Genomic DNA, 58,194 nt, shown 5'->3' on the forward strand with positions numbered 1-58,194 from the left:
TCATTTTATTCATGTCCATCTTTTTATATTCCCATAAGAGTAGCAGTCTTATCTGTCATTGGTCTCCAGTGACATTTTTATGAATATTTTATTAAGTGAATGTGAAAATGAATGTGTTAACTCTGATTTGGGGATATTCTGAAGGAAAAAAACAGAAAGAGAAGGTTTAAATAAATAAGTTATCCATCATTTTTTTTTGAATTATCAAAACAATCAAGAATATCTGCATTGCCAATCTAGAATTTGGAAGGGTTTAAAAATGAGTCCCTTAAGAGAGTAAAGCCCAGCCATTATCAGTTCTATATAAAGTCAGCATGTCCACAGTAGGAAAGCAGACCTCCTCCCTCTGACACAGGATGAAGTGGGAAGTGGTGAAGGCTGTGCGTGTACCATAATAGAAGAATGCCCCCCACTTAAGGCAAATTAATGCCTACCCAATGTGCGCTCGGTTGCCTTTGGCAACAATATTGTATGTAGTAGACTAAAAATAAAAATACTAATATGATCCCAGGTACTGTAGGAAGTTCAGACATTTCACAGTCCAGTAGCACATCATGTTGCACCCAGAGCATCCGTGGGGAAGATGAAGGAAAACAGAAGGATCCAGTGATTATTTGCTATTCCAAATTATGGCTCCATCTGGGGCCTCAGCAAAGTGATAGAAACACACCACGAAGAAGGCACCAAAAATAAGGTAGAAAGAGTCAAAGGCCATCAGAATGGAAACCTGCAGTTGTTACATAGAATTCTTACATAGAATTCTTGGAGTAAAACATTTCAGTTCTTGGGCTGGGGTTTAGCTCAGTGACAGAGTGTTTGCCTAGTATGTGCAAATCCCCATCATTAAAAAAAAAAAGTATGAAGTTATATATAATTAACTTTAAAAAAATATCCCTGAAAAGGTAGCAAAAAGGAAAATTCAATCTGGCACAATTAATTTGATTCCTGAGTTTAAAGCCAGATAAAGCCCTGGTTCAAAAAAAGTTTTTATTTATGCTATTTTGCATTAATACAGTAGAAAGCTGCTGGTTTTTCAAAAAATATCAAAATGTAAAGTCTTGGAGTATAAAAGCACTCACAGATCACCAGTCATAGTATTTCAATGCTATTCATAGTGGTTTCTAAACAATTCTTTGAAATAGTTGTTTAGAAATAAATAGCCAATGGTCATGACAAAACCATGGAAAGGAAATCCTGAGACAGGCCCCAAACCTGTGACTATTTGTCTTCATATCCTTGGTGGTTGATGTATAGAACTGGTGACGTTTAGGGCGTGGGTTGCTTTGAAAGCAGCATCCCGGCTGCACTCATTCTGACTGGTTGCAGAGTCTAGGATGTTAAGGCACAAAGGCAGCTTTTTCCAGTGATAGGACCATTGTGTTGGGTAGCACACAGCTGGATTTGATGGCTTCCCGGGCTGGGCTGGTGTGTTGCCTGATTTGGTCTGCAGCCTTCTTAGAACTGTCCAACACAGACCTATACTCCCAAGGGGCTCCCTATGAACCTCGGAACCAGGGAAGGTGTGGACTGTGGCTGTGTCCCCAGGTATCTGTGGCTGTGTAACAAACAACCTAAAAATTTAGTGACTTAACACAGCAGCTTGGTTCTCTGGGTTGACTGGGCACTTCTCACATGGGGGTTTCATGCAGTTTCAGGCACAGGTCTGTAGGGTCTGGAATCACCTGAAGGCTGCTTCTCACCCAGGCCTGGCGACTGGGCTTGTGTGGCATGAGCTGGGGACACTTTCCTCCCCCATGCGGCTGCTTGGGCTTCCAGCAGAGTGTTCTTAGGACAGTCAGATTCCATATGGGGCTGGCTTTCCCCTCAGCAAGAGTTCCAAGGGACAGGAAGTGGAAGCTGCCATATTCTTTTAAGACTGACATCTTGAAATTGACACAGCATCATGTCCACTATTTGATAAAGCCCCCAGAGCTTCCTAGACTCAAGGAAAGGAGACAGAAAGCTTGGATCTCGAGGGGTAAGTGTCAGACAGTTTGTGGGCACCTTTAATCCTGGCTGGGTCCTCCACTTAGGACCCCAAGGGTTTATTGCTAGTTGGATATTATTCCCATCCAACCTCATGATGAGGTGCTCTGTGTTCGCAGAGCTCTCTACACACTCACAACAGTCCCCGTACACCGTTTCAGTCTGTCCTCACAGTAGCTCTAAGATAGTAGGTTGGGTGACAAGGTGACTGAAATACAAATGTTAAAGGTCTACTGGTGTCACACAACTTCCTAGAGACAGAATGGAGACTTAGATCTGAATCACTGGTCTTTGGGGCCAGGCGGAGGTTGGTGGGTTGGTTGGTAGAGCATGCAGAGCAGTGGGAGAGGAAGGCACATTTCCCTCTGGCTGAAAATTTGGCCACAGATCTTTGCAGTGACGCTCTAGGTGTTAGCAGCAGTGATATTAATGTGACTGCTGCAGCCTTGGGCTGTCAGTAAGGACTCCTGAAGCCACTATACGGCCCTTCACTCTTGGGGAATTCTTTTCGGATCCGCCAGCGGCAGCAGCTAGGCAGGATGGCGAAGTCGGCCACATCCTGGGAGCCAAAGCGCCAGGTGGTGTAGCACCTGTAGGCACAGTGCCGCAATCGATCATTGGTGGCCTCCGCCTCCAGGGCCAGCAGGGGCTCCTGGTAGAGCAGGAGGAGTTGCAGAGCGTGTCTGGACAGCACCAGTTTCCTGAACAGCTGAGAGGTGGTGATGCAGGCCCCCGGCTTCCTGCGGCAGCACAGCTCCTCTAGGCACCTGCGACTCTCAGGGAGCTGAGACGGGAGGCAGCTTCCGCACTGGCACCAGCTCGGCCTGTCCCTGGATTTAGGAGTCGCCTCCTCACGAAGTGGCTGCATCTCCTCTGGTTGTCCAGGAATGGGGGGTGGGTCGTGCAGAGACAGGGGCAGCTTGGTCAGGTCTGCGAAGTCCATTGGGGGTCTCTGAAAAGTGAAATTGCCATACCCGTCAGCAGCGACAATGCCTGGGGTTGCAGATTCTTTAATTTTACTAACTTATAAAATTATATTTATAATTTATGTTTACCTAATTACTGTTCTTTCATATGAAAACCGGATCCTGTCAGTTTACAAGTCCCTGATGCCTAGGACAGTGCTTAGCACACAGTGAACAGTAAATATCTGTTGGCTCATCCCCACTCTTTCCTGGGCTTCCAGATACTCTACTGGCAGATCTGTTTGTTATCCTCCAAGATAAGTTGCCGTAATTGCAGTGATAGAGCAACATGGAGGCTTTAGAAGTTGTAGAGCTGAAGGTTGTGGTTCTGCATGCCGACACACAGCAGCTCTGCTTACTGACATTTAACCATAGAACCTTGCAGTTGCTAACAGGTACCTGTAAAAGATAACTGCAGTAGCAGAAGCAGGAAACAGAGCAACGGGGAAAGAACAATCCCTCTTTAGGGTTAGTGCAGTAGAAGTCCCTAAGCTTTGTGGGCTGAGTCCCTGGGCTGTTGACAAGCTTGTACTCATATAAGGAATGTAGGATACACCTCCAATAGAATAGAACTGCACCAACCCCCTTGCCTTGATGTGCCCCAAACTTACCGATGTATAAAAGTAAAAGCCCTGCTGTGCTTGGGCTCAGACTTGGGAATTATCCCTCTGGGCTGTGGTGCCACTCATAAAGTATTGCTTCCAGATCTTGGTGTCCTGACCCTCACTTCCTATACATTGCTGTTATTTGTGACAAAGAAGGCCTGAATCAAGGACACTAAAACTGAGCAGTTCTTGTACATGAATGTTAGCAGGAGCACTAGTCATGATAACTGACAGGTAGAAACAACCCTAGTATCCATCACCCCACGAGTGGACAAACACGTGTTCTGTCACATTCAGGTGTAGGATACGTGCTATGAAAACGTGCTAAGTGAAAGAAACCAGATACAAAGGACCACAGAATGTATGATTCCATTCTCTCTAGATTTCTAGAATAGTCAAGTCAGTTGAGATAGAAAGTAGGTTAGTAGTTTCCAGAGGCAAAGAGGAATGGGAAATGGGTTTGGGAAGTAGCTGCTCAATGGAGGTGAGGTTTCCTTTTGGGTGATGAAAAGCTCTGCAGTAAGCTGGAGCGATGACTGCACAAAACTGGGACTGTGCTGCTTATCACTGAATCATGCACTTTGAAGTGATCAAAATGTTTGACTTTATGTTATATGTGTTTTACCACATACCCAAAAGCAGTGAATAATTAGTTGTTCAGTTCCTACTCAGTCCCCAAAGGACATTACCAGAATGGAAAGAAATTGGCCATCAAATTGAGCTGTCAATACAAAGAATAGTATATCACATTCATATTGAGTTTATTTCAGGAATGCAAAGTTGGCTTAATATTTGAAAATCAGTGAGTGTAATTTACCACATCACAGATGGGGGAAAAACCCTCAGGGATCATTTCAAAAGAAGCAGAAAAAAACATTATTCTAAAAGTAAATATCCATTCATGAAAAAATTTTTTTTGTGGTGCTAAGGATGGAACCCAGGGCCTCCAAGTACTGTACCACTGAGCTACTACATCCCCAGCCCTGTGTCGAAAATTCTTAGCAAACTAGGCCCAGAAGGGAATTTTCTTACTCTGAAAGAGCATTCTTAAAAACCTTACCACAAATACTATAATGACTGTGACATGGGAAGTGCCTTCTTCCTGAGACAGGGAATGAGACAAAAGGTTCCTGCTGTCACCATTTCTGTGTGGTACTGTATGCACCAGGGGTCCTGGCCAGTGCTGTAAACACCAGATGCTGGGTGTTTACAAGGAGCAAGGAGGGATCCTTCCCGTCAGCCTCCAGAGGGAGCAGAGCATGCCAACACCCTAATTTTAGACATCTTGCTTCCCGACTGCAGCAGAATCAATTTCTATTGTTTTAAGTACCCTAGTTTGTGGTAACTGGTTATGGCGACCCTAGGAAATGAATAGAGCTAGTGGAGATGCTTAGCCACCAGAACTGCTGGGGAGCGTGTGAACCTCCACTTTGGAGCACTGTTTGTTAGCGACTGCAGAAGCTGAACATACGTTTGCCTCGTGACTCAGCCTTCCACTCTTGGGCAGTCACCCTGCAGAGTGCCATATGTTCACCATGGCAGCATGATTGGCATTAACCCCAGCTAGAAATTACCTAAATGTCCACTGATATAAGAATGGATACATAAGTGGGATGTTTACTAAACAGAAATTAGAAGGAAGAGGGGCCGCAGGGGAGGGTGGGGTACTGGGATTGTGGCTCAGCGGTAGAGCGCTTGCCTTGCACGTGCAGGTCCCTGGGTTCAATCCTCAGCACCACATAAAAATAAATAAATAAAATATTAAAAAAAATAAAAATTATACAACGGTGAGATCCAGGGGGGCCCTGTGCGGGGTCATGGATAACTCACAAAAATAATGTTGAGTGAAAGGAGCCAGACATTGAACAGAGTAGATGCTGAGTACTTAACTATATTTCAATTTTTATAAAATTCTGCAACAGGAAAAACTAATTTTTGGATACAGGATAATGACTATTTTTAGGGAGGGTAGTGATTAGGTAAGGGCATAAAAGGGACTTCTCCTAGAAATACGTTTTTTTTTAAATGGGTAAAGGACCAATTTTTATTTATTTTTCCATATTTTTATTGGTACATAATGGTGGAATTCATGGTTACATATTCGTATATGCAAACAGTATTACAATATTATTTGGCCAATATCATTCCCCAGCTGGAGACTGAGCCCAGGACCTTGTGCATACTAGCTAAGAGCTCTACAGCTTAATTATACCTCTAACTCGAGAATATTAAATTTTTTAATCTGGATGCTGGTTACATGAATAGGTTTAATTGTTAAAATTCATACAGATTTCTAGATGTGTTTATATTTAAAAGTAAATTTTCTTAAAAAAAAAAAGAAAAAGAAAAAGGACTAAATCTTTTAACTTACTGGGACTTCTTGGCCCTTGACATGTTGTAGACTTTTCCCAAGTAGCTGCTTGTCTATCATCCGAATGTGGGGTTCATCCACAAAGGACACATACTTTAATGTCTAGGAAAAGAAGGTTAAGAAGTTTACCCATTTATGTAAAGAATTATCAAGAATTGCCTATCAAAAAAAATGAAGAAGAATTGCCTATCTAAACATATTTAAAGGCAGTTGTTCCCATTTACCAAATGACAAACTGTTGAACATGCTAACCCCAAACTCTTGTTGAGCAAGAAGGAATGAGTTCTGAGTCTAGAGGCAAATCAGAATTGGAACCCCTTGCACCTTAACATGTAAACTCAGCCCATACACCTCCTACTGCCCAGTGTTTAGCTTCCCTGAACACCAGGTAACATTCCTATGTGGTGTTCTGTCAGGTGTGGCTACTCTAGATTCAGTATCTCCAGGAAGTTCTGATACTGCAACTTAAATTGTTTATATGTTTGTGAAATTTCATATCATCTCAGATAATGAAATGGCAATTATTTTTAGTTGCAAGAGTGAACTTGCGTGCAGCCAATTTGGAAAGCAGTATGGAGATTTCTTGGAAAGCTGGGAATGGAACCACCATTTGACCCAGCTATTCCCCTTCTCGGTCTATTCCCTAAAGACCTAATAAGAGCATGCTACAGGGACACTGCTACATCGATGTTCATAGCAGCACAATTCACGATAGCAAGATTGTGGAATCAGCCTAGATGCCCTTCAATAGATGAATGGATAAAAAAAATGTGGCATTTATACACAATGGAGTATTACTCTGCATTAAAAAATGACAAAATCATAGAATTTGGAGGGAAATGGATGGCATTAGAGCAGATTATGCTAAGTGAAGCTAGTCAATCTTTAAAAAATAAATACCAAATGACCCCTTTGATATAAGGGGAGTAAACAAGGACAGGGTAGGGACGAAAGTTTGAGAAGAAGATTTACATTAAACAGGAATGAGAGGTGGGAGGGAAAGGGAGTGAGAAGGGAAACCGCATGGAAATGGAAGGCGATCCTCAGGGTTATACAAAATGACATATAAGAGGAAAGGAGGGGTAAGACAAGATAATACAAATCGAAGAAATGATTTACAGTAGAAGGGGTAGAGAGAGAAAAGGGGAGGGGAGGGGAGGGGAGGGGGGATAGTAGAGAATAGGACAGACAGCAGAATACATCAGACACTAGAAAGGCAATTTGTCAATCAATGGAAGGGTAACTGATGTGATACAGCAATCTGTATATGGGGTAAAATTGGGAGTTCATAACCCACTTGAATCAAACTGTGAAATATGATGTATTAAGAACTATGTAATGTTTTGAACGACCAACAATAAAAAAATAAAATAAAATAAAATAGACAGGCTTAGCAAGTAAAATACAATTGCCTTTACAAAATCTTCTGCTTATGCATGCTTTTGTACCAAAATTTGTCTTCTTAAATGCATTTAAATTAGGCATAGCTTAATCAATTTTATAACTAATAAAAGAGAATCTTACAAAAAAAAAAAGAGTGAACTTGCATTTCAGTCGTGGGCACATGTATAATGGACAATAAGTTGTGCACTCAGCTGCTGGAAAAAGACAGCAGTGTTCTTGGATGGGGGAAAAACAAAGGAACCCTCTTTCCTTTTGTTTTTAGGTACAAGATTTCTCTTTAGGGGGAAATCATGAAGTTGAATTTAGCAAACCTGCATCATAAAGTCCAGATTAACCAAATCAAATAATATAGCTGAGGCTGAAATCCCCTGTGTCTATACTCCAGTCCTAGGCTCTCTTCCAGAAGCATCCACCATGACCACTTTCGTGTGTGCCATAGTACCTTTTTGTATATATACATATGTCCACACCCATATGTGATTATATGTTTGTATATAAAATAAACGTGTAATAAATATGAGGGAATACATGGAGAACATGTGGATTAGTTTATGTGTGTATCTGCTGTTTTTAACACACATATCATACCACACATATTGTTCTTCCATTTGCTTTTTTCCCCCTCTCAACTAAGTATCCTGTCTGCTCTTGCCAGTAGCTGTAACTTCGCAGATCAGGTATACGTTCTGAGGCCAGCCTGCCTAAGCTGGAATTTCCTGTCCACCACTCACTAGCTGAAGGACTTTGAGCAAATTCTCTGACCTTTCTGTGCCTTAGTTTCCTCACAAATACAAAGGGATAACAGTGATGCCTACATTATAGGGTAGCTGTGAAGGTCGAATGGGCTAATGTATACCCAGCACTTATTAGTGCTATATAAATGTCTGCTGTTGTAACTGTCACCTCATTCTTTTAAGCATGTCCCTGGCATTACTTTGGGTTTATCATAGTCTCTTTCACTGTTCACCCTGTGGACATCTGGGTGGATGCTGTTTCTTTGTGGCTAATATTAATATTGATTATTAATAGCTGGGTCAAGGCTCATTCAAAACCAGCCATTGAGAGTATGGCAGAATCTGATCACAGTGATTAGGTCAACAACTGGTATGTGGCCACAAACTGGTATGTGCTGCTGTGGACACCTTGGGCACTCATGTGAGGGCTTCTTTGGGGGTGGGGAGGAGGAAGTAGAAGTCCCCAGCTATAATGTATGTCTCATTTAAAAGTTACCAGTCACAGCCACGTTGTTCTCCAAAGTCACTATGCTATTTTGTAGGGACTGCACCAATTTAATAAATGACAAAATTGACAAATCCTGGACCATAAAAATTTATCTTCACCTCCTAGCTTCTCTGTTTTTGTTCCTATTCTTCCCTGGGACCCAAAGATCCATCAGAGAAATAGTCACTGGGGTAGTCCAAGGACTTACCACCATGGGATTAAACCTGTGATTTAGGCTGAATTGTTATGCATTCTTAGCCACCTAGAAGAACCTCTGGGGACCTTGGCATCCCCTAAACATGGCATGCCTCACCGGCTTTGGCTCCACGATGGACTCACACTTCTTCCTGTAGTAGTACTCGTTGACCGCGCAGGGTTCGCAGCACTTGCAACAGGGGTACACACGGGACCGGCAGAAGGTGCTCGAGTAAGTGTTGATGAGAAAGTCAATGAACACAGTGGCCTGGCGGGAACCCAGACAAGCACCAGGGTAGTGAAACTTCTTTTGGCCAAACCATTTTCTTAAAGTGTGGGAAAGAGAATCTCTTACCAAACCAAAGTAGGAGAGGGTGGATCCAATGTACACGACCAGCTGGATAATGTCAAATTTTCCTCCCTGGAAACAGAGTGAGGATGTTACTCAGCTGAGATCCAGAGCTCTCTTGCTGTCACCTGCAGTCGTGGGTTCTAGATGCACCCATGTGCTCACGCAGCAGAGTGCAGACGGGGAGTGTGATTCTGTTTTCCTGTTTCTGCTGTCCAGGCTCTTCCCGGACCATGGATGTTTTAAGCTAATACATTCAACCACTGAAGGCTTGTTGTTGACCATACAAGTTGAGAATTTCAGACAAGCCTTCCCTAGAAGTAGTGTGAGGTGACTTCAGGAGCAGAAGGAAAGAAATGTCTGCAGAAACTCTGACTCTTCCTGGCAGTGTCCTTGTGGTCTCCATTTTCAATAGCCTTTCATCCTCTCAGCTCTATCTTATTCTTGTGGTTCAAGAACCCATGTTACATAAGCCATATGCTGTGGAGCAGGGTGCTGGGGTGACCTGCTGACTCTTCATATCCAGCACTCTCTCCCTCCTTCTTCTGGAGCCAGCACCTCAGTTTTCTGTTGGACAACCATTTTTCTCCATATGGGCCCTCTCCTCTGGATCCTAGGCTGGTCAAGGCTCATTCAAGACCAGCCATTGAGAGCATGGCAGAATCTGATCACAGTGATTAGGGTAGCAACTGGTATGTGGCCCATACTGAGCCAGTCAGAACCATTGGCTGCTGCCTGAATCCTTTCCTGAAACTCCTGGGAAAGTGTGTTCTTTTTTCCCTGAGGTTGCTAAACTAGTAAGACAACAGGACTACCTGACACCACCACATAGAGATGGCCAGCCTGAGAACAATGCCCAGACAGGAGAACAGATTTTAATAAGAGACAAAGGGAGACAGATTCCTGAAGATCTTGTTCAAATACCGGGATCCAGCCATATCTGAAGCCTGCAATACCCCTGGACTTTCAGTTTATGAATAAAAACAAACCAAAACAAAGTTTCCCCTAAGGCCATTTGAGTTGGATTCTATTACTATAAACTATTTTGAAGGGGTCCTTCCTTCCTTACTTCCTTCATCCCTCTATCCCTCCCTCCCTTTCTCTTTTCCTCCTTTCCTTTTTCTATATCCCTTTCTCTCTTATCTTTGTTTCTTGTTGACTCTTAACAATTTTTTTCCCAGTCCCATTCTGTACCCTCCAGATGGCTCATTTGTGGATAGAACCCTAAGGACATTTCTTCCCCTTCTCTTATCCCACAAGCAAAATGCACAGCACTAGCTAATGGCTGTGACTCAAAAAGGTTCACTCCCTGGAGCCACAACAGCAATAATTGGGACACAGTCATAGGATGAAGGTGCCCAGGGCTGGAAAAGACAGACTTACAGTGCCAAAAACCAGGATGTCAAAACGGATCCCAAAGACTTTTATCAAAGTTCGTTTCTCAACATTGTTTTCCTTATAGTACTTGGCGTATCTGCAGGAAAAAAAGAATCCATGTTTACAAAGATCTCTTTGAAAGTGCTGGAATTCTATGGAAAGAAAAACCAAACCAGTAGCCAATCCAGTCTTCCTTGTATGCCTTCTAGGTCTGATGCAGCTGGCAGAGGGAGAGCACAATTCAGAGAGAATTATACTCTCTGAATACCCAGACCACAGAGCACCCCCAGGTTATCTGCTCTGCTTCCATCACCTCAGAGTGACAGGAAATTGGCTTTTAATTTAAGATTAAAATGAACACATTTTTAACCAATTCAGGATTAGCAATAAACTGAGAAATTAAAAAATAACTTCAAGCGATGTGATTATTGCTTAAGAAAGAAAAATAGTTTCAGCTTCTAGAGAAAACATGGAGGAGGAGTGGTGAATTTTAGACACTCATTACTGGATTGAGAACAGGTTTACTTCAGCACTCTGTCCTCCTGTATTTTCTTGGATTCTGTGTTTGTTTTTCTCATGCCCTCAGTCACCCAGGAAGGGTCAGCACAGCTGTTCCCAGCCCTTCCCACCTTTCCCAGGGTGCATTTCTGTGCCTTGCTTCCCTTTGACCCGCTCTGGATCAAAGCTTCCCCCAAGACCCTGTGTGGCATGGCCTGCTCCTGCCTCTTGAGAAATGCAGCACTGAGTTCTCTCAGCAGCATTGACCTTTCTACGTCATCACTCAGTCACCTTCATAAATTAGGGCCTGGCACAAATCACAGTCACTCCAAATGTAAAGCTCTCATTAGGGCTGTAGTCAGGAAAAGCACTAGGTTTTATTTTTTTGTAAGTAATCAGGAACACTTAAATAAATGCCTCAGGAAACTTTTAAATGTGTCCCTCCCTCTCACCACATTGTGCTGGTTATTTTTACATAAGGGTATGTATTTTCTTTCTGAATTACTAATTCACAATCTACTTACAAGTGTAGGGAGAGAAAAAAACAGAAGACAGATGCTCTGCCAAAATAGAGTGCAAACACCTGAAACTTTATTTAGAGGTCTCAAAATCTGATGTCGAGACCAGTTAGGCATTCTCAGGCACTTACCTCCATGCCTGTTTCTGGCTGGAGGGGTTTCAGTTTCCTTGCATCTATTGTGCCATTCCAAGACAGTTCTTCCTTCTCTATTGCGTGATTCATTTTTTAAATACTCAAGCTAAGTCTGAATCACCACTCCAGACCCTAGGGCTGGCATTAGGGCCCTATGCAGGCTGGTTTACCTAAGAAGTTAGCATCGTAGAGTAGGTACTGGAATATCTGCTTTCAGTGTCTTGGTGCAGTGGTTCTAAGACTGGGAGTGAGAGTCATGTGGGGAGATGTGGCCAAAAGGAAAACTCCTGGGCTTGAACCCCAAAGTGTGGTTTCAGAAGGTGCAAGATGTTTCCACACTGTGAACATCACTGGAACTGGACGGAGTGCTGTTGTGCACATCATGATGGATGAATACTGGCTCAGTAGTGCCGGCCTGTAATCCCAGCTAGTCAGGAGACTGAGGCAGGAGGAATGTAAGTTCAAAGCCAGGATAGGCAATTTAGTGATACCCTGTCTCAAAAATAACAAGGGCTGGAACTGCAGCTCAGTGGTAAAGCACTTGCTTTGGATGTATGAGATTTTGGGTTCAACCCCCAGTACTGGCCTTCCACCCCCCCCAAAGTTCAAGTCCCTAAACCTCAGGATCTATGTATATATATTATTTGGAAATAGGGTCTTTGCAGATGCAATTAAGTTAAGGATCTCAAAATGAGATTATCCTGGATTTAAGGTAGGCCCTAAACCAATGTTTGGAGTCCTTATGAAATAAGTACATACAGATACAAAGGAGAAAACCATGTGGAGATGGAGGCAGAGCTTGAGGTGATGCAGTACAAGGTAAGGGAAGCCTAAGCCACCAGAAGCTATAAGATGCAAAAAAGATTCTCCCCATGAGCTTTCAGAGGGATTATGGCCCTATTGACACCCGATTTCTGACTTCTGGTGTCTGTGAGAGAATATATGTCTATTATATTTGTGGCAATTTGTCTTAGCAGCCACACAATACTAATACATACACAAACTGTTTTAGATCTGACAAGTGTGTCATGCATTCAGTGTGGGCCTGTCCTAGTTTACACTTTTTGAAAATCAACTAAATCACATGTTCACTGAATACGGATATTTGACAGTGAATCTTTTTGTTGAATATAAAATTCTGCATTTTGTTTTACTTCTTTAACTTTCTGTTTTAGAAAGTTACATTTTTCTCATTTAACATGTAATTTCCTTCTCTTTTGTATGGATATTTGAAAATAACTTTTCCTTTTACCCATCAGATCTCAACAATTTATTTTTGGCCAAAGATTTCTTTTGGTGCTCATTCCAGGCAACAAATGTGCTAATGCTTTGTTCTAAAAGAAAACCAATGTCAAAACCCCCTTGGGGCTTCAGAAAGCTCACATCCCACCAGGAGCTGATGTTCTTAGGCTTAGCTCAGAGACTCGGAGGACATTTGCTGACGTCTGGTTGGTACGTGGCTTTGCATGCTTCTGCTGACTGTGAAGAATACAGCCTGGAAGGGCAGCCAGGGGACCGCTGATCCTGTCCTCTCTTCTTGCTAATTGCAATAAGCCCATTTAGCAGAGCAGCAGGGGATGATCCAAAAATTACCTAAACTAGGAGCTGTTTTCAGGGCCGTGGCTGAAACTCCATTGACCCAGAGGAGGCAGAAAGCATTAGTCAACCTCTTAGAACTTGAACTCAAATGCCCACAGGGACCATGAAGATAAGAGGCCAGAAGCACAAGGAGGCAGTGACATCCCCCAAAATACATGCACTTCCTAGAGGGACCGACACTCAGCTCCAGCCATGGCTTGTCAGGTGAAAATGGACTCAGGGTTCACATTTTGTTTTCTCAAATAGTTTAATTTTTTAGGAAAGGCAGGAAGTCTTGATTTTTCTATATTCTACAAATTTTAAAGTTTATGTATTCTCAAGCTTTAAGATATTGCCAGGGGGCTCGGGATATGGCTCAAGTGTTAGTGCACTCGCCTGCCATGCATGAGGCATTGGGTTCGATCCTCAGCACCACATAAAAATAAAATAGAGATATTGTGTCCACCTAAAAAAATTTTTAAAAATAAACATTAAAAAAAAAAGATACTGCCAGGCTAAAACAAGTACACCAAAGGTGTACGGTGAAAACACCGTCAAAGGCTGCCTGCTGGTTCATGATGCTGCTTTGAATAAAATATGAAGAGATCTCATTACTTGACCCCTCCAAAGTCAGTGAATATGCCAGGAGGGGGGTTCAGAGGCAGCGAGGGGACATGTGTGCACACACGCCTGTACATGCAGGTACAGATAAACTAGGCATCTTATTCATTTTCTCAAGAAGTTCGCACCCTACCTACAGAGCCAGAGCCAGAATGTTGTCAGGTGAAGCATCTAAGAAGAAAGTACATTTGGGATGCTAGATGATATTAGCAGTTCTCAAACCTTGATATGCACACGAATTTCCTAAGGATCTTCTTCAAGTGCAAATTTTCACTCATTGAGTTGGGTGAGGGGGGGTCCCTGTGATGATCTTCAGTACAACAAGCTCCCAACTGAGGCCCATGACACTGGTTCCAGGACCCCACACTTTGAGGACCCAGGTCTAGATCAATGGTTCTCAAACTCAAATGAGCAGCAGATTCCTATGGAGACATGAAGATGCAGATCACTGGGCACCACCCCTAGACTGTTTCTATAGATCAGGGTGGGCCTAAGAACGTGCATTTCTGAGTTCCATGGGATGCTGAGCCTGAGCCACACTTTTTGAGAGCTGATTCTTGAATGCTAACATGTTTTCCAAGTTGCTTCCCAGAACCTGAGTTCTTATCTGTACAGTTTGTCTTTGTCACTAGGAAAGTACAGTCCTCAAGAAAGGGAAAGATGCCATAGGGCCCTACCCACCCTGCTTGGAGGGGTCTTCCCTGGTCACTGTGCCCCATCACACTGTCTTGTTTGATTTTCTTGATGGCATTTGCCAGAAATGGTCTAGTTGGATTTGTCCACCTGTTCTATCGAGACCTAATTTACATACAGGAAAATGCATAAGCCCTAAGGGTTCTGTTTAATGAGTGTTGACAAATGAGTTCAATCCCAGTACTGCCAAAAAAAAAAAAAAATCTTGACAAACAAGTGTCCTCTATAATCTGTATCCCTATCAAAATTCCATTATCCCAGAACATTCCCTTGTCCCATAAAACTCTCTTATATTCCTTTCACGCCAAGTCCTACAGCTTGCAGCCCCCCAGCACAGCAACTGCTATTCTATCTTCTATCGTCATTGATGGAGTTTACCTTTTCTTCAACTTCATCTAAATGACACAAAGTATGTGCTTATTTAGTCTAGTTTCTTTCACTCAATGTCGGTGGGAATGATTCATCCATATTGTAGCATGTTCCAGTAGTTTGTTCCTTTTTTTTTTTTTTTTTCCTTGAAACAGGGTCTCACCTCACAGGCAGTGATAGGGCATGGAGACCATGTTAGGGCCAAGTTACTAACAGAGTTGTAGGGACCAGGCTGAAAAGATGATCCAGACAGGAGGTAAGATGGAAACTAAGTTAGGATGGCACTGGCTCACTACCAGGAAAGAGTCAGGAGCAGGGGCATCAGGAGCTGTGTAGAGGATCCAAACAGGCCCGAGTCACACCATGGGGGCAGGAGGGCATGGGAGTGCAAAGGAACCAGACCGTGGGTGAGTTCATAGGGTTGAAGTCCAGAAGCCAGAGGCACACACACCAGGCCCTCCAAGAAACTTCAAAACACCACACATGAGGATTAGATGTGGCCCATGACATCAAGGCTTCAAAGTGTTCCCACCTAGCCTGGATGAGGCCCTGGATTCAGCCTCCATCACTATGCAAAAGGGACTTCCGATCAAGATGGAGGCCTGAGCTTACAATGGTTACACTTATGAATTTTTGACTTTATGATGGTGTGAAAACCATATGTGTTCTGTAGAAACCATATTGGATTTGGGATTTGGATCTTGTTCTGGGCCAGTGAGATACTCTCTCAGTGCTGGGCCGTGGCATTGAGTCCCCATCACTGTCATGAGGGAAAACAACCTATAGTCTACTGTGTACTGCATTTCTAAGCTAGGCTACTTGGTTGGTTAAGTACATATTCAATGCATTTTCAATCTATGATACTTTCAACTTACAATGGGTTTATCAGGACACAACCCCACTGTACACCAAGGAGCCAGCTGTATAAGAAGCCTCACCACCCTCCTCATATACATGAAAGTGCAAGATAAAATATCTGGAGTGCAGCTCAATGGTAGAAAACTTGCGTAGCACATACAAGGTCCTGGGTTCAATCTGCAGCACAGGAGAAATTAAAATACCAATCATTATGGTGCTTAAAACAAAAAAGGACACTTTTTCAGTTGCTCAACATGGTAGTGAGTGGGGATTGAAGTCATGTGACCCTTATGAGCAGCTGAACCTGATCCAACTCCCAGGAGCTAGATTTGAACACAGTTAGAGGGAAGGGCACTGGAGCTGCTGAAGGCTCTCACATTAAGGGAGCAGGAATCTGATCTTTTAGTAGAGTGAAAGATCTCAAGCCCAGATATTAAATTAAAAACTGGCTCACAGTTGATAATTGCCATGTAGTCCCAACAGCAACAACTACAAAATGACAGTTATGGCTCCAGAGGAATGTCCTGAGGCCATCCCTGCTGAAGACAAGCTCCCAGGAAAGATCCCAAAATCCACAGGGAGAAATCCACCCAAGTTCCTTCAGAGGACAGGCCCATGCGAGAGGAATTAGACAACAGAATGGGCAAAAAGAGTCATCTACAGGTAGGAATGGAACTCACTGAAGCAGGTGACTTTGAAAAAAATAAAATAAAAATCCTAGAACTAAAAATACAGCCATAGAAATTTTCAAAAATCTAAAAGTATATGATAAAATGTTCATAACCTTCGACCCAAGTATTCTGCTTCTAGAAATTTACCTAAAGAGATAATCTGGAATTCAAATAAAGATTTTTGTGCAAAGTTGTCCACATAAAGTTATTTAAAATAAAAAGAGTAAAAATAGCCAAATGTTCAGTGGTAGAGGAATGGATGAGAAAGTCAGGAGATAAGTGGGAAGGAGCGTTAGTTTGGAGATAAGGTGACCTGGCCTAGATGTATGGTTCTTAGTTGAGGGCCCTGGGCAGATCATTTAACCTTTCCTGGCTTCCCCCCACGGGGAAGGGGTGGGGAGGTGCTGGTGAGTGCCTGGTTTGTACAAGACCCTTCCTAAGCTGCAGAAATGTTGTCAGTACACCACACATGGAATGTTGTGATCGTCAGTGTGATGGCCACAAAGAATCTGAAGTGTCCTAGGTGTAAAAATAATTATAAGAATAACAAAATCTCACAGAATACCAAAGTATATGTGTGCCATGATCTCTTATGAGCCTCATGGAAGAACTGGTACAGACCAAGGAAAATTCACCCTTTCTCTGTCTCCCAACTTTGTGTTTGATTTACAAAGAGTGTACTTCATGCCCAGCTCTACTGGACTGACTGCTGGGATGCAGCTCAGCCCCACCCAGAAGCTCCCTGGGGCCAGCTACTGAGAGTCTGACCTGAAGTCCTGTTACCTGAAGTTGTAGCCAGGGTACAGGGACTCATTGGTGGTCTTGTCATCAAGGCGACGGAAACTGTATTTGGGCCGGCAGCGATGGGACCAGCTGTCCAGGTTGCAGTCCCAGTAGATCTCAATGCCCATGATCCCTCCCTGGGGAAGTCAACAAGAGGCAGTCTCTAAGTTGGCTGGAGGTAGGTTAAGCAATCACTAGACATCTCCCTGCTCAGGGATCAGCGCTGCAGGAAAGGTTTTTTCTTTAAAGGGAAAATGCAGATTAAAGGTTTCCAAGCCATAAAGGTGAGCTAGATTACTAGGACAGTCCCAAAGGCATCTCCCTGTTCTTCCTCCTATCCAGGACACGCCACCCTTAGACTTAGTCCTAAAATACAACTTTAAACAAACCTTTCCTGCACTCAAACACCTTTAATGACCCCCACCCCCTATTAAAAATAAAGTTGAATCTGGTAACAGTGGCAGAAGCCTGTAATCCCAGACACTTGGGAGCCTGAGATAGGAAAATTCTATGTTTGAGGCCAGCCTCAGCAATTTGGTGAGACCCTCAGAAACTTAGCAAGACACTGTCTTAAAAATTTTTAAAAAAATTTAAAAAGGGGTTGTAGCTCCTTGGTAAAGTGCCCTGGGTTAAATCCCCAGTAAACCTCCCCCACCAAACAAAGCAAAACGAACTTGTCAGACTGGAATTCAGGGCACTCTACCAAAAATCTCTTCTGCATTCTCTCTCCATGATCCCTAGAGGAAGCTTCTGGCAGTGTGAGCAAATTAAGGTCTTGAGCTAGGGAGATGATCCTGGACCCCTGGGGGGGGGGCCATAAACGCCTCATCTTATACATGCTCCCTCTCATGAAGATTAGTGTTTTGTGAAAGGAGAGGGAATAAGGAGCCAGCATGACCTCTGAAGCAAGGTGCCTCACTGCTGGCTCTGAAGATGGGGGGAGGGAGTGAGAACCAAGAAACACAAGGCAGGAAGTCCCTAGAAGAGGGAAAGGCGAGGACGTGCTTCTCCCCAGAGCCTCCAGGGGGAGCATGGCCCTGCAGACACCTCCACTTCATATCAGCAAAAATGATTTTGGACTTCAGACCTCCAGACAGAGAAGAAAGTGTGTGTTGTTTTAAGCCATCCAGTTTGTGGTAATTTGTTACAGCAGCTACAGAGAGCTAACACTAAGCAGCTCCCTCCCAGCGTTGAGTGTTAGATGACCGAAGTGATGTAGATGCAGCCTTTGGCAAATACACAATAAACTGAGCCATATTTTTTAGGCCCAGGGGTCTGAACTCTTGATATCTTTTTTTTTTCCCCGTTAACTTTTTTTTTTTTAAGTTGTAGATGGACACAATAACTCCATTTTATCCATGTATTCTCTATGTGGTGCTGAGGATCAAACCCAGCCCGCACAAGGTGAGCAGCCGGCACTGAGCCACAACCCCAGGCTCATCTCTTGACATCTTTCATCCTCTGACACTCATCTCCACTGAACAAAGACAAGTCCACCCACCTGGATTGCCACCTCCGAAAAATTATCTCCGGTTTCCTGGAAGATGTCTCCTAGCCGGAAAATGGGACATTGTGGATTTTGAGTCTTGTGAAAGGTACAACTGATGTTCAACCCTGGCAAGATGTTTCTCCTGTGCAAAATTGAAAGCAAACAGACATTTCTAGGAAACTGATCCATCTCATTGGAATGAGCCAGTGTGGCTGCCAGGCTCCACAGAGGGCTTCATGACCCCTACTCCTGGGAACCCTGTGAAGTGCCCCACACACTGTATCAAGTTTGGGCTTTCTGACCAATAGCATATGGCAGAAGCCACTTCCGAAGACTGTGGCTTCCATCTTAGTTACTTGCTTTTTCACTTATTCTCTCTCTCTCTCTCTTTTTTTAATTTTTTTGGTACCAGGGATTGAACTCAGGGGCACTTGACCACCGAGCCACATCCCAGCCCTATTTGATTTTATTTAGAGACAGGGTCTCACTTAGTGCTTTGCCATGACTGAGGCTGGCTTTGAACTTGAGATTCTCCTGACTCAGCCTCCAGAGCTGCTAGGATTACAGGTGTGCACCACCATGCCTAGCCACTACTCTCCTGAATTGCTTGCTAGCCACCATGTCCTAAGGAAACACATGTGATCCTAGGGTCAGATCCTCTTGGTAAGGAACAGAGGCCTGCTGTCAATAACCATATCAGTGAGCCTAGAAGGGAATCTTCAGCCCCAGTGGAGCCTAGAGATGACTGCAGCCTTGTGACAGACTGAATTTAACCAAGGAGACCAGGACCTGAACCAGATCCACCCAGCAAATACATTTTCAGATTCCTGATCCACAGAATGAGAGACAATAAGTATTTGTCATTTTAGAAGGTTTCTTTTTTTTTTAGTATTTTTAGTTGTAGATGGACACAATACCTTTATTTTATTTATGAATAAAGGATCGTGCTGAGGATCGAACCCAGTGCTTCACACATGCTAGGCAAGCACTCCATCACTGAGGTACAACTCCAGCCCTAGAATGTTTCTTTTTTACACAGCTGTAGGTAGGTAACTGCTATACCACACATTCTGGGCACTTACGTGGTATAGTTGTGGCCAGGGAAGTCAATATTGTTCTTGATGAGCACAGTGAAGTTTTCAGCGCTGCTCAGAAGTGCAGGCCTGGGAGAGAGAAATAAGAATGAGTGACCACAGAGACAGGGGGCGCCAGTGTGTCAGTGAGACCAGGGACTTCTGGTTTTCTGCTTTAGCCTTGGGGATGAGATAAGAAAAATGGATGCAGCAATCTAATAGAGAAAACCTTCCAAAATTCTCTATGAAGACTTTCAGTTTCTCCAAGAATTTCTTCCTTCTTGAGACCCCATAGCATTTACGGTGTTCCTTCTGTCACTCTGATATAATTGTATATTTAGTAACGTGCAGTGGTGTTTTGGTAAATGTTTGACATCCATCACTCTAAGGAGAAAAAAAGGGCTAATATGTGTTTGCTGATTATCATGCTATAAATACTCCTACCATGGCTGGTTTCCAACTACCAAAGGGATATCACAAACTTGAATTTGGGATGGGCTGAGCATAATTGGCTGTGAACCTACCAGCCAGCTCCAGCACACCCCTATCTGTGGCTCTCCTAGTAGGCCTAGAGTTCCTTCAGGGCTGGCACAACAGTTTTCTAATCCCGGCATCCTCAGCCTTTAGACCAGGGCCACACAGACAGACAGACAGCTGACTGCATTAGTCATTTCTTAGAGGCCGAATAGTGTACAATTCTGTGAGTTAGAGGAGCCCAAATTCCAGATGACAGGAAGCCACCCACCATCCTTCCATCCCTCCATTCAGCAAACGCTTGTGGTATTGGGCTTGGAACTGGGCAGTGGGATACAGTGATGAGCAACTGTCAACGTTTCTGCCCTTTTGCACTTGATAGTTTATGAAAGATGGAGAACACTGGCTGTGAATAGAAAGGCTCAGCTGGCACCCTGCTGCCGGCCGTGTCTGAGTAGCACAGGAAGGGGCAAAGGCAGGGCACCAAGAATGGCCTGCCTTTTACCCCAGGACCCAGTGTTGATTGTGTGTGTGGGAGCTCTGTGTGCAAACCCCATCTTTTTGCCTGTCCAGCATCTACTCCCCTTTGGATGGTACAAGCTCAGTTTTCTCTCTTTGGAGAAGCCAGCTCTCCTCTGCCATCCAGAAGGGTCTGTGGGGATGATTACTTCCTGTCTATTCCTACACTTCTGCATGGGCATGTGACCCAGGGCTGGCTAAACAGTGTGGTCTGTTCCCCTTGGCCATCGGGTTGGTTCAGAGATGGTCACATGATTTAAGCCAAAGAGAACCATTTCTGGGAACAACTGGAAAAGAGAAACTCTTTTTTTGCTGGACTGTTAGTAATAAGGATAGTGTCAACTTGGAATTCCCTGGACCACAATGCAAGGAAAGCCAGGATTAAAGAAAGAATAACTAAGAGAGGGGGTGGGAGAGGAAGGAAACGGGAAAAAGAATCTCATTGACATCATTCGAAGCCTGGACCAAGCTTTGCCTGAAGCCAGGACCTCTGGATGTTTTTGAATTACTGGAATCAAAAACAAAAGCCAGGGGCTGGGGTTTGGGCACAGTGGTAGAGCGCTCCCCTAGCAGTGCAAGGCGCTGGGTTCTATCCTCAGCACCACATAAAAATAAATAAATAAAATAGAGATATTATGTCCAACTACAAATAAAAAATATTTTTAAAAAAAGCCAAAAAGTAATGCCCTTTTTGTTTCTTTCTGAAGTCAGTTAATTTGGATTTCTGTCATTTACATTGAAAAAAAATTCTCAAGCATGGTGGTGCACAACTGGAATTCCAGCAATTTGGGAGGCTGAGGCAGGAAGATTGCAAGTTTGAGACTAGCCTCAGCAACTTAGTGAGTCCCTGTCTCAAAATTTAAAATGGGACTAGGGGCATAGTTCAGTGGCAGAGCACCCCTGGGTCAATTCCCAGTACTGCAAAACAAAACCAAAAAAAAGAAAAAAATCTTATTTACAACAAATGCCTGCTGTGTGCTAGACTCTTACCTGTAGAACATTCTAAACCTCACACTTTCTGAGCAGCACTCTTGACAATCAGAGGACTACAGGATCCAAAACTTTAATGATCAAAGCTCTTTGTTGCTTTCATGTGACATTTACAACATTCTATCTTGAATTACAGATCTCTGTGCATGTGTCTTATCTCTTCTTTAGACTGAAAGAGCCCTGGGACCTGCTCCATACCTGAACTTCTTGTGTTTCACATAAAACTTAGCAGTCATCATCACAAGTGAAATATTTAGTGCCTACTACATGGTAATGGTAAATGGCAAGATGAGCCATCTTGGCTAATTCATGTAGCACACCGGAAACTGGAGAGCAGTCAGATCAGCCTTGGGCCAGGCAGCTGGAGACGCACGCGGTATTTAGCTGATGAATGAGTTGGTGGCAGAGTCAGAACTAAAAGCCAGCGCTAAGCAAGGGGCCCCTTGTCTTGAACTTAGAGTCACTTGGGTGTGGGAAGATGTCCCACCCACAGCTGGGCAGTTTCTTCTGTGACCAAGAAACTTCCCTGACCTAGAAATGAACCCAGTTTAACAACTGTGGGCCAGACAGGGCAGCCCTGCCTCGGCATTGGGGACCTTGGCCTGAGCCTTCTACACATCCCCTTAGGCAGTTTTTCCCTTGCCCCACACATGCTAGGAGAGTGGCCCTGAGCCACTTTGGTCTGGGTAGCTGCTAGGCATGTGTGCTATTTAAATTTAAATTTAATTAAAATCCAGTTGCTTACCCACCATAGCCACACTTCAAGTGGTGGCTACCACATTGGGCAGCATGGCTACTGCCTTCCCATCATTGCAGAAGTTCTACTGGATGGTGCTGGTCTGAAACTAGCACACTTCCAGGGTAGATCGTACGTGTGCATGTGAGCATGTGGAAGCCAGGCATGGGGCTCACTTCACTATGCACAAGTATTGTTTCATTTAATCCTTACAAACACCTCATGAGGTAGGAGCAGTTATTATTCTCATTTCACAGATGAGGAGATTGCACTCAGGAAGGTTAAGCCACTTGCCCAAGATCACACAGCTACTAGAAGCAAGATTTGAATCCAGGTCTTTCTAACTATTCTCTGCTGAAATGCATCAGCCTTTGTGGTTTCTAAGATTTAATATCCCAACCTGTGTGTTAAAGAGAACTATCAATACAGGGAACCACCAAATCTGTATGTCAGGTGAGTGTTTAATTTGAGAAGATTCCTTGCCTCCCCTCCCTTCTCTTTCTCTCCCTCCTCCCATTCCATTTCCTATCCTTAGTCACTCAATATGAACACTGGTGTATCAGAACAAACCCTGCCATGGCACTAGAGGAGGGGTCTGGAGGTGGTCCGGAAGGGTGCTCTGGGTAGTGGTAATGCACCACCAGGTACGGAACTATTCTCCACGTCAACAACAGCGCCAACTTCCCAGGGACAGTGGTTTGTGCCTAGAGTGCGCCTGGCCTGGGGACCCTGAGGCAGAAAGGCCCAGGGCGTTGCGGGCTGCTCTGGGAAATAAAAGCCCAGGCACCCTGGCAAGGCGTCACCTGGCCACTGCTGAGGGTCACCTCGTCTGCTCCCCATCCGTGCAACTCACCGGGGGGGCTTCTCCTCCACCGCCTCGGTGGGACACCAGGCAGCGACTTCACAGGTCTTCTGGTTCTCTTTGTACACTATACACCTGCCAGTCTGGATCCCTGTGGGGTCGAGAAGTGAAGAGCCTCCGATGTGAATGGAGGACATTCTCCAGGGCAGGCGTCATGGACACCACCCAAGCAGCAGCCTCCGCTCCTCACAAAATAAAACTAACCCATCCTCACCCCAAGACAAAGCAGATGAGCATGACACTGAACAGTAAGCCCTGTAGAAGGGACCAGGCACATCCTTAGGGACAGGAAGCAGCTTGGTGGCTGCCAGGCACTGAGGGGAAGCAGTGGAGACTGGCCACAAATGGGGATGAGATTTCTTTGTGGGGTGGAGTGTTCTGGAATCAGCTCAGCAAGATCTGGGTTCCATTGGCCCTTTCAGCTTCTTTACGATGAAAGATGCCCGAGAGGGGAGCTGAGCAGTATCTTCTCTCGCCGGGCACAGTGGACTAGCACTTGGCTCCCCAAGTGGGCATCTGAGCCTACCCACAGGGCACACGGCCTGCCCAGGGATGTGTAGAGCCATGGAATGAACATGGTGCACCTTCCTGAGCAGGGGGAGGAGAGGGAGGATCGAGTGAGCCGCAAGCCACAGCAAGTGGCCAGATACCAACTCAGATCCGGTGCACTATGGAATAGAAGCCACGTCCACATGCCTCTGGGGAGGGTGTGCATTATTACCATTGACAGTTTTCTTTTTAAATTATTTTTTGCAGTATTTTTTTTTGTTGCATTGTCTAATACCTTTCTAAGTTAAAGCATGAGATTCTTCAGGCAAGTACAGGTTTATTCCCCCAGGTTCCCTGGGAGTTTAAGTCCTCCACCTTTGAGAAAATTCAGGGAGAAAGTTCAGAATACTTAGACAATGTGATGGGCCAGGTGATTTTTTCACCGATCATAGCCTGGACAGGCCACGCTCGGAGGAGCTTCTCTGGCTGGGAAATTGAGCCCAGTCCCCAGGCTGTAGCTGGTCAGCCTTGGAGAAGGCCAAGGTCTAGGACAGACACGGGTCCATCTGTGGCTTCGTGGTGGTGGAAGAAGGCTGTAGAGCCAGAGGCTGAGGACCTGAATGGGGGATTGTGAATGTCACCAAGGTGCCAGATCCCCTCCCGCCCTGTTCTCCAGGAGAAAACCCAGAAGGTACCTTTGCTTTGTGGGTCCATCCAGCCCTTTTTACAACCCCGGTCAGAGGAACAGAGTGTCCTGCGAGTGGGATTCTGCAGGGAGAAGGAAGGGGCACTGTGTCATTGAGATATGGAGAAGTTCGTGTCTGGCCACACAGAAACCCACACACAGTGCTCATGGCAGCACTGCCCACAAAGGCCAGAGAGCGTGAACAGGCCAAGTGACCGTCAGAGGTGAATGGTCAAATGACATGTGGTACATTCCTGTGTGGACTGTCACTCAGCCGTAAGGAGTGAAACACCAACCCACGCTATGTCATGCATAAACCTTGAAAATGATGCTGATTGGAAGAAGCCAGACACAAATGTCACAAACTATACAATTCCATGTACAGGAAATGTCAGAATAGGCACATCCATAGGGACAGGAAGCAGCTTGGTGGCTGCCAGGCACTGGGGGAAGGAGTGCAGACTGGCTGCAAATGAGGATGAGATTTTTCTCTGGGGTGATGGAGTGTTCTGGAATCCGTGGTGATGGTTGTACAGTGTTGCAAAGAGAATAAAAACCACTGAATTGTTCCCTTTAAAGTGGTACGCTTTATGGTACGTAGATTACGATTCAATAAAAAATAAAAACAGATAAGAATGTAAATAGCAGATGTCAGAGCAGCCAGGGGGCCACCTTTGGCAATGGCCCTGCAGGTAGAGAGCAGGTGGCCTGGCCCAGGTGGCTCTGTGGCTCAGAATTGAGCAACACAGACAGGTGCCAAGATGCAGCAGGTGATGTGGAAACAGGGGTCATCAGCCAGCACTATCTCCTGGCCACAGAAAATGAGGTCAGTTGTGTCTCAGGGCTGAAGGACACAATCAGGAGGAGAAGCAAGATGGCTTGGTCTGGGCATATCTGACTCTACTCTCTGGGGAACAGATGCGCCAGCCAATCTGAGAGTGGCCAGAATGTGACACAAATGTGGAACAGCCTCTGCTCGAGGACCTCTGGGCAGTTTGTGGCTTCTTCAGAAATCGAAGGCAAAGACTCAGGTGCATCTGGCTTCAGTGACAGCTGCTCCCTTTCTTGCTCCCTAAGCCTCAGTTACCTCATCTGTAAGGGGAGACAGATTTGTCTACATAGTCACCGTGGAGACTATTGAGTTATGCAAAGAAAGGCCTCAGCACAAAGTGCCGCTCAGTGAGCTTTTCTTGTGCTTTTCAAACTCTGCCACGTTCTCTTTTCTTCCCAGGCTGCCTTCTGTCACCCTCCAGGCCCGCAGCTTCTCCTCCTTTTGACCCCCCACCACCATGAGGCTATGAACCCCTTCATAGAAGAGCCCTTGGACCACAAAGCCTGGTCATATCTTTGCCTGACATGTAGTAGGTCTGATGAACATGAAATAAATGAGTGAATGATCAACCTCTGTGGCTCACGGATAGTTACATTTCCATTATGAACTGCAAGGAATTCTCAGGAAAGAAGATAAATTGATTCACTTTTATTTTCCAGAATAAACTGTAAAATTAAGAAAAAAAGTTAGTTTTATTTTGTGAATATTATGTGGATTAAAGACGGCCACAAATTCTCGGTCACCATCTAGGTTGAGAGGTGGAGTATTCCCCTGTCCCCTCCGAAGCTGGGTGACCTGAGTGCAGGACCAGCAGAAGCAGCACAAGTAACACGGTGCCAGCTCCAGCCTCAGCCTTCTGAGGGCCTGGAACCTTCTGCGTTTGGGCTTTGGGAACCCAGTGCTGCTGTTAAGTCACTACGCTGCTGGAGAGAGCATGTGGACAGACCCTCCAGAGAGGAAGAGGTCCCCAGCCATCCCCTGGTGCCAGGAGAGCCTCCAAAGAAGGCCAGCACCAGCTGCTGGTGAGTGTAGCCCCTCGACAGACCCCAAGTGAGACCAGCAGAGGAACTGCTGGCTGAGCCCAGGCCACCGTGGAACTGTGAGAGTCACACAGGGCTTTGAAAAGCCTACCAAGTTCAGAGTGGTTTGAAGAGATAACTGGAACATTCACTCATATAGGACTCTGTGCACCCAGGGCTTGGCCACGATCCCTGGGATGACCAGAGATAGAGTAGGTGTCAATGTGCAAAGAGAGGAGGCGACTGTGCCATTACACTGACCCGAACCAGCTGGTTAAAATCCCAGAGAGCTTTCTGGGGCTCTCTGGGCCAGCAGTGCCTCCCTGGAGCTGCTCAGAGTGACCTCCCATATGCGGCAGAGGAACCCCTAAACCCTAACAACTCCATTTTGAATGCCACAATGCACCGTCATGTCACAGGCGTCTGTTCACTTGTTTCAGCAACCTTGAGAGCAAGGTTCTGAACACACCAAGGCACAGAGAAGTGAAGTCGCCCATGCAGTCACCAGGCCAATAAGTCAAGCTGTGAACTGTTCCCAGTCTGCATCGATCCCGAGCTGTTCCCCCTGAGCTGTCCTTAACTTCTTGCAAGTCTCAGTGACATGAAAAGTGTCTTTGAAAACATGGGGTTAGAGTGTGTGATATAGAGGTGACCAGACTGCAGGGCAAAGGAGAACCAGGGCTCCCAACTGGCCTGGAGACTGGGTGCTGCTGGGAAGGGTGGAGGAAAGCGGGCTGGCTTTGGCTGATTCCTCAGAGCGGGGTGCTCGCGGGGAGATGGGAACGAATGTCCAGAGGTCTCTGCAGGGGGCGCATCACTGACATAGACACCAAGGGTACGTCAGTTTGGTCCCAAGTTTGGGTACCACAGTGACAAAGACTGTACAAGGAATGAGCATGTTCACTGGAACTTCCGGACACTCAGAAAACTAGGCCTTGTGACCAGAGGGATGGGTCAGGACCCGCATGGCCAGGCTGGTTCTTCCGCCCGTGGACAGAGGGCCTGTGGAGATATGGCCACCATGGCTACTTCCCTCAGTGTTGGGAATGGTCCCTGGTAAGGCACAGGTGTGTCCCCAGAGAGGGGAGGAACAGGTAAGGCCTAGGGGTGATTCATGGGTACAAACTAAAAGAGAGCTAGCCTTTCATCCCGTTGGACAGAGCAGACTCTGACTGTGAAGTTGGAGAGAGGACATTTTCCAGAGGGAGGTAGGGGAAGGTCAAGAGCACAGAGGTGGGAAGATTGTGTGGGGTGGTGGGGGTGGGGAGGCCTGATACAGAAACAGAAACTTTTAAGAAGAGGGGGAAATGGGCCATCTCGAGAGCTGCTTGGCACTGTTTCCTGGGACCCGCTCTGCAGACAGTTCATGGTGGACCCTGGCAGGAGAAGCTGTGGGCTCCAGTGACATGAAATCAGATTTGCAAATGCCAAGAATCATGTTGCTGAGATGCCCAGGAAGCTACCAAGGGAGAGAGCAGGTCTCCAGGCCACTGCAGCTGGAGGCAAGGGGAGACGGCAAAGATCTGGCAGCTGGGGGAGAGACCTACGGTGCTTTTCCAACCTTCTTCCACCTACCGCCCTACCTCACCACCCCACCTCACGGAGGCAGGTGCTCAGTAGACATTGGTGGGCTGAACACATCCTGGCTCATCCCCCTTTGTCTCCCCTCCCAGTCTCCTCCAGGAACTCTTATCACCCACCCCCACAGGTCCCCTCCTTACCTCAGGGCACAGCCGCTGCTCTTGGCCTTCTGTCTTAAGAAAGTTCGTCATCACAAAGAAGGAGTTCCCCTGCAGAGCAGAAGGAGGAGAGAAGGGAACAGAACAGCTCGATCACAATGACCCAGACTGCTGCTGAGCTCCCGGCGCACCCCTCTAAGCTTCTAGAAACCAGGGTCCGTGGGCACATGGACTATGCGGGGGGCTTGATAGCAAAGCTGGAGGAGCTGTCCTGCTGGGCCGAGGGGGAGCAAGGGAACATTCAAACAGATTGAGCAGTCATTTCTAATCCAGCCTCAAAAGTGGCCCTTCATTTACTTGCCACCATAAAATCCCATTAAACCGAGACTCCGGAGACCTGGGGAGGCGGGGGCGGGGTGGGGGCGCAGCTGGGCAGGCTGTTCAGTTCTCCAAGACTTTAATGAAAGGGCAACAGGGCATCCTGCCAGCTGGCCGATGGCTGGATTTTAACGACCCACTGTTAAGAAACAAGCAGATAGCGGCTTGGCCTTGACGGCTCCCGCAGCTGCAAACATGCCCTTTTGTTCCTCCTGTCCCCCATCTGTCCCTGGGCATCCCCACACCCCTCTGTAATTTCTCCTTTTTGGAAACTCTGCTTTCAGTCTCCCTGCCTGGCGGCCAAGACGCTCCTGTACCTGTGCCCTGTGACCCATGCCTGCTCTTCTTTCTCACCTACATCCTTCTTTGTTGTCTAAAGGGTATGAATGTTCCATACCCTTGGTGACAAAAGGCCACAGAGACAATGCAGAAAGGCTGGCACTCTCCAGGCGGCAATTTTTTTTGCCCTGGAGAATGCAGGCAGACCTTGCTGCCTGGTGGCCAGGGTTCTGAAGAGCCGTGCAGATGTCAGTATACACCGAGCGAGAGGGAATCAGACCATGTTTGAAATGCGCCAGGACACGCTGCTATTTTGAGAAACCCTATAGGACTTGATAGAGCAAAGAACTATCTTCTTTGAGCTGCTGGATCTGACCCAGTTTTTCAATTTTTTAGGTTTTCTCAGTAGGGATTTTCATAGAGCTTTTAAAACAGGGCCAATGTTCATTTTTCTGGAGTGGGGGTCCCAGGGGAAGGGCGCGAGGCCCTGGTGATGGTTTCCAGGGATGCCGATGCTCACCTGCAAAGGGAAGGTGTAATCCGCAGTGTCAAAAACGCTCTGCACTGAGCGCTTCACCCCGTTCTCCATGACTTCTGCCGTCACCTCTGCTATCCCTTTCACCTTGGTGTGCACAGAACTGATGACAGGCTCTTTCCGCTGGTACAGCTTGTCACTCACCAAAGCGAAACTAAGTGGCAGACACAGAAAGGTATCAGTGGCTTTCTCCAGGGGGGTCTGAGGCCATGATTTGGGATGCAAGCCCTAAAGGCCACGTCCTTTCAAATGCTAGCCCTGCGGGGTGTCCTGCTTCTTGGTGACTCACTTTCCCTCTCTGCAAAATGGGAACAATAGTTAAACCTATCTCCTGGGATCACTGTGAGACTCAAATGAGATAACGTGTGCAAACCCCCTGGTGTAGCATGTGCTGCGTGGTGGGCCCTCGCTGCAAAAAACAGTGGCCCCCACCCCTTCTTCACTGTTACCTAGGATAGACCTACTAAAAAATTAGTAGGACAGCTTCTCATGTAATAACGTGCAACTCCAGGTTGCTTTACCACCTTTGTCCTGGGCTCAGTAACACGTCAGCACCTTCCTATCTAAGACTGTGTCTGGCAGGTCAGCAGCCTGACCTGCTTTCAGGAACCCACCTGCTTTATCAATAATGCTGATAATAGCAGATCCTCTTTACCAAGCACTTAGATATGCCAAGTTCTCTAAATGCATCAACTGTTTCGATTCTCACAGCAATAAGAGATAGTGACTGCAATCACCATTCTTTTGTAGATGAGTAAATCGGCTCAGAGAGGTGAAGGAACTTGCCCAGAGTTACACAGCTCATGGCAGAACTGAGGTCCACCATTAGTCTACATTTTGCCCAGAGCCAACCATCCTACTTCGAGGATGGAGGTGGGGGGGGTGAAGGGAAAAAGTGGAATTAATAATTAAAAATCATAGGTTCTGTCTGGTGCCGAGGCACACACCTATAACCTGTAACTCTAGGCTGAAGCAGGAGGATTGCTAGTTTAAGGCCAGCCTGGGCAACTTATCGAGACCCTGTCTCAAAATAATAATTTTTTAAAAAAGGGCTGAGGATGTCCTTCAGTGGTGGAACCCTTGTCCAGCATGCCTAAGTCCTGGGTTTGATGCCCAGTGTTGCCAAGAAAAAGGTAGATTCTATCCCCATTTTTCTGTTTTCCATGTCTCTTGTTGCCCTGAATAATTAAGAGCTTATTTTAAATGCTTTGTTTACACATTCAGCATCTATTTATTTTGTCCCTCCTCTCTGCCCAGCCCCTGAGTGCAATTCTCAGGCCATAAGTCTAAGTCCAGGGTCGCCCTCTTTGAGCTGACCTTGGGAAGCGAAAGCACAGTGGACCACGACACGCTCCCAGCTGTTCTCAACCCGGCTGAGCAGTGAAGTCACCCAGGAGCTTCAGAATCGCAGCTTCCCAGCCCTGTCCCTGGAGGCTGATTTAGACAATCTGGGCAGTTAGTTAGACACTTGTGTCTTTCTTAAATGTTCCTCAGGAGACTGTAACGCACAGCCAGGGGCCAGACCTGCCAGGAGACTTCTGAAAAGACAGCCCATGCTTGGCAACAGCAAGTACATTTGGAAAAAGGCATTTTCTAGGACCCAGCTATGGCATCTTAGGTATCTGCCCCTGAGTAGCTGTCACACGTGGGTCCACGGAACTATGTACGAGAATATTCATGCAGCGTTGTGAGAAGAAAACTGGAAATAGTTGAATGTTCTCAAACATTGAGTGGATTGATAAATAGTTGGATTCACAATGGGAGACTCTGCAGCAGTGACTTGTGAGCTGCCCAGAGCTGCCTGGTCAACGAGGAAGTAACACAATAATGCCGAGCAAACACAGCAAGCTACAGTATGGTCAAAAGCCTGAAGAAATCCAAAGCAATGCTGTGTACTCACAAATACTCAAACAGGAATGTCCATAGCAGTGTTATTCACAATAGCCACAAGGTAGAAATAACCCAAATGATGAATGGATAGACAAAATACGGTCTACAGATACAATAGAATACTCTGCAGCCATAAAAAAGAACGTAGTACTGATACATGCTAAAGTGTGGATAAACCTCAAGAACATTGTCTCCTAAGTGAAAGAAGCCAGGCACAAAGGTCATCTCCTATGATTCCGTTTATAAGTGAAATATTCAGAAAAGGTAAATCCACAGAGACAGAGTAGACTGGTGCTTGCCAGAGGGGAGGGGAGGGAGAAATGAGGCGTAACGCTTAATAAATATGATATTTCCTTTTAAGGCAATGAGTGTATTTGGGTACTAGATAGAGGATGTTGTTGTAAACATGGTGAATATACTAAATGCCATGGACTTGTTCACTTTAACATGGTTAATTTTATGTTACATGAATTTTACCTCAATAAAGAAGAGCTAAAAACTATATATTTTTACAGACATTGACATATGTCTGTAGAACTATCAAAACAAACAAGGGAATGCAAACAGCACATTCAGCATGATTTTATAAGGAGAGAGGAAAGAATGGGATGATGGATGGGTTTTCAGGGAGCACAACTGGGTCGGTAATGTTTTATTTCTTAGATCACATGGTGGCACATGGGAGCTACGTTATTCACAACACGTGCCAGAATTTCTGACATTCATTTAGAGAGAAAAATTGTCAAGGGCTGGGGATGTAGCTCAATGGGAGAGTGCCTGCCTGACATGATCAAAGCCCTGGGTTCAATCCCTAGTACCACTAAAACTTAATAATGAGAAGAATGAAAGAAAAAGAAAGGAAGGAAGATATTGGGGAAAAATATGTTGGGCCTAGAGATCCAGACTTGGGACTAATCAGCACACGTGACACAGATAACACTTGTTCAGTAACACATCTCCCCCAGCCCCAAAACACATACATGATAATGTAATGATGTGTTTTGAGTTGGACATTGCAATATTGTCCCAGAACAATACTGGGTCAGTTTGACCCACCATTGGGAGAGCTCAATTCTGATCTCTCTCTGTGTTCATTCCAGAATGTGCAGCTTTAATAGAACCCAACTGTCTCATAATCAGAAACCCGTCTTTGTATCATGAGGAATGTATAAATTTTAGGAATTAAAACGTGTCAGAGCTTTATCAAAGGAAAAAAGAGGGAACGAAAGAGAGTTTACAATATTCTGCCCTTTGGAAGGAATATGCTCATGACCGCCCCAGCCATATTCTCTTGCCCTTGCTTGGTTACTCAGATAAGCCATGTCACCTCTCTGGGCCTTGGGTTTGATCCCTGAGTGAGGGGATAACTCTGGGCTCACTAATCCCCATGTCCTTTCAGTTCTAAGAAGCTGTGGTTCCTTGTTCTCTGCAGCAGGCAAAGCCTCTGGTCCCTGGAACAAAGAGGGCATGAGGGACAGGGGATTTAACTGGGCCTGGAAGGAGGGTAAGATGGAGGTGGGGAGAGGAGAGCTGGGGAGAATCTGGCCGAGGAAGAAAGCTGACATAAGAAGAGCCAGGGCCATCCCAGGGGCTCCCATAGGCCATTCCTGCTGAAGAGGGGGGACACTGAGTGACAGGCAGGGGGAGGTGAAGGGAGGTGGGCTATGTGGCCCTTGGCTGGCTCACAGCCTGACTCACCAGATGTAGATGCAGGTGCCCACCAGGAAGGTGTTCTTCAGGGTCCCAACCCACACACTGTGGATATGAAGGACTCTCACGGACTTATACCCGCAGAGCTGGCCCCCGGACAGCATGACCAGAGAGTTCTCAGAGCTGGGCCGGGAAGAAGTACCTCTCAGCAAAGTCTGTCTGTAGCTGAGAGCGCCTGGGCTTCCTGAGCAAAGGTAGCTCCAAAGTGAAAGGAGAGCCCTGAGGGTGAATTGCTTTCACATCTGTTTAACTCACGCCCAGCCCAGGGCCTGACCACTGCGCTCACTGTCTGCCCTCCACCCGTGTCACCAGGAACATTCACACAAGCATCTTCTCCATCTTCTCCCACCCAGGGCGATAGCTCCTGAGGAGGAACATCTAGCCAAACGCCGCACACATTTACATCTCCGCTCCCTTGTCAGACCACAGAGAACCACTTCATGCTTCCACCAGCAAAGCAAAGAGTGAGCATACCGCCTTTTTTTTTAATATTTATTTTTTATTTGTAATTGGACACAACACCTTTATTTTATTTATTTTTATGTGGTGCTGAGGATTGAACCCAGGCCTTGCACGAGCTAGGCGAGCGCTCTACTGCTGAGCCCCAGCCCCAGCCCCAGCACACCACCTTTTAGGAGGGTCTTCACAAACTCGGTGGTAGCCACGTGGGCTTGGCCGAGAGGGTCAATGTTATGGTCTGAATTAATCAATACAATTAATAAGTTATAGATTATAGATTAAAAATATAGAGACTAATAAAATAGTAAGTATAACCAATGACTCCATCTTTATGGTTCCCGTGTGAAACTGTTATATAAGCTGTTTTTAAGAATTATTTAAAAAACTGGTTTTCTGAGCTTCATACATCTGCAAATGCACTTGAACCCAGGATGTACAACCACAACTGGGCTTGAACCCAGGATGCGGTCGTCTGACTCTGCTCTGCTCACTGTTTTTTTCAGCCCTTGAACCCTGCTTGCTTGCAATTTGCAGATTCATAGGATGTGCTATTCTTCCTTAAATATTGGAACCACAGACAGCCTGGTGCGCTTCTATCAGAAGGTCGTTTGGGCATGGCAGAAGTGTCCCTCGCCAGGGAAATAGAGGTAAAATAAAATTCTTTGATTTCTTTCAAATTCAGACTTAGTGTATTTTCTGAGTCTCCCCAGAACAGCCAAGGGTCTGGACAATGGGGAGGTGCTGGCCCGAGGGCTCAGGGAGATTAGTGTGGTGGAGAGGAGAGTTGCAAGCAGCATAGAGCCATGTGGAGTGCAGAAGGAACACAGGACAGGGCTGGGACCAGAGGGGTCAGACTTAGAGCTGAAAGGACCAGGCTCCAAGTAAGAAAGGTCTATCAATCAGAGCAGTCTCAGAACAGAGCAAGCGTTCCTGTGATTGCTCATTGGTGACAATAAACATAACGATGATAATGAGGATGATTTCCACTTGTTCCCATCGACTCCCCTCCTCTCCTGTCTCTTCACCATCTGCATTTAAATACCACATCTCATCTTAAAAATAAACCCTCGCTCAGTCCCGCACTCTTATACACTGCTCCATGCCTTTCTGCTCCCCTGTAGCCGAGTCTTTTGAAAGAGTGAGTCACCACATCCTTTTCCGCGTCTCCATTCACTCCTCCACCCACTTTAGTCTGGCTCCCACCTCCACTGCTTCTCCAGGGCCTCCCTTGCCAAGTGATTTCCACTAAATCCAGCAGACACGCCATGGGTCTGATCTTCCTGAGATGGTTGCACAACTCTAAGTGGCAGTGGACACCAGTGACCAGGTACCACTTCCCTCTTCTTCCCTTAACTTCCAAGAATCCACAGTCCCTTGACTTCTTTGAGCTCTGTGGTTTCCATTCTCAAAATCCTCTGGGGACTTCTGTGCTCCCTACCCCTGAAGGTTAGTGCTGCTCGAGGTCTGTTCTAGGGATCCTTGTTTCTCTTGCTGGCCAACTGCAGCTTCCTCTTGGGGTTCTACTTACCATCTGCATGCTGGCCATAGAGAGACCTGTATCTACAGCTCTGGACTCACGCGTCCAATACCATCAAAATAAGCCTGTCCAGGTCCCAGAGGCACCTTGGACTGGGTGCCTTTGGTTTCTGAGCTCATCTTCTACCCCAAACTGGCTTCTTCCCCTGCATTTCCTATCCTGGGAAATTATTCCACCACCAAGCCGGAACATGGCACACTGCTGGACCCTCATGTCCCTCTTCCCCCTCATCCACTCAACTACAAATACTGTTCTAATCTTCCTAAAAGTTCTCTACTCCAGCTACCTTTCTCCTCTACCACTGTCACCTCCTCAGCCCAGGCCCCCACCCACTCCCACCTGGGTGACCCAGGAGTCCCCTACACGGTGTCCCTCCCTACAGTCTTGCCCCATCCCGTTCCCTCTCCACACTGCTCTAGTGAGAGCAGGGACCTGGGTGAGGTGCTCAGGTCCAGTCCCGGCTCTACCTCTGATTAGCCAGGTGACCTTAGGCAAGGTATCTAAACCATCAGAGTCACTGTTCCTTCTTCTAAAATAATAAAGGTAATTCTATTGGCAGGGTTTCTAGTTCTAAATCATTGAATCCATTTTGCTGAGTTTAGGAAGAAAACGATCTAAAAAAGGCAAATCCATAGAGGCAGAGAATAAATCAGCGATTGCCTTGGGATGGGCAAACCCTGGGGGCAGGAGCAGGGAGTGGCTGGCAATGGGCATGTGGGGTCCTCATGGGGGTGACAAAATGTGTTGAAACTGAACTATGGCCATGGTCACACAACCTGATAAAGTTACATAAAGTCACTAAAGTGCATACTTAAAATTTTTAGTGATCTCATAATATGTAAATTATACCTCAATAAAGTTGTGAAAAAATAAGGACAAAAACAGCTTAAAGGATGTTAGGCAGTTCATATAATCTCTGAGGGCTGAATCAGTTTTGCACAGACACCACACAGCCTGGAACAATACCCAGGGAGCGGGCACTGTTCTAGAAAAAGATTTCTGGCGGCCACAGCTCCACCCTTATGTGGGAAATCACAAACAGGGAGCAGCTCATGCCAATAGTGTTTGGGAATGGGTGCCAGATCGCAGCCACTGCCACTCCTTGCATGAGGATGCCATCAAGGTCACCTCCTATAGTATGCTGCCTATAATGGCCACAAAGATATCAAGTCCTAATCCCTGGAATCTTATTAGGGAAAAGAATTCTTTGTAGATATGATTAAGGGTTGAGTTTATCCTGGATTATCTAGGTGAATCCTAAATGCCATCACATGTGTCCTCATGAAAGGGACACACAGAGAGATTTGATGCACACAGTAGGTCCTGTGGAAGATAGAGCAGAGAGAGAATGGAAGACACTGGTCTTGAGGACTAGAATGATGTGGCCACAAGCCAAGGGACACCTGCAGCCAGCAGAAGCTTAAAGAGGCCAGGAACAGATTTTCCCTGAGAACCTGTAGAGGGATTATGGCCCTGATGACATTTTGATTTCAGCCCAGTAATACTGGCATCCTGGACTGTGGAAGAATACATTTCTGTTGTTTTAAGAAACCAAGTTGGTGCTTACTTGTTACAGCAACCTTAAGAAACTTATACCTGGGCAAGAGAACAAGCAGAGGTCCATATGCATGTACAGGCCCCAGAGGCACCTCGGAATCATGTTTAAACATTTGAAAGCCATAAATAAAATGAGTTTGCTCATGTATCCTGACAAATATACCTTCCTTACAACATGGAAGGCCAGATTCAAATTTAGAGTTCTTAGGCTCCTTAGAATTCTGTGCTAGAACATGGAAGTGCTGGTTAAAGAGGCTCCTGGTCCACAGCCCACACCTTCTCATCTCACTTCTGGCTCCTGATGCACACTGTTTGTATGACTCAGACCACACGCCCATACTCCCTCCATGCCTTCCACCTACAAGCATTGCCCACTGGCTACCCCTGGGCCTACAAGCAGGCTCATGGGCACTGTGGTGCGGTTTCAGGAGGACAAATCTGGAAAGAGGCTCAGGGCCACTTAAGAAGAAAATTCTGGTGTCTTGGGTACCAGGACTATAGTGGGGTGGGTGGGCACATTCTGCCCCTGTGTGGGCAGAATTCTACGATGGCCCCAGGATGTCCGGCATCTTGTGTGTACATCCTGCATGACCCCTAGAATCTTGGGCTATGATGGATATTCTCCTCCATGACTAGGTTATGTTACATGGTACAGTTGACCTTGGAACAGGAGGATCATCTTTCTGGGCCCAACACAATCACATGAGTCCTTTAAAAGCAGACAGTTTTCTTCACCTGGTTCTGGGAAAGCATGTGAAGCACAAGACCGATTCTTCCCACTGTCGAGGCTTGAGGACTGGGAGGGCTATATGGTGAGGAACAAAGATGGATTCAGGATCTGACAGCCAGCAAGAAAACAGGGCTCTCAGTCCTACAGCCTCGAGGAACTGAATTCTGCCAGCAGCCAAGGAGCTCTGATGTGGCTTTTTCCTCCATCTCCAGGCAAGAACTCAGGGCCCTGAATCTTGATTTCCACCTGTGGGGCTGCTTTAGATTCTATTGTTCAGTAACATAGAAATTAATACAGCTTCACATGCCCCCTAATCCACAGGGAAGCTCACTGTTGGAAGAGGAACAGAGCAGGACCTTCTAAAGCCCGGGGTGCAGGGAAGGGGAACTCCCAGGTCAAAGGGCAATACTTTATGTTCCTAAATTTGAATTCTGCTCATACCCACCACCCCATGTTGTTCCCTGCATACCAAAGTGCTGCATGGTATGTAAACTAGAAAAGCTTGGGTCTCATGCTACATCCTAGCTGCAAAGGAGGCTGGGAAATTCAGTTGCAACCTCAATTGAAGGCAGAGCTCGGAAGGTGGGATTCCTCTGAACATAGTTCTGGTGTTCCAGTCATGATTGCTCACTTCAAGAACCAGTCTTATAGGATTATCTGCAAGGGTCAAATAGGCTAGCCCACATCTCATGTTAGAAACAGAACCTGGCACATGCTAAGCATTCACAGTGCTCAGCAGGTATTATTACATATGACACAGAATGATTTATCTAATATGAAACAATAGGTATAAAACCCTTAATGTTTTCTATGTTTGAACATTTTCATAGCAAGATGTAGAGGTGTGGGGAGATGTCTCTCCATGCTTTCTCGGTACCAGGGTGGAGCTCAAGGCTATCTACACTCTGGCCCTCCTCCAGCCCCCCTTAGACTCCCCTTTCAGGCACTGTATTTTCTGGCTAGGTGACATCCATGTGGTCCATTATCCTCTTCTCAGGCTGTGCTAACGGCTTAGAAAGGCTGAAAGAGTCCAGCCCCAGGTGGGAGGCAGGGTTGCTGCCATCCCCAGAAACCTGTCCACCTAGAAGCCTCTGCCATCAAACAGCAAAATAGGAAAAGTCCCCCAGGCAGCTTTTCCTAAAAGTCATTCACTTGAAAGGCCCTCACTTGCCAGGCACAGGGGTCTGTGCTTGTAATCCCAGCTGAGGCAGGAAAATCCAGGTTTAAGGCCAGCCTCAGCAACTTAGTGAGACCCTATCTCAAAGCAAAAAAATTAAAAGCCCTGGGGATGAAGGTCAGGGTACAACAACTCTCGGTTCAATCCCCAGTACTGAAGGAAAAAAAAAAAGCACAATGCATTTTTGTGGCGTTGTTTTGATATTATTTTCAGGTTTTTTTTCATGTTTTGATGTTCAATATTAATAAAAGGATGCTGCTTGACGGTAGGAGTTGGAGCATTTTAATTGCTGGCTTGATGTCCCTGGCAATGCTGCAACGCCTCTCCCAGGTCCTGCACATGGGGGAGAGGGCATCATCATCATCATCCACCAGAATCCTAAGTCTTCCTTTACCCCCAGCAAATCCACCAGTCCTGTCTTCAGAGCACATCCCGCCTTGGTCCACGTCTGCCCAACTCTAACATCCCATTCCACCCATCGCCATTTTCTCTCATCTGGCTGACCTCAGCAGCCTCTTGCTGGTCCCTACACCTCATTCTTGTCCCAACACAATCCAACTCAGCTCAGTGGCCTTTAGACATACAAGTGAGACAGTTCCACTCCCGTGTTGGACTCTTCGGAGGCTTCTCTTGGCACTGTGAGTCAGATTCCAGCCCTTTCCGTGCCCTGGCCCCTGCTCCTCCCTCCTCTCTCACCAGGTTCTGGAGCATTCCCTCCTTCCTGCAGCTCCTCGTCCAGACCTTTCAACGACTATTCTCTTGGTTGTCTGTGTCACATGGTGGGAGTCTTTTCCTCCTACAGGGGTCTCCTCCTGAAGTGGGTCTTGTTTGACCCCATGGCTCCCCAAACTCAATCACATCACCCAGAGCCAAGGGTGGGTTGAGCATGTGGTGAATCTCCTCATAGTTCTGTTCCCAGGGGTCCCCGGGGCTGGGCTGTGTTGGATTTGCTCTTCCTTGGCTTCTGATGCCTCCACCACCTCTCTGGTGGCCTCACTTCTGCTCAGCTGGAGGAGGCCCAGCCTCTCTTAGGGAGCTTGGTTTAGATGATAACTTGGTGGTCACTAGCAAACCAAATAGAGGTCAAGTACCAGGATGAGTCAGCAGACCCCATGGGCCAGTAGGGAGCAGGGCTCCTAGGGAGACTGAGAGGGGCTGAGGTAAGAATATGAAGGACCCAGCCTCAGTAATGACCTGAGGCAGAGTCTCCACAGCCCAGCTGCAAGGCTGAGACAAACCAGGACTACAGAGTAGTCTTCAGAGGTCCCTGGAATTTCTGGCTTTTAAAATGACCTTGTAGGATATATTTGTCTTTTTGTGTGTACCCTCTCCATTTCCTCCTCCCATTTCTTTTGGTAACAGAATTCTTTCCTAAGGCAAATCCACTAGGAGTGGTTCAGGGGAGGCTCACTCTGCCCTCTTCTCCCTAATTCCTGGCACAGGAGCCAGAACGTGACCCAAGGCTGACAATTCAGAAGACACCATCCCTTTAGCTACAGTGATTGGTTTAGGGATGGGACCCCCTAACTCAGATCTGACCAATCAGAGTCTTCCTTGGGACCTTCTTACCAGAGTTGTCAGGAGAGATTGGTTTGTTCCCCTGAAGCTGCTGGAGAGGGTGTGAGGATATGTCATCTTGCTACTTAGCTTGATCAAGAAGGAAACTACATACAGACCGTCCCCAACCAAGCAATGATTGGACTTAAGATTTTTGACTTTACAATGGTATGAATAAGCATTCAGTAGAAACTGTATTTCTAATTTTGATAATTTTTCCCTGAGCTTTTTTTTTTTTAGTTGTAGATGAACACAATACCTTAATACCTTTATTTTATTTGTTTATTTTTATGTGATTCTGGGAATTGAACTCAGTGCCTCACACATACTAGGCAAGCACTCGACCACTGAGCCACAGCTCTGGTCCCCAGCACTGTCCCTTGCTGCTGAGCAGAGGCTGTGAGCCTCAGCTCCCAGACAGCCAGCAATCACGATCACAACTGCGCTGTACGGTGTGCTGCTTTGCTGAGCTGTGATCTTCAATAGGATAGGTGTATTGGATGCATTTTGGACTTAGTATATTTTTAACTTTCAATGGGTTTCTCAGGACATAATTCTGTCATAAGCCAAGGAGCATCTGTAGAGCCAAACAGATTTGGGGAGAGAGCCCCACCCCAGTGACCTAGTTTAAACTCATGTTCATTCCTGTCTGAGGACAGCCCCATCTCTTTAATTGCCCAGTTTCATGATCCAATAGATCCCACATGGTACCTTTGTGATTAACTTGAGTTAGATTTTTGTCAATTACTACCCCAAACTCTGACTGACAGTCCTGGTCAGCATCCTGTCCCCACGATCCTATAGCCCAGCAAGCTGGAGCTGCCTGACGCCTCTCGTCGGTGCCTCCTTGCCTTCAACTCCAGATATAGACTTGGTTGGGAGAGACCAAGAAGCTGATCAGGCTCTTGCCTTATTTCTCCTGTAGCCAGCCCCTGCCTTGTTCACCATGCTCAGAACTGAGGCTTCACTTTACTTCCTTAGCCTGGCTCTTTGCCCTTTCAGCCCAAGAGCCCCTCACTGGCTGTGATCCAGGTCAGTCCTACCTGGTGCAAACTACCTCTCCCAGTCCTGTGGTCTACCGCATCACAGCTGGCTGAGTCCCGGTTGCCTGTCACTTAAGGCAGCATTCCCAAGCTGTGAGCTATGAGACCCCATTTGGTGAAACGTTTATAGATACTCCATTAACAAAGAGGAAGAAAGCAAATTAGCAATATTTTTTCTTTGATTTTATATTTTTAAATAAAACAGTAAAAAAAAAGCATTTTGTGAATGAAATTAAACCCCTATCTCTCACCCTGCATGAAAATAACTTAAAGTGGATCAAAGACTTAGGCACAAGAATACAGACCTAGCACTCAATAGAGGAAAATGTAAGCCTAAATCTTTACCACATCTGCCTAGGATCTGACTTCCTTAACAAGACTCCTAAAGTGCAAGAAATAAAATCAAGAATCAATAAATGGGATGGATTCAAACTAAAAATCTTCTCAACAAAGGAAACAGTAACATGAAGAGAGAGCCTATAGAATGGGAGAAAATCTTTACCACACGCATCTCAGATAGAGCACTAATCTCTAGGATATATAAGGAACTCAAAAAGCTTAACAGAAAAAAAATAACACAATCAATAAATGGGCTAAGGAACTGAACAGACACTTGACAGAAGAAGAAATACAATCAATCAACAAATATATGAAAAAATGTTCAACACCTTTAGCAATTAGAGAAATGCAAATGCAAATCAAAACTACTCTAAGATTTCATCTCACTCCAATCAGAGTGGCAGTTAACAAGAATACAAGCAACAATAAATATTGTCGAGGATGTGCAGCAAAAGGCACATTCATACATTGCTGGTGGGACTGCAAATTGGTGCAACCATTATGAAAAGCAGTATGGCGATTCCTCAGAAAACTTGGAATGGAACCACCATTTGACCTAGCTATCCCACTCCTCGGTTTATACCCAAAAGACTTAAAATCAGCATACTACAGGGACACAGCCACATCCATATTTATAGCTCAACTCACAATAGCTCTACTATGGAACCAACCTAGGTGCCCTTCAACAGATGAATAGATAAAGAAAATGTGGTATATATACACAATGGAATATTACTCAGCCTCAAAGAAGAATGAAATTATGGCACTGGCCAGTAAATGGATACAGCTGGAGAATATCATGTTAAGTGAAATAAGCCAATCCCCCCAAACCAAAGGCTGAATGTTTTCTCTGATATGCAGATACTAATTCACAATAGGGGGGCGGCTAGGGAAGAACAGAATTACTTTGGATTTGACAGAGAGGAGAGAAGGGAAGAGAGGGGGTATGAGGTTAGGAAGGATATTAGAATGAATCAGACATTATTACTCTATGTGCTTACATGACTACATGACCAGTGTGATTCTACAGCATGTACAACCAGAAGAATGAGAAGTTATACTCCATTTATGTATGATGTGTCAAAGTGCATGCTACTGTCATATATAATTAATTGGACCAGATTTTTTTAAAGTGGGGAAAAAAGCACTTTGTGTAGAGTTATCTTTTTTTTTTTTTAACATTTATTCCCCAGGTGTAGATGGACACAACACAATGCCTTTTTTTAATGTGGTGCTGAGGTGAGTGCTCTACCACTAAGCCACAGTCCCAGCCCCTAGAGTTATCTTTTTTATAGCTTTCAAAAAAAAATTTTTTTTAGTTGTTTAGCATTTTATTCATTCATTTTTTTGTGGTTCTCAAGATCAAACCCAGCACCTTGCACGTGCTAGGTGAGTGCTCTACCACTGAGCCACAACCCCAGACCTCTAGCTTTTTTAAAAAATATATATATAAATATAAATATTTGTTAAATAGTAAATGTGTGAAATAAATAATGATAATCCTAACAATGGTGTTTTAATAAGGACTAACACTCCGACAGGGGCTTGTTATGTGCCATACATCTCTCTAACAGTTTTGCATTTATTAGCCCATTTAATGGTCCCAACAATGATCCCTATTTTATTGATGAGGGAACCAAGGCCCAAAGATGGGAGAAAAATTTTGTATCTACATCCTAAGATCTCAAATCCAAGCCTGGATGTGGTTACTTTGAGACTCAGAGGACAGGATGTCCAATTACATTCACAAATGTGATTTTTAAAAATAACTACCAGTTAATGGTGCTCATAAGGGATTTTGGTGCTATCCCCCTCTTTTCAGTACTGGGGAATTGAACCCAGGGCTGTTATACAATTGAGCTACATCTCAAGCACTTCTTATTTTTCTCTTTTGAGATAGGGTCTGGCTAAGTTGCTGAGGCTGGCCTTGAACTTGTGATCCTCCTGCCTCAGCCTCCCAAGTCTCTGATTACAAATATGCACCACCACACCCAGCTACATTCCCTGTTTGACACAACAATGATTTGAACAGATGCAGAATCAGGCTCAGAGAGGTTAAGTGATTATAAGATAGATGTTCTCTTAGTACACTACAGTGTTTCCCTGTGTGGATACAATTTATCATTAGCAGCAGCAGCAGCAGCAGCACCACCACCACCACCACAGAGAATAAGGCATTTGCTTTAAGGAAAATGGAAGTCAAACCCAAAGAGATGCCACCCCATGCTCACTAGGTTGGCTATAATAAAAAGGCACACTAGTAAGTGTTGGTGAGGGTATGGAGAGACTGGAATCCTCACATTCTACTGGTGGAAATGTGAAGACATGTAGCAGCTGTGGGAAACGGACCTTCTGTTTCTCTGAAGGTGAAATGTCATTAGCATATGATTCAGCAGTCCCACTCCTAGGTGCACATCCAAGAGAAATGAGAACACACCACCACACCTCAGACACAAATGTTCATGGTCGCATTATTCGTGAAACAACCTTAATGTCCATCGACTGATGAATGGATAAATAAACGTGACCTATTCATGCAATGGACTGTTATTCAGCCATTAAAGAGCATGAAATACTGATACATGCTACAACATGGATGAACATTTGAAAACATGGTAAAGAAAAAAGGTGGGTCACAAAGGACCGCACACTGCATGATTCCATCTATATGAAATATCTAGAAAGGGTAAATCCACAGAGACAGAAAGTGGATTAGTGGGTGCCTGGAGCTAAGGGGGTATAGGAGGCAGGCTGGATATGATGGCTGAGGGGTGTAGGATTCTTTTTGGGAGGGGAAAATGTATTAAACTGATTATAGTGATAATCGCACAACTCTGTGAACACACTAAAAACCAGCGACTTATTCATTTTAAATGAGCAAGTTGTACAGTGTATGAATCTCAATGAACTGTTTTTAAAATAATAAAAGCAGGGGCAGGGGTTGTGGCTCAGTGGTAGAGCAGCTTCTAGACACAACACCCCGGGGTTGATCCCCAGCACCACACCCACACACGAATAAAAAACAAAACACAAACAAAGGGAGCCCACAGAGACATTTACAAGCCTGGTCCTATTCCTTCCCCTCAGCATGGTGATCCAGACGCCAACAGTATCACCAGGTGTACCTGAAATCCCTGCCTCCTCCCTGGAAATCCAGGGTGTCGCCCTGTGTTCCCACCTTCCCCAGGCATGCCCAGCCCTGCGCCACCTGGCAGGCTTGGGCTGGAGCTGAATGGAGTCAAACTCGCCTCCCTCGGTGGCTTCCTCCAGCTGCAGCCTGCGCAGCTTCCTCCCAGTTGCTGGGAGGTCCTCAGCCTTGAAAGGCACGTGGACTCAGGATGTGCACCTGAAACGGCCCCTTGGGGTTTCCTCGCTGCAGAGATTTGCGCACCCCCTGCGCCACTCACCACACGTAGGAAAAGATGATCACATGCAAGATCCACTTAATAGTGCCATAATTCACGCTCTGGATCCGGGTGACTTTGTTTGTCTCATACTGGAAAACCTCACTCCAGCTGCAGCAGGCCGGCATGGTGAGAGGCTCGCTCCCTGCTCAAGGCCAGGGCGATTGCCCACTTCCCCCCAGGAACCGCAAAATGAAACGTACTGATTCTTAGTGGGATCCTTTAACTTTGAGCTCCTCCAATGACCGCAGAGTGGGGGCGGGCCCTGGCAACTGCCCCAGATGTGACTGGGATAAACAAGAAGAACCAAGTCCTACAGGCCCGACTGGCAGAGGACCCCGCCCCAGCTGGCCTCCCCCAGACGCCTGCACAAAGATGGTGTTCAGAGTGTGGCATTTTTAGAATTCTCCCTTTCCCCTCTTTCCTTTCGCTTTTTTGAACTCATTTCATTTGGGAGAAAGGGGCAGCCCTTCAAATGTCAGGAGACCCAATACTTCCATTGTGCCTGTGGAAAGAGCCTAGATCTTTCTATTGCCTCAAACCCCACTCACAGATTGATTCCTTTCTACAGCTCTTTATTCAACCCCAGATGTATAGGAGCACTTCTTGAATGAAAGTGTCCCTTTTTCCTTCCCCTGTCCTTGACAATACTCTGGATGGTGGGGTACTTTATTTCTATGCTGAATCTCTCCCAATTGATCCTCTAGATTTACTCTCCATCCTCCTTTGTGCCCTGGGGGGGTGAACCCATGACAGCCCAATCAGCCTCAAATCACCAGGAACTAAGTGGCAGTCCACTGTGTTTCTTGACCTTCCTGTGAGAGAGATGCCCCACCATGGGAGCCCAAGATATCACCAAACAAGGGAGGAGATGAGGCTACTGTAGGATTCCAAGGAAGGTCGAGTTGAGATGAAGTCGTGTTTCAATAGGCTCAGAGGAAAGCAGACAACTTCAAATATAGATTGCAAAGGGGACCCAGGGCCCTGTTTCCTTAGAAGCAATAAAGCCAAGATCAATGACGAGCCTTGTATCCAGAAACCCTTTGTCTGAAGCTCTGAGGTACACACAGAGGCACTTCTCTGGGTCAGAGTGACTTAGATCCTCAGGGCAAGAGTGAAAGATTTCATTCTAAGTCATATCGCTGCAAATAGCCAAGTTTCTGACTGTGTGTGATTTCAGAGGGGCGTGTTTCTCAGGAGGAAGAAAGCAGCAGTTTGTCAAAGATGGGATGGGAATATTATCACTTCATAGATGCAGAGACATATTGTTCCCTGTTATCTCTGTGGCTGACTTTATCCATTTTCCTGTTATTCCAGGCTAGTAAATGGCCAGGGAGATTTTTAGTTTTCCAGTCTGAGCTAATTTGTTCTTTCTCACCCAGATAAGCTGCATCAGAGCCTCCCTAATTTCTAGGTCAGGAGGCTGGAGAATAGAGTCTCCTGGCCCCTCCCTGCTCAGTTGCATATTGGTGCCACCACTCCCTCCTTTCGGGGTGCTGCTAGCCCCAGCCCCATAGTCCCCCAGTGCTTTTTCTTAACTCTGCCCACACCTTTGTAAAAGGTCCCTCATCCGTTATGCCACCTGAGTATATGACAGCTTTCCTGCCAGCACTCTGAGTGACACAGCAACCTGTATCTATAAAAACAGGAGATGAACAGGACTTGCACTAGGCAGTAAAGCCTGATGGTTAGAATGCAGGTTCCAGAGGGCTAGCTGCCTGGCCCCCAGTCCTGCCTTTGTGTCCTAACAACTCTGTGACCTTGGACTGCTCTGTTCACTCATTCATTCATGCAGTCCCAAGAGCACCAGAAACTCAGGCATACAGCTCTGCCCAGACAAGTCCAATGTCCGTCCATGGATGAATGGATCATCAAAAGTTTCATCCAATCAACATATTCAAAGAAATGTGATTTAGCCATAAAAAGGAAAGAAGCGCTGACACATTCTACAACACGGGAGAGCTTGAGAACCTCATGCTAAGCAAAAGGAGCCAGACACAGACGGCCACACCTCTTATGATTCAACGAACAGGAAGTGTTCAGAGCAGGCAGAGCGCTTCCGTAGGGCTTTGCTCCTGCCATCTCCCGCTGCCGCTGAATCTTCCCCGTTGTCCCTTCCTGCTTCAGCCCTCTGTCCCATTTCATCATCACCACCACTGCACGATGCGATGCTGTTTTCAGGAAGGATGCCAACAACCTCTTGGTCGCCAGATTTCGTGGATATATTTTATTCCTTGTTTTACTTGACCCCTGGGCACATTAAGCACCACCAACCTTCTATACTTCTTGGAGCAATTTCTCTGTTTGATTTCTATGACTCCCCTGGTCCCATGTTCTCCTGGTTTCTAACTTTAACTTCCATGATTCCGTCTTATCTTTCTAGAGCTCTCTTCTCTCCATAATCAGCAGTTCCAGCCATTCTTTCTGAGCATTTTTTTGTGTTCGTATCAGTCAAGACAGGGCAGATCATGCAGCAATAACAAAGCACCTTCAGAATCTCATGGCTTAAAACAGTGATGACTTTGGGCTAGGGATATAGCTCAGTTGGTAGAGTGCACAAGGCCCTGGGTTCAATCCTCAGCACCACACACGCAAAACAAAACAAAAAGTAATAAAGAAAGAAAAGGGTGGGGAAAGAACTCAAGTGCAGGAAATGCGGCCCAACCACAAGAAAACCAGTTACTAGAAGCAGAAACTAAACTGCCCTACACTGGGCTTGCTTTTCGTCCTGTGTATAGCTGTGTGATCCCTCTTCCGTCTCTCTGGACACCCACTGCCAGCACTGGCTTTCTCTGCTTCTCTGAGAGCAAAAACCCTTCAGAGTGAGGTGTCCACAGTTCACTGCAAACCAATTCCAGAATCCAAGGGGAGTGAATCTGATTGGTTTAGCTATTGATCTGTGGTTCAGTTGGATATGGCTATCGGTAGGGCACAGACATCTGGGCAGCCCTCATAAGGAGAGGCAGGAGGAGGGCCAGAAGGGAGGGAGAGCTAGCTTTCAGAGAACAGAGGCCCCAAGGCAGGGGCACTGCTGGTTAAATGCCCCAGTTCCAGGGCTCCTCCCAGAAGTCCCCAGTGGGACTGAACCCAGATGCCCTCAGTCACACCTACCCTTTCTGCTTCATGCATTGGCCACCTTCTCCTCCCTGGCCCAACTCCCCAAATAAACTACTTGCACCCAGATCCTTGGTGATGTATGCTGGGGAGGAAGGTCACTCCCATTCAGACTTATGTGTGTCAGGAATGTGGAATTTATCCTAAGAGCAGTCGGTGGGTGTACCGGGTGTATAAAGAGGGGCATGGCAGGATCTCATTTGCACCCTTGCAGAATCTCCTCTGGCTGCACTGAGGAATGAGCAGAGGGAGCCATGGGTCTGTCCAGGATCAAGGGTACTGTGACCTAGAGGGGGCTGAAGAAGGACACCAGTGCCCAGACTAAGCAGAGGTCCCTGGGAGGGGAGGAAGAACAGAAGGCAATATGTGCCAAAGCCCACAGGAAGAGCATGGCCAGGGGCCACAAGAGGACATATGAACCTGGCCCGAGCTATGTAGATAAAGCAGCACTAGTAAGCAGGCGACAGACTGACCCCAAAATAGGTGGGAGCTTGGTGTACCATAAAAACACTTAAAATCAGCAGAGACATAAATTACTCCAAAATAGCATCTCGGAGCCATTGGTTAACTGTGTGGGGGAGGGGGATGTGGTACTTGAACTTGTCAGATTTAAAAAGCTATGTCAGTATTGGGAATGTCATGGAACCACCAGAAGTGAGCTGAATCACTACACAAAATGGGACTTGCAAGTCACACACATTCTGTACTAAGGTAGGAAATGTTAAGATAACCAGATACCCTTTAAAATAACTCTCCAGTGGGGACACCGCACCCTCCTCTACCTGGTTGGTGTTTGGTCCTTCCTCCTGTTCAGACTCCATGTCTGTGTCAGTACAGGCTGGCTTTGCAGCAATGGCATGAGTCTTACTGTCCTGGGATGCGCCACCTGCCAGCCATGGTGCACCGTGGCTTCTCTTTTAAGAACTGCAATGACTAAAAAAAGTCAAAGCAACATTTTCCCCACTATATTTGTGCCTTTCCAACCCTCTCTCCCTTCGTCTCATGCTCTAATTCAGAATTTGTATAATAGATTGGTCAGGAGTCTCCTGCTTAGTGATGTCAAGGGTTAGCAGAAAACCGGGCATTCTGGTCTTCTTCCAGCTGCACCATACAGGTGCTGTCTGTAAGTGGCCTCTCCCGCATGTGGCTGTTCATATTTATATTACTTAAAATGAGATGAAGTGAAAAAAACCAGTCCCCCTGTTATACCAGCTGTTTCAATGCCCACACCTGGCCAGTGGCTACCTTTCAGATAGTGATGGGACAGAACATGGCTACCACTGCGGAAAGTTCTATTGGACAGAGTCATGCTGTGTCTGAGGGAGGGAGGGAAAGGCGAGTCCAGTTGCAGCAGAGTGAGAAAGGTCCGTTTCCTGAGTGAGTGAGGAGGAGGGTTGCCTGACAAGAGCCAAGGGGGAGGCACCGGGGCAGGAGGAGGCTGGAGGAGAATTCAAAGGAGTTGCTATGGTGAGCAAGAGCAGAGAGCCAGCAGGAAAAGCAGGAACTCCATGCAGCATTGAGACTTAGAGACCTGGCATTTGTTACAACAGTCTCTGGGATGAGATGATGACAGGGGCCTGGGCCTACCCACACAATCCACTGCCCACCTCTGCACCCAGTCACCCTCCAGGACTTGCCAAGTGGTTCAGCTGGTTTAGGATTTGTGATCTCTGGTGTCATCTGTGTTTCTTATAGTTATTTACATTTGTTCCTGGAACAGTGTAAACCAAGTTACGTCCCTCAACTAGCCAGGGCCAAGACACAGGAGCAGAAGGCTGGCTGTATTTCTCTGCCTCCCTTCCCCCCAGAGTCACCTTTCTCTGAGTCTTGCCATCCCCACAACACAGGGTAGAGCACTCCTCTTTGTCCCCTAACTCCACCCAGGCATAGGGAATGACTTGGCTCATGCAGATTATTCTGGGTATAATTGCTCTCTCCTTCCTGTGAATGCTGAATTTATCCTAACCCCAAGATCTCTCCTCCACTCCTCGCCACGTGAGCCAGATCCACGTGCTAGCCTTGGGAACTTAAGCAAATCTATCTCCTAGTCAAGACAGCCATGTCACACAATAACTGAGGCGTTCTGCAACCCTAAACACCAAGTCTGGGGATGGACGGGGGAACTGAGGCTTTCCTGCCAATGGTGGAGGTCAGAGAGGCACCTGACATTTCTAGGGGATGAAGGGCCTGTGGTTTTCTTCATCTGTCTATGAAGGAAAGGTAGGAAAACAGAATAAAAGGAAACATATTGATCCAGGATTGGGTTTTTGGTGCAAATTGAGAACGATGTTATTTTGTATGTTTTTGTCTGAAGGAGCCAACTGCTTGACACAAGTAAAATGTGAAATAAGGTATTACCATATGGAATAGGATATCCTGGGGGAAATTAGTTAAACTAATTTCAGGGGGGGTGCTTTAGTGGCTTGACCACATGATCAATGACCCAGGACTTTCTGTCCCTCTGCCCTGTTACCCCCTTACTGTTGAGTTCATCCTCAAAAAGAACGATCATCTATTATTCTGTCTCTACCCTGGGAGATCTTTCAGAATCCTTCTCTCTCCCATCACCCTACCCTCTAGTGCTAAAGCCAGTCACACCCTCTTCCTCTCCTGGCAAGAGCCAGGAAATGACCCCGACCAGCTTGGACTGGGCTGTTGAAGAGTCACTCACAATGTCCATCATCTAGGGACTGGCAGGAAAATGGCCCAAGTAAGGAGCATGGAATCTATACTGGACAGGGAAGGAAGTAGAAGGAGCAGAGTACTGAGAGGGAGAAGGGGAAGGGCCGGGGGCCTCTGGAGCTCAAAGAATGAGGCAATAATAATGGAGAGAACAGAGGATCCAAGCCTGTGGTTAGGCAAATAGAAGAATTTAGAGAAGGTTAGTCCCAAGAGAAACTGGGGCCAGGCTCTGATCAAGAGAGGTGGTAGTTAAGGTAGAATGGAGACAAAGGTCATTGGAATGAGGAAGGACAAGAGTAGGGACCAGGAGGTTGGCTGGGTCTTGGGTCAGCTTCGTAGTCACCAATGTCATCGATGAGGTGGGAGGAAGGATGGGCCAGAGGATGGGCCATCTGAGTGAAAGGGTTGATGGTTGGTTGATTGGTTGAAAGTGGACGTCATCAAAGAGAAGGTACAGAAGGTGGTGCAGCCAGGAGCCATAAGCCTCAGAGTTTACTCAAGATAGAGGACCGTGGCTCTGCAGGTACACTTGTGGAGCAGAGAGGACACCAAGGGAGTGGGAGAGGGATAGCATCCTCTAAGTCGGGGGGCTGTCAGGGAAGACCCAGGTCTTAAAAGAACAGGAGCTAGAGAGAACTCTATGTGCAGAGGCCACTCCCGTCTCTTTCTTCATCTCACCAGCTGGATAGACAAGCTGTCTCTGACTTAGAGTGACGAGCTCATACTCCTAACCCACAGCAAGTACAAAAGAGCCCTTCCCAAATATCCATGAATCGCTGAAGCTCATCAGTAGCAGATGCTCCTTGTGGCCCATCTGAGACCCCTTCTCCTTTTCTTTGATAACAGAATCCCCAAAATCATTCAGGTTTCAACCTTGGGAAACATGACCATTCCAATTTAGGAGTGTCATGCTAACCCCATTCTCCTGCGGGCAGCGGTAGGCAATGCGGATGAAGGCTGGTGTGGCCACTGAAGCTTGAGAGGATCCCACTCCAAATGCAGGCACCTTAAGTCAGGACCTGAGGCACCACGGAGATCTGAACGAACACTGTAGCTGGAGGTAGTGCCACGACTCTTCCCTGGCTCCGATAACAAGGCGTGGCCCTAGAATAGGCGGCACCCACAGGGGTGGAGCTGCACTCCCCTGTACCTTTGTAATCCCACCCCTTGCCTCATTTGAATGGCTTCTCCCCATAAAAGGGTTCAGCATGTGCTCCTCCCTCTCTTTCCATGGATCCCTAAGGTCAGAGGAGCCGTCACAGGACCCAAAGGAAGAGGTCACTCCTAAGAAAGAGTCCAGAGAAGGGACAGTCTTTCTAATGCTGCACGCTCTGGATAGCAGAGCAGAATGATCCCCAGTCCTCAGATGGCCCATCCTCTGGAAAGAACTTGGATGAAGTTAACTGACTCTGATGCTACCCTACCTCGGGACTTCTGTTTTCACATGAAGTCATTTTGACTTGACTTATTTTTTAAACAATGCATTTTGAGATCCGTCCAGGCAGATGGACAAACAGCATCCATGCAGAGATAGGCAAGAACCTCACTTCTGAGAGGCAGTTTTCCTGGGTTCTGGGTGGATCTTTAGTCCAGCACCTGGCAGGTCACCCCTGTCATCCTTCCCTTGGTACACTCGCCCTGGCAGCTCCTGGTGATAGATGGGCCCTGGAACATGCCCATACTGGAGTGTGGCTCAGGCATCTGCTTTTGTGTGGACCCAAAGCCTAGATCCCTTTTCTTTCTCCCCCCCTGAGAGTTCTGCCAGCTTCTCCTGCAGTCCAACTAACAGAGAGTCTGTCACTCAAATGGCAGATGGCCTGGCTACCTCCAACTTTCCGGAAACCAAAAGCTTTTTTAAAATTGTGGGGGCTGGGGATGTGGCTCAAGCGGTAGCCCGCTCGCCTAGCATGCGTGCGGCCCGTGTTCGATCCTCAGCCCCACATACAAAGATGTTGTGTCCACCGAAAACTGGAAAATAAATGTTAAAAAAAAACTCTCTCTCTCTCAAAAAAAAAAAATTGTGGTCAATACACATAATGTAATCTTTACTGTTATAATTTAGTATACATTTCAGTAATGCCAAGCACATTCCCACTGTTGTGCAACCATCACCACTGTCTGTCATTGTCCATTTTCTGTTGTGATAACAAAATACCTGGGACTGGGTAATTTATAAAGAATACAACAACAACAACAACAAAAATACAAGTTCATTTAGCTCACAGTCCTGGAGGCCAGGAAATCCAAGAACATGGCGCTGGCATCTGGTTGGATCCTGTGGATCTTCCCATGCTTCATAACATAGCAGAGGGCATCACATGACAAGACAGAGTGAGTGTGCTAGCTTGGATCACTCCTCCTCTTCTTATAAAGCCACTGATGAGATCACAGAGTCCCCACCTCTTGACTTCTTCTAACCCTAACAGTCTCCAAATACCATATGAATCTGGGGATTAGGGTGGATGTGTCTCCCACCATGAGCCCTGGGAGACACATCCAAACCGTAGCACCACACATCTCCAGATTTTTTGGGGAGCGGTACCAGGGATTGAACTCAGGGGCACTCAACCACTGAGCCACAGCCCTGTTTTTTTTTTTTTTTTTTTTTTTTGAGGCAGGGTCTCAGTGAGTTGCTTAGCGCCTCACTATTACTTAGTCTGGCTTTGAATTTGTGATCCTCCTGCCTCATCCTTCCAAGGAGGAGCTGGGATTACAGGCATGCGCCACTGCACCTGGCTCCAGATCTTTTTTTATTACCCCAAACTGCAACTTAATACCCTCTGTTCCTCTGCCCCATACCATCCTGGCACCCACAACTTCACCTTCCGCCTCTATGAATTTGACTATTTTAGGAGCCTCACATAATTGGAATTATGCAATATTTGTGCTTTTGTATCTGGGTGGGTGCTTCACTTCCAGGCTCATCTAGGTGGTAGCATATATTGTTAGAATTCAACTTCTTTTAAACGTGGAATAATAACATGCCACTGTGTGGATATTCCACATTACGTTTATCCATTCATCTGTCCACGGACATTCTGTTTCTGCTTTTTGTGGCTGTTGTGGACAAAGAGGTACAAATTTCTGTTCTTGTCCCTGCTTTCAATTCTTTGGGGGACCTATAGTCACCAGCGGAACTGCTAGATCATATGATGATTCAACATTTCAAGTTTTTGAGGAAACAAGTGTAGTTTTTCTTTTCTTATTTCATCCACCACAGTGTCCACGTGCTCCTCACAGCATCTCCTTTTTTTTAACCCCAAAGCTGAACACCTTGCCCTGGGGAGAGGACATGTCTTCCCTGAATAATGAGACACCTCCTCTCTCATTAGAGCAGAGATGAAAGCCATCAAATCCCAGCGGGACATTCTGCTATGGAGCACAGAGGGGAAAGCAGAGGAAAGTCACGGGCCTGAAGAGATGGGAATTGAGGCCACGAAACCAAGAGAGGGAGAGGAGGGGGAGGGGAGCTGGGGCTGGGCTGGGGCGGGAAGGCCGCCAGTCCAAGGCTCCCTGGAGAGGTGCTCCTAGAAAGTGCCCCCGAGTTCTGGACTCCAGAGCCCAACTGCAGCTTCCCTCTTATTCTTCCATGAGATCCCATCTTCTACAGTTCCCTCTGGGCACCCACCCAACAGGCCCTCGTTGTGTGATGTATGGTTCTGGAGCATCTGTGCCTTGCAATCAAACCTCACTAAAGCCCAGCCTCACTCTGTGACACCCCCAAATGTACAGCACCTTCCCACCAATGATGCTGATGTGCTGGGGATTGTTTTGTTAAATCAGTGATGTGACATTCATCAGAATACCTCAGTCCAGCTCAAGGGCTCTAGGCCAGATGCAGAAGCCAGTGGAAGAGGCAGGATCGGGGTGATGTCACCAAGGCCGGGCACAGAGACGGTACCCTGGGATAAAGCAGGTTCAGCAAACAGGAAGAGAGACCAGAGCCAAAGAGCCAGAGGAAGCCAAGTTTGGGATCCCTGGAGGCCCCAGGAAGGGGTGCAGCAAGGACCTGGGCTCTGGCCAAAGGCTGGGAGGGGAGGGTGGCCCGGGAGCCCAGGTGTCCATCTCTGCACTGTCCCCTGCTCTTTGCAACACTCCATTTTTCTAATGATCTCTTCTCCAATCAGATCAAGTTCCCCTCAGCGCTTTCCTCTTTCTCTGGCTTTTTCCCTACGCACCCCCATTTCCCTTGTGCCTGGAATCGTCTCCCACTTAGCATCTGCCTGTGGGTCCCTCACCTCCATCCTCAGCTCCAGCTGGTGCTCAGTTTCTCTGACTGAGAGCAAGCCCAGTGATCCTAGGTACTGCTTTGCCCAAAGTGCACCTCTGAAATCTCAAATGAAGAAAGGTCCCTGGCCACCAGTTTTCATTAAGGGAAATACGAGATGATCAATTCGAAGCCCCATGCCTGCTCCCCAATAGTGTTCGGTGAACTGCAGCTGTTAACAAATAAAGATCTGATGATAATGATGACAGGACAGAGGATCTCAGAAGACAAGGACGCACCCAGGTTCAACAACCTGACTTTCCAATATTGAATTATAGCAAAGAGGAGTAGATTTCCTGCCATGCCCAACTTCCCCTTCCAGCTCAGTCTGAAACAAACTCCGTCCACATCCTTAGTCCTGGTTCATTGGACCAGAGTGGACATCCACCCACAGAGCCAGACTGTTGGCCACTGGTGGCCAATTGGGACTTCACTATGGAGAATGCAGATTAAGAGACAAGACTGCAAAGGGATCACATAAAAGGGGAACATAAGAGTGAAGGGGCCTCTAACTGATTGTTGATGTCCCTGGAACTGCTCTGATTCTTGCCCTACCTAGTGCTACAGTCTTTCTGGAAGATTCCATGGGTGCTGTGTCCTTATTATAAACATTGTTTTCTGGAGCTAATTTGAATAAGTGGTTCTGAGCTCACATCTCAACCCAGCCACTTCTGTGTGACAGAGAAAGTTATTTAACTTCCCTCAACCTCACTTTCCTCATCTGTAAAAGGGGACAGTCATGCGGACCTTATGGTGTGTCTCAATGATGAAATGAGGTAGCGCAGCCTCATAACCAGTTTTTATCAAGGGGTGGCATCTTTATGTCTTTCCTTTCTCTTCCCTAAGGACAGTGGGAATGTTTGGACACAGCACTCCATTAGCTAGGCTGTGAGCTCAACCATACGCAGTACACACCACAAGTAACCGTGGCCTAAGTAAGGTAGAGGTGGCTTTCTTTCTCATGTAGAGTCTCGATAAAGATGGTCCAGGGGTGATATGGCAGCTGTAGGCAATGAATTCATCCAAGGACCCAGCTCTGGCACCTCTAGGGTGATGCTCTCAGATGCATAGTCCAAAATGGCTCCCCACCAGGACCAGATTCAAACAGAAGACTGGAAGGAGAAAAGGGGAAGGAAAGGGCATGTTCCCTTTTTCAAGGCCATGACCTGTCACTTGCACTTGCAGCTCATTGGTCAGAACTAGTCACACAGTTCTACCTACCTGCAATTCAAGGTGGGAAATGCAGTTCTTTTTTTTTTTTTTCTTTTTAATATTTTTTAGTTTTGGATGGACCTTTATTTTATTTATTTGTATATGGTGCTGAGAATCAAACCCAGTGCGTCACACGTGCTAGGCAAGTGCACTACCACTGAGCCACAACCTCAGCTCCGGAAATGCAGTTCTTATTGTGTTGACCATGTTCTCTGCTGAAAGCAGGGATCCACACAGTGAGGATGATCAAGAACTCCTGCCACCAATACCAAGGAAACAGGAAGAGTTGGGGCTAGGGTTGTAGCTCAGTGGTAGAGCGCTTGCCTAGCACGTGTGAGGCAATGGGTTCAATCCTCAGCATGACATAAAAATAAATAAATAAAATAAAGATATTGTGTCCATTTGAAACTATTTTTTTAAAAAGAAAGAGTTCCTGATGACATCATTTGAACATCCTGATCAAGCCATACCTGAAACCTGTGCTCCAGCCTGACCAGGCTACCATATACTTTCCCCTAATTATGTTGTTTGCTTTTTTGGTACCAGGAATTGAACCCAGGGATACTTTACTACTGAGCCACATACCCAGCCATTTTTATTTTGAGACAGGGTCTCTTTAAGTTTCTTAAGGCCTTGCTAAGTTGCTGAGGCTGACCTCGAACTTGTGATCCTGTCTCAGCCTCCAAAGCCTCTGGGATTACAGGCGTGTGCCACTGTGTCTGGCTTCTTTACTTATGTTTTTAAGAGCATAATATTTTCAGATACTGACACTAAGCAGAGGAATTAGAGTCTAAATCCCAGCTTATTTCACTGAGTTACTTTGGGCAAATTTCTTAACCTTTTTATTATTTTGCAGGGCTGGAGATTAAACCCAGGGCCTCATTCATACTAGGCAATCACTCTGCTACTGAGCTATATCCTCAGCCTTCTTAACCTCTTTAAACTCAGTTTTCTCATCTGTGCCTCTGTACCAGGGACAGGTTTCAAGATCACATTTGAGCCAGTAGGAGAATTAATGAAGAGAATATACAAGAATATCATCAGCACATATTAGGTGTTCAAAAAAGTCTTCCTTCTACTATTATCTTTTCATCATGTGTCCGCCCAGCAAATACCAGTTGGGGCACTCAAAAACCACAGATTCTTCTAAATCACATATTCAATACAAGTTGCCATGATGTTTTGCTTTGTTTTTGGTTTTTGGTGGTAGAATGCGGACCCTGAGGTCTCAAGCAAGAGTTCAGATCCCAGCTTAAGTACTTACTAGCTGTTAGACCTCAGGCAAGTGTCTTAACCTCTCTGAGCTTTAGTTTCCTGGCCTCCCTTACAAAGTAAGAATCCATGATAATTTTTTAAGTTTTTTAAATTAAATTTTAAAATTTGTTTTAGTTATACATGACAGTAGAATGTACTTCGATACATCATATATAATGGAGTATAATTTCTCATTCTTCTGGTTAAACATGATGTAGAATCCCAGTCGTATAGTTATGTATGTACAAAGGGTAATAATGTCTGATTTATTCTACTCTCCTTCCTACCCCATTCCCCTCCCCTCCCCTCACTCCACTCTTCCTAATCTCAAATAACTCTATTCTTCTGGAGCAACCCCCCCGCCATTTTTTGTAAAGCACTCAGCATTGGACAGGACTTTGGACCTCAGGGCCCCGAGTGGCTACCATGGCATGAAGAAAAAGAGAAGAAGCCAAATCAGTTTGCATTGCAAAGGAGACAAAAATCGCCATCAGTATTTAGAAAACCTCAAGAGCATAATCAAAATGACACCATAATGGCGAGTTTCCAGAAAAAGCAGAGTGGAGAGCGCCATTTTCAAAACTCCTATCTGTCCCTGACCAGCCCTGTGCCCTGGGGCTAATCCCTTGCTTTGCTGTGTGTGGGTTTCCCTGTCCAAGGAGCCTGTCCTCTCCGCAACCTTCTGTGGCACCAGTACTGACCAGCAGAGGGCAGCAACGCACCAACGTTGACTATGGCGTCTGGGCTGCTGTTGCCTGACCCTGGGCAAAAAAATTGTGGTGAAATAATATTCAAAGAGTCTTGGTTTTATCCTCAGAGCATAATCAGAACAAGTTCTTGCCATGATGTACAGCTGAGAAAGCAGCCCTAGAGGCATAAACTTAAAAATGTTTCATATAAACCATTGAGTGGTATGCTGGTCACACCTCGTCCTAAATGTAGACCATTTGAATCTTAAAAGCACATCCCTGTGGGTCTGGGTTGCATAGCATCGATAATCCTGTACCTACTTTATGGTTCATGAAGC

The 58,194-nt window shown here is 46.2% G+C and overlaps 1 protein-coding gene across 1 annotated transcript; it reads right to left on the reverse strand.

The window, feature by feature from the left end:
• Nucleotides 1–2,440: 2,440 nt before the first annotated feature.
• On the reverse strand, nt 2,441–44,766 carry P2rx7 (purinergic receptor P2X 7). The gene is made up of 13 exons (XM_026386101.2): nt 44,642–44,766; nt 29,221–29,389; nt 28,086–28,154; nt 24,524–24,596; nt 23,331–23,430; nt 19,768–19,848; nt 18,698–18,827; nt 17,197–17,333; nt 10,480–10,570; nt 9,103–9,168; nt 8,866–9,015; nt 5,928–6,029; nt 2,441–2,938 (listed from the first exon to the last, which is right to left on the reverse strand). Exons 1-13 carry the CDS (start codon nt 44,764–44,766, stop codon nt 2,441–2,443), a joined length of 1,791 nt encoding a protein of 596 aa, XP_026241886.1.
• Between the last annotated feature and the right edge of the window lie 13,428 nt (nt 44,767–58,194).

The sequence above is a fragment of the Urocitellus parryii genome, chromosome 3, assembly GCF_045843805.1.
Source record: "Urocitellus parryii isolate mUroPar1 chromosome 3, mUroPar1.hap1, whole genome shotgun sequence".
Lineage (NCBI taxonomy): Eukaryota > Metazoa > Chordata > Mammalia > Rodentia > Sciuridae > Urocitellus > Urocitellus parryii.

Bases quoted from the DNA above. Each gene is read 5' to 3' on its own strand.
- P2rx7 (XM_026386101.2), bottom strand. From the start codon at position 44,766: ATGCCGGCCTGCTGCAGCTGGAGTGAGGTTTTCCAGTATGAGACAAAC. The intron at 24,597-28,085 runs GTAAGGAGGGGA...TTCTCCCTGCAG, and splicing joins AGCAGCGGCTGTGCCCTGAG to AATCCCACTCGCAGGACACT. The intron at 23,431-24,523 runs GTACCTTCTGGG...TCGACCCCACAG, and splicing joins GATGGACCCACAAAGCAAAG to GGATCCAGACTGGCAGGTGT.